Source organism: Halichoeres trimaculatus, unplaced genomic scaffold (genome assembly GCF_033239565.1).
Source record: "Halichoeres trimaculatus isolate MK-OKI-2021-1 unplaced genomic scaffold, fHalTri1.1 fHalTri1_scaffold_14, whole genome shotgun sequence".
Taxonomy (NCBI): domain Eukaryota; kingdom Metazoa; phylum Chordata; class Actinopteri; order Labriformes; family Labridae; genus Halichoeres; species Halichoeres trimaculatus.
In genome coordinates this window covers 32,523,166-32,595,254 of record NW_027437192.1, presented here as the reverse complement: position 1 = coordinate 32,595,254, position 72,089 = coordinate 32,523,166, and the positions used below count along the sequence as shown (strand labels likewise).

The window sequence follows — 72,089 nt, the reverse complement described above, 5'->3', positions numbered from 1 at the left end:
GCTACAATTAGGCAAACACAGGCAGTTGCCTGGGGCCCCAAGATTCCCAGGGGCCCCCAAAGCATCTCTTAAAAACTGATTTATGAAGTTCTCTTCAATTGAAAGTATTCATTTTTTCTAAATCTTACTTCACATGCTTCAAAATACATCAAAAGGCTTAATCTTTAATGATCGTTCTGGGTACTCCCCTCCCTTCTTATTCAATGGGCTATTCCATGTTACAACATATCTGAAAAATTGGATTCAGGAAGAAAGTGGTAAAAAATACTTTTTTCCCCCCATTTTTTTCTTATTTTCAGCCAAGTCGGAAATAAAAACAGTGTTGCTCTGAGATCTGAGATAAAAATATAAGACTTTTAGGATTTTAAGAACTTAATCTAGCCCAGGAAATAGGACAATTTTCTCAAAATTAAACTTTTTGAGTTGGGGATAAACATTATTGTACAAAATCTCTTTTTTGAATACATAACTCACTGGACAGGGGGTCAAATAAAAATACATTAACCTTAAAATAATAGTACCAAAAAAGTATGGTAACTGTAAATATCACCTCTTTCAGTAAATTTTTTTCCAGTTTTATGTTGTGCTTGATATTTACGTATTTTTTCTCAAATTATTTTTTTCAATATTTACCTGTTGTATTGTTTTTCAATTAATATTTTCTTGTTTGTTACTGTTACTCTGTAAACTCCCCACTGTGGGACAAATAAGCTGTTAATTGACCATAAAAGATTTCAAATCCAGGACAAAGTGGACTAAATTATGTATTCACTTTTTTCAAAATCAAACTAAAGTACAGAACTTGAGGAAATGCATTTAGTTGCGTTAAGTTACCATGTACAAGATTAACACTGTCTCATGCCTTGATTCTGGGAAACAGATAGTGGACCCAGGGAAGGCCAGTCTAGCTCTGAGGAAGATGAGTTACAAGGACATGGAGGGCCCCATTGACTGGGTTTGCCTTGGACCCCCAAACCACTAAATACGCCCCTGCTCTCGTGTAGTTCTCTTACTGTTGCTTTTGTGTCAACTTGTCCTTGTTTCTGTTTGTGAATCTGTCTTGTGTAAACTGCTCCATACGAGTTGCCCCATGTGGGATACAGAAAATTGTCTGAATCTGAATGTGAATGTAGCAAGCTAAGCTACAGAATTATGGCTTAAGGAGCTTAAAACATTCCAGTTAGTTTTTTTCCACACTAAACTAATTTCAGGGACAAATGGAACTGCCACTGAAACACAGAAGAGAAAATATTAACCTGGTTTTGCTCTCAGTGCTCTTAAGCTGTGTGTGTAATCAGGGGCTTATATTAACAAACACACTTACAGTTGACCTATAGCAAGACCCATCCACAAACCCAATGAGCCAATCACAGTGTGTAAAGCCGCCTAATACACACAGACATTCTCTGCTTGACGTTCATTGAAAAGCTAAAAGTCAGTTTTTGTTCAGTTTTATGAGGTTTTTCTGAGATTTGAAGTTTAAAAATGGTCAAACAGTGTTCATGGGTTGATCTGGTAGCTACTTGTTATATTTTTGTATATTGTCCTGTCATTCAGCTCTAGAGTTGTTGTATAAGTAAAACAATAAGGATGTTGTTGAAAAAAATAAAACACTGGCAGAAATTTACCGCAAGTTCCCAGTGAAAGGTTTTATGGTGAAAGCCTCATGGAGCCCTAGGAGAATTATTGTTTTAAGTGCTTCATAACAGCATGAGCTGTCTGAAGTCTCATTTCCTCTGACCCTCCCTGCTGGAGTCATTGGCTGTGGCTTTATCTTCATATCAGTCAAACCTGTGGAAGAAAATTAGAACATGCTGTTTTAACATATGTGTTAATTTCCTTCATCCCAAAAAAGCGCAGATTAAAAGGGGTTTTATTTTGTTCATGAGTGATTTTATAATTAGGGGAACATAATAGGTATGCAAAAAAGTAAAAAAAAAAAAAAAAGTGTTTTTTTTTGTCCTTCATATTTTTCTTTTCACAATATATACCTGAATTGTACTACATTCATTATATTTTAGTCAGTAAAAAATGGTGCATTATTCTGTCAACTGTGTTATGGACAAAAGTTGTGACTATTTTTGTCACCACAAATCCAGATTATACTGAATTTAAAGGCATTCAACATTTCTCTGTCAGACTACACTCCCTAGAAATGACCCTCATCATTTACACCACAGACAACATTTAAAAGAAATATGGCACAAAAATCACAGTAACCCAGCTGACAGGACAAGTGACGCTAACACAGTCCACATGTCTTCCATTTTTTTTGTCCCTGTGCTAACTGCAGACCTTGAACATGGCACCATCTGACCTGCATCATCTCATATTTCTGCTCCTTTTCTTCACAGTTTGGTCTTTATAACATCTATAGTAAGAACAGCAGAAAATGTTGGTAACACAGTTGATGAAAAGTTATCGGCCCCATGTACAGACAATCATTCTGATGAAAAAAAATGATGAGAAGTGTTGTGCCAATGTAGCTACCCCAGCCAGGATTCCTACCCCCTTCATGGAAACACGCCTGCGCTGGATGACGACTGCGGCAAATACAACAACAACAAATAGGAACGTGTCTATGCTCACAAACCATGACGACAGACACCTATGGAATTATAGCATTAATAAGGAGTATGTGAGGAATAAAACACTTGGGTGTAGGACACAGACTGGGCTTCATATAAGGAGGGTAGAAATTCTGGCAGGCCAAGCTTGCTAGGAAACCTACCCCTCAGCTAACTCTTGAAAGTTTTCAATCTCCTCCAGAGTTATGTGGCATGATGTGGAGTATGAGATAGGGGGGGTAGAAATCCTGGCAGGCCGAGCCAATATCCACATCAATAAATCCATATTTTATATGTGTCTGTAGTAGTTAGTAAGTGCAAGTGCACTCCAGAGTTACTTTTGTGGTGCAGGCGCGCTTCTGTGAGAGTGCTGGCGAGCCCCGTTAAATCCATATAATGCTATAACTCCATTGGCATCTGTCGCCATGGTTTGGAAGCATAGACCATAGACTGTATACGGCGTAGATGCATTCCAATTTGTTGTTGTATCCGCCGCAGTCATCACCCAGCGCAGGCGTGTCTACTCGGAAGAGGTAGGAATCCTGGAGGGGGTGCCTACCTTGGCTCAACAGGAGGAGTTAAAATATGCAACACTTGTTTCAAGGTTCACACCAAATAGGATGGGATCTCAGCTGATTTGGGTCATGTGACTTTGGAGCAAACCTTTGCTGATTTTTAGGGTTTTCAGACACACACAAAGTAAATTATTTTATACACATAATTTATATATATACATATATATATATATATATATATATATATATATATATATATATATATATATATATATATATATATATATAAACAATTTAAAAAATCAATTAAAAAAATGATTATTTTTTTAAAAAGGCTCTGTAATGCTTTAATGATTATTTTGAAAAAGCGATACTGAAAATAATAAACACAAACATGTATTCTAGTGTTAACTTTGAAGGGCAAACTTGACATTTGAGAAATCGAACAGCACAAAAACGGCAAATTCCAACACATGATTTGCATTTTTTGCTGAATAAATGATGGAACCTGATAACTTCCTGTAGTAAATGAAAGTGAAATATCAGCTAAATAACCCACCATAAAATTGGTCATTGCTTGAGATTAATATGTAGCACAATTGGTAAGTATTCCCCCTGGACTTGAAATGTACCCCTAATTATAGACTCAGTCCTATATCGATGAAGTCATTGCCTCAGTATACAGGTCTTAAAATATCAGGTCAGCTTGGACACATAAAGGGAGGATTAGATATTTGAGTGTGGCCACAGCTCCTCTCATCTCTGTAATGATATCTGCTCTTTATCGAACGCTCTCCTGCAGAGCTCGTACGTTATGCTTGAGATACAGGTGAAGTTCAGCCATTGTATTTCCTGGAGAGACAAATATCCGGTTACATGTGAGCTCCGTTCATGGATTTTCCACGTCAATGAGCTTGGGGCGAATAAAGCCGTGGAAAATGTCCTGACAAGTACCACCATTTATTTTTTAATAGTTAGTACGACTCCAGTGAAGATGCAGGCCCCTGAATGCACTGCCAGCTCTAGCTCGACAGCAGCAGCAGCAGCAGCAGCAGCACAGTGTTAGGTGGAAAATCCTTCAGGTCTGTAATTGAAATCCGCTGATATGAATTCCTGCAGACCTTAGCATGATGATACTGAAGAACCAGGCAGTGATCCACAGGAGAGATACTCAGACCTCCTTCAGACACAAACCTGCTGCCTGAGGGGGTTGTTGTGATATGTGCAAAGAGCTGAGGGTGGTTTAGAAAGTAGAGTTAAATTTATTTGTAAAGGGAAGTCCTCTGGAGGAGAGCGGCATTGAGGAGCAGAAGTGATGTAGCCTTGAGCAACTCCAGCACGGGGAGAGTCCTTCCATTACTAACATGAGTAAATGTTTCTGCTGGTTTGAAACATTTTTTTTTAACTAAATTTCAGAGTGTGGCTGTATACTTTCTCTTTAGCTTCCTTTCTCTTTAGCATGGTATGGGTTGGCTCAGTAAAGTCTGTTCCTCTTTGTGTTTCCACAGCCAACTGTGCCTTTCTTGGTAGGCAGTGTGTTAGCCGAATGTTACTAGCTGCACTAGCTTCTTGATAGCAGCATAGCAGCACGACCCTATTAATATTAGTCAGGATTAGTCAGTGGGAACGCCATAAAATGTGTGCCACACTGAGACAAACCGAGTTGAACTGCTTGGTGGAAATGGGGCTGCACTGCACCTGTACTTATGTTTTCCAGACAGGATACTGTTAAATTACTGGCGTTACTAGAACAATGTCTTCTAATGTTAGGCATAAAATTACTCAACCTTATTCATAAAACATACTTAACCCCTGACATATTGTGACAATGTCACCAAAAAAGAACATTTAAAGAAAATGAGTGAAGTATTACAGTGAATGAAATGAATGAAAGCACAATTAATAAAATGAGGGGTAGGTTTTACTGTGTAAAAAAAATACCTGTAAGAAACATGTAAAGATAGGTTGGGGTACCTGTTGTCATTGTGTCTTAGTTGTTTTATGAATAAAAAATGAAAATAAAGGAAGAAATTATAAAAGGAGGACATGGTGTGATTGGTGTCAGGGAAGACACCAAAAGGAGGATCGCGAGGGAAAAAGGACAATGGAACAGGCGTCCCTTGAGTAAGGACCTGAAAAAAAAACATACAAGGAAAAGTATCAAGCTGTTTCGGTTAGAGGGGCAATAAACTTATAATACATAAAAAGGAGGATGGTTACTTGAGGGCGCGGGTCCAACATCCCATCGGATCCCGTTTGATTTTCTCTCCCTGGGTCCAGGAGTGTGAGCTAGGAGCAGAAAGACCTGTGTGTGGATTTAAGTTTCTCCGGGAGTGGTGAGATCATCTTTCTTTTGGCACTTTTCCTGTTATACCAATGTTTTCTGGTTGATCGATCACACATTTTTTTTAGTTATTTATTTTTTTTCTGTGTGGATTAACTTTCATTTCTTTGAGGATTTATGGCATTTTCTGTTGTGGGCGACAAGGAAAAAAGCTGTGGGAAAGACAATTTAAAAGGACTTGAAGGATAAGTTCGGTTTATACAGCTTTTACATTGTTTATAGAATGAAGTAGAACAAAATACTCATGCGCAGTCGGCTCTCCAGAGAGTACTGCGCATGCGCAGTACTCTCTGGAGAGCTGACTCCTTTATTTGAGGGGCAAACGTAAACATAGTCTTCGCCATTTCAGAGATCATTACAGCCACACAGCGCTGTCTGAAGTGACAAAGACTGCAACAGGGGACTATCTCGGAGCAGACCATGATGGAATATTGGCGAAAAACACAAGTTTTTGGACGATTAATGCAGTTTTAGGAGCGGCGCTGTCTATGCCCCGATGGATCCAATTATACGGACGTCCGCTGCACGATTTTAGATCTAAATATTTCCCGAAGCACTGCTTGGATCAGGAAAGCCTTCTGGGTGAGTATTTTGTTCTACTTCATTCTATAAGCAATGTAAAAGCTGTATGAACTGAACTTATCCTTTAAAGGACAAGCAGGTTAAATTTCATTAGATTGGGATTTTTTTATTATTTAAGGTTGGAAAAGACTGTTTGGGGCATTATTTGGGCAGATAATTACACGAGCCGGGAGCACAGGAGAGCAATTTATTTATTTTGATTAAAGGGTAAACTTTTTTGATTTAAACACCGTCTCCTTCATTGGTTCCATCCATTAAATGTTATTATTTTTGGTTACTAAAATACTCCTTGTTGACGAGGTTTCTAGTTCACCTGAAAGTTTCCTTCATGAGTGTGTTTAACACTAACTTGAGAAAGGTTGTGTTGTGACAAAAAATAAAGTCTCTTTAGTCCCAGTTTTGTCAAAGATGCAGATCAGAAAACAGGAACTTTGACACATGTGTTTCAGACCTGCCCTTGACTTAATTCATATTTGGCGTCTAAACTCAAAGTGCTGCTCCCTGCAGAGCCAAGAGGACCACACGTTTAAGATGAAAGTTATTAAACAAACAACTTAAATGTATTAGAATTACCCTTATCACAGCTAATAAATGGATAGCTATGCAATGGAAAGTACAGTACTGAGGCAAACCAAACTGAAGCGCTTGGTAGAAAAGGGACTGTAGGCGTTTGTGGTGCACTCATTGTTGCTGTTCAGTTTAGAAAAACTGAAACAAGAACCTTTAGTTTGACTGGATCTGTTTTAAGTACATGTGAATCATAAGCTGGTTGTTGTTGAATAGGCTGTACCCACTTTGTGAGGCACAATGTTCTGTCAGGACAGCAGCACCCTATGGTACCTGAAGCAGTCTTAGTAATTCAGAAACATCATCAATAACAGTAAACTACTGACAGGGAGCATGTTGTTCTGTACAGTGAGTACTTAAAGTCAGGGTCAGTCTTTATTTCCTTGCCTTCAGACCCTCGGACAGTCTGTATCCTTTTGGATGACAGTCCATCCTTCTTCTGTTCATCCATACTCGAATGACGTCCTCTGGCTCTTCTTTTTTATTGAAGATGACACATTTTTTTATGGCTGGCATCATTTCACCAGATGTTTGTGTTTGACACTGACTCTACCCTACATCAGCAGAATTTGGCAAACTAGGGGGTCATTTCAGCAAATGCTGGTTGTTGAAATACTGAGCCCTAACCCGACCAGTTATATTCATAACTAGGGTGATGACAAAAACAAAAAAAAAGGATTAACCATTGATTAATCGAGATTATGTGTGTTAGACTCTCTGCCGTACCAGAGCTGGACACAAGACGAAGCTAGTTTAAAGAAACATAATAGATTGTCTATAGCAGTAAGATCACTTACTCTACTGCTACTTGTTACTTGCTACTAGTTGCTAGGCGCTGCCCTATGGCTGCCTTTTGCAGCAGCTCTCTTCTTTGTCTGTTTCTTGTAATTTTTTCGTCTCTTTTTCGTCATCTTTGTATTTGGAGTGGATCATTACTTTGTATGGCTCATTTCTTGGTCATGGACACCAAACTTTTTGTGTCTTCAGCGATATTTTTACTACTTTTCTCCTGTGTTTGTCTGGAGATCCTACATGTAACCATGGCTGCATTGTTTACATGTGGACTCAGCTGTTAGCAGCCTGTAGCATGTCAATGCTAACTGGTGTAAGGCCTGATGTCTTCCCACAAGGTGAGGAGAAGGAGGTGAGGATGACGTGCTGGTTTTCAGGTGTGAGCTAAGAAGTGACGACATGGACCTGTCCTTCCCCCCATCGTTATTGGGAACGTCAGATCTGTCTCCAATAAGAGGGACGAGCTAGCCGTGCTAACCCAGCAACAGAGGGAATATCAGAGGGCAGAGTAGCATCATGCTATTCACTGACATGGCTAACAGAGCTAACATCAGACACCAACGCCACATTGGAGGAGCTTCACCTGCTGTGAGCAGACAGGATCCAGGAGACAGAGACTGAACAGACTGCTGAAGAAGCTCAGTCCTGGACCCTGTGGAGGTGGAGACTGGCTGAACTGGACAATAATGGACATGCTGTCAGCATCTATTTTCTTATGGACCTTTTTACACTTTCTATACACTTTCTTACTTTTGTTTTCTTGATTGCTGCTGTGACTTCAATTTTGTTGTACTTGTTACAATGACACTAAAGTTCTATTCTATTCTTTAAATAAACAAACAAAAACAAATACAGAGCGGTCACTCTGTCACTTTTTCTAAAACCCAACTGTGACGGCAGACAACAACAGACAGTGCCTCTGAAGACTTGAAGTGAATTGAATAGTGATGTAGACTCCCTGTGACCAGTGAAAACAGTATCCGAATAATCCCAGATGGATAAGTGCCAATCATAATCAGCTGTTCCTTTAGTAAAAGACCATTTACAGGACAACAGTTTTAGGATGAAATACAAAGGTATTGTTGCATTTTGGCCTCTCGTTTACTTGGAAGTGGCGCTTCAGCTGACCTAAAAGAGGAAACTTAAAAATGTCCTCCAAAGCGCAGTTTCTGAAACAGTTTGGCAGTCATTGCTGTGTAATCAGCAAGCCAGAGTTTTCACGCTGACGGTACGCTCCAGTTTGAGCATTGACACTATCACTGTAGCATCTTAATTGCCAACAGTAACGAATGTGAACTGCTGAAACTGCTGACTGTCTTCCAACAAAATGTGCATCTGTTCACCACTTCTGCATTTAATGAAGACACATTCAATATATACACCAGATGATCAGCCCACTTCTACTTGGGCGGTTTGACAGGTTCATCACCAACTACAGGCCTGGCATGCATACTACAGCATTTTATGCCCCTCAGCATTTCCCTGTAAACAGATTTTTTCTGCGTTTTTGGGTGACATGTCGTGTAAACAGGGCCTAAATCTGACATTTGAATTCAGTGGTTGTCCAACGATCAAGACAAATGCATATATAGAATAGAATAGAATAGAAAATACTTTATTTATCCCAGAGGGGAAATTCAGGAGTCACTGCAGCATTTAAGAAAACAAAAGTAAGAAAGAGTATAGAAAGTGCTAAAAGGTCCATAAGAAATTAGATGACTACATCCCGTCCACCACTCGTCCACCACTCTCCGGCCCAGCCAGTCTCCACCTCCACAGGGTCCAGGACTGAGCCTCCCTAGCAGTCTGTTCAGTCTCTGTCTCCTGGATCCTGTCTGCTCACAGCAGGCGAAGCTCCTTCAATGTGGGGCCGGCATCCGATGTCAGCTCTGTCAGACACGTCTGTGAACAACATGATGCCGCTGGGCTAGCACAGCTAGCTCGTCCATTCCACCAGAGATAAATCCCACGATCCCAACAACGATGGATGGAAGGACAGGTCCACGTCGTCACCTCCCATCTCACACCCGAGAACCAGCACGTCGTCCTCACCTCCTCCTCCTCAGCTCGAGGGAAATCATCAAGCCCTACACTAGTTAGCATTGACATGCTACAGGCTGCTAACAGCTAATTTCGCATGTAAACAATGCAGCCATGGTTACATGTAGGATCTCCAGACAAACACAGGAGAAAAGTAGTAAAAATATCGCCGAAGCCACAAAAAGTTTGGTGTCCGTGACCAACAATGAACCATACAAAGTGATGATCCACTCCAAATACAAAGATGACGAAAAAGAGATGAAAAAAATTACAAGAAATGGACAAAGAAGAGAGAGCTGCTGCAACAGGCAGCTACTCGGGCACATCATATTTCTTTCCTTTTAGCAAGTATCTATCAGTAACAAATGAAATTAAGTGAAGTCAATCTGAGCCAAAAAAAAGGTATCATTCCACCATGTGAGAATTGTTCTTATTGACATCTCAGCACATTAGCTGCTCCTGTCTGTCCTTTGAGTTCCTGTATCAGATCACCTGTGTGTCGCTCAGTGGTGATAGCTCTGAGAACAGCAGCAGAAGAAAAAAAGTTCCTCTCACTTAGCAATGAAAGACTTGTAAAGACTTTTGTCATCTCCATACGCACGTCTTCGTCTGAAGTAGATCTCACTGCTATTTCCTGCTCCAACAAAGGTCACAGAGGTCCAGAGACTCTCTCCTCAGGGGAGCTGTGCTCCACACACAGTGAGAAGAGTCTGTACTGAGGACTGAAATGAGGATCCATTTTCTGGGCCGCTGTTTCCCACTGTGGCCATCCCCCCTGGGGAAAAAAAAGAGATGAAGGATGCATCACAACACAACCACTGTGCTGTTACACAAGACCAGAGAAAGTGCAACAACAGCATTGAACCCTGGCTCAGAGGAGGGGACGTGCCAACAGTACACAGAACACAAGAGAGGGAGGGAGGGGATAATTCAATCACACCAACATCCTCAATCACAGGACACACTGCTAGAGCTACCAACATCCACTGGAACGAGGAAAAGCTGCTTCAGCCTGTCTCACCCTCAATGGACGAGACAAACTAAGACACACAAAACCAGCAACAAGGCATGTGTGAGTGTTTCCCCAGGTTCAGGTAGAGTCTTAAGTTGGACAGGTGTCAGTGGGACTTCCTAGTACAATAAGTAGCACAAACAGCAGCACTCATTATCAGACAAAATAAACTTGAAGTTATCTTTCGGGCTGAAGTACACCAGATGCGTCTGCAGTCCATCTCCACTCCGTCATGGCAACAGATCAGAGAGGATTCCATCAAAGTCAATGTGTCAACTTACACTGGATCTGTTCTGTTTCAGTCTGTCTGCATGGTTGATCTGTCATAATGCAGGTAATACTCAGCCATCCTATTTTTGACAGACGGTGAGCTGTGACATAAATTCAGCGTAGGGAAGATCAAGTGGGACAGGAAGTGACCAGAAACTACCTAAAAACAACAAAGACTTTCAAAATAAAACAAACTGTGTCAAAATCAGTTCATATTTATCTTGACTATGATGACAAACAGACATAACGAGTGGAGCCAGACCAGGAGTCAGCAGGTTTGAGGTTTTACAGCCCAACATGAATGAAGCGAGACAGAATGGAGTCAAACTACGGACAGATCTGGTGTATTTGAGGTGTTAGTTGCTAACTGCAAATCTTGCGTTTACAGTCTTCATGTCTCTTGTCTCAGGTCCATTGACTTCCTGTTCCCCAGAGTTTACCACCCTCCTGATTACCCCGGTGTTTCTCTCCTGCGTCTTGTTATCCTCATTCCCTTGGTGTGTTAAAGCTCAGCTTCCCCACAGTGACAGATTTTCTTCTTCTCCAGTGACAGCGTTCAGTCATCCCCCATGTTTCCTTTGAGTTTTGCACCCTGACCTTCTCTTATAGGTCTTGTGTTTGGTCTAACAGACTCAGGGTGCACCATGCCACCCAGGCACAGGGTCACCTCTTAACCTTGCGAGAGGATCAGACTAATGAGGTGAGTCTTGTGTCTGGATCTTTTTCTCGGTTTGGTCCAACATTAAAACAACAACCAATGGTGTGGCTAATCAAATACCTCCACCTGAAGCCAAGAAACCAAGTGTTCTTCAAGGTATTCTTCAGACATATGTGGAACCACAGCTCAGCCTCCAAACATCTGCTCTGGGAGTAGGAACCTCCCATCTGAGCATGCAATTAAACTCAAGCTGTGTGTGGCAATTTCATTCTTTTCACCTTTCATATGCACCTCACTGCTCCAGCCTCCCTTAGATTTCTCTCCTCACCTTCATTTGTATGCCAGGTTTGACATGAGAGCACATGCATTTATGCATCATTCCTTGTAATCAGACATCCAGCATCTGTCTTCTTACAGGGTCAAACATTCATCTTTGGAGTCAGAACTGAATGAATCTGGAGCTTGATTTATCAATCAGTCAATCTTTATTTATACATCATGGCAACCATTATCTCTTGATGATTTCTTTAAAGAGCAAGTCTAACCCTGCTAATGTTTCACTATCAAAAAGACCCCGCATCCAGAGAAATTAGAAGCAAGTTACAATGGTAAGAACAAACTTCCTGTAACAGAAGAACCAGACTCCTGTTAAACCAAGTCCATCACAGCTGGGGGGTCATCTTATTGTTGCAAACAGTTGGGGAAATAAAAAGTCAACTCTACTCAATTTTATTCGTAGAGCACTTTGAAAGCAGCCACCGCTGGAACAAAGTGCTATACATGATAAGACGAAAGCATGAAACAAATAAAAGAGTGGTGTACGCAGTAAAACCACTGTTGGTGCGCCACCAATCAGAAACATTGAGCTTACAGGCCCCGCCACCAAAGTTCCTGGACATCTAGAAAATCAACCCCCCACGTAGGTCGTTTTTCAGAGGCTAAATTTATCCACTAGAACTACATTTAGGGGCCGTGTACATAACAATGTTTTGCCCAGTTACACACAAAATTTGAAATCTGTGTTTTAAAGGAAACCCTCCACTCAGCCCTCCGCTGAAGTAGAAAACGGCTATTTGGTGTATATAGTGCATGTGTCTTCAGTGGTAAAACAGATAGAATAGAATAGAAAATACTTTATTTAACCCCGAGGGGAAATTCAGGAGTCACTGCAGCATTTAAGAAAACAAAAGTAAGAAAGAGTATAGAAAGTGCTAAAAGGTCCATAAGAAATTAGATGACGACATCCTGTCCACCACTCGTCCACCACTCTCCAGCCCAGCCAGTCTCCACCTCCACAGGGTCCAGGACTGAGCCTCCCCAGCAGTCTGTTCAGTCTCTGTCTCCTGGATCCTGTCTGCCCACAGCAGGTGAAGCTCCTCCAATGTAGGGCCGGCATCCGATGTCAGCTCCGTCACGTCCGTGAACAGCACGATGCTGCTGGGTTAGCACAGCTAGCTCATCCATCCCCCGGAGATAGATCCCACGTTCCCAACAACGATGGATGGAAGGACAGGTCCACGTCGTCACATCCCAGCTCACATCGGAGAACCAGCGCGTCGTCCTCACCTCCTCCTCCTCAGCTTGAGGGAAATCATCAAGCCCTACACAAGTTAGCATTGACATGCTACAGGCTGCTAACAGCTAATTTCGCATGTAAACAATGCAGCCATGGTTACATGTAGGATCTCCAGACAAACACAGGAGAAAAGTAGTAAAAAATATCGCCGAAGCCACAAAAAGTTTGGTGTCCATGACCAACAATGAACCATACAAAGTAATGATCCACTCCAAATACAAAGATGACGAAAAAGAGACGAAAAAATTACAAGAAACGGACAAAGACGAGAGAGCTGCTGCAACAGGCAGCTACTTGGGCAGCGCCTAGCAACGGACTGAGATGCACACTTAGTTGAAAGGCACTCAGCAGATTTAGCAGCACAAGCACAATGCAGTAGCCCTCCATTGTTACTGTTGTTGTCCTGTTGGCTCATAGCAATTTTAGTTGCCACAGTGAAAGTGTGAGATGCAAAGCGGAGCATGACTTCAGGGTTTCCACCAAAAAGTCCAGCTTGCTGTTTACACGGCAACAGTGGACACAGCGATTCAGCCGAGAGTCAAAAGTCAATGACTACATAAAACTCAAAAACAAACATGGCGACTGTGGAGGAGGTATTGATAATGAACCTCTTGTAGAAAGGACAAAAACAGAGGCAGCGTTGTAGGTGGTGGGCGGTCAGGCTGTTAAATACATCACTGTTGTTATGTTTTGAGTGTGTGTCTCTATACAGCTACCTATCAGGTAGTAACAGCAACACTGCCCCCACAGTTTCAGGTGGTACTGTTCGGCCTGGATCTGTGAGCTTCATGGAAACGTGCAGAAATACAGACAAAATGAATGCAGAGCTTGGACAGGGAGCTCTGTCTGTACCCGGATGTGGAAAATAAATGGGCCTTAAAACAGTTTTCGTGTGAACGAGAGGCTGGAACACAACAATATCTTTGGGTTTCGTCCCAAAACTGTTGCTGACCTCAAGTTTTTTATACTGGTGACCCCTGAATGAAGATTGGAGAATCTGATATAGTCTCAGTTTAACCATATACTGGTCACATGTAAAAATCAGCACTGGTCTCTCTGACAGAAGCTCGCCTCCCTCGACCTCTGGCAGAAAGAGCACATACATAGCGGATATTTCACACTTATCTTCTGGGATGAAAAAAACAACGCCCCATATAGACAGACATAGACATAGAGTTGATATTCTACGCAACTGTCTGCTATTGACACACATGCCTCTTCAGAAAATGTGTTGTTTAGTTTAGTTTAGACAACTTTATTTATATTTTATACCTTGTCTCTGCACAGTGGAAACATCTACACACAAACTCATTAAACAAACTATATAAATATAACTGAGGCAAACTGTGTTAACTCAGTGACATTACACCAAAACTCAGTATACAAAAACTACAATATCCATCTAGAAATATAAAATCCTTGTTGTGTAAAAAAACACTAAAACCCTTCAGTTCCTCTGGTTCAAAACTACTTTTAGTCAAAATCCACCTACGAATCTGCTTCATGTACTGATATTTTTCTTCATCTTTGTGAAAATGTTCTAGATCTCTCTCTATCTAATGTTATTGAGTCACTCTCCTAAATCTGCCATGCTTAGTCTGTTAGAGCTCTTTGGAAACATTTGTTTTAAAAGGTGGTGTAGATATATAAAGAAACTATTATTATTATTATTATTATTATTATAATAATAATAATAATAATAATAATAATAATAATAATAATAATAATAATAATAATAATAATAATGATGATGATGATGATGATGATTATTATTATTATTATTATTATTATTATTATTATTATTATTATTATTATTTAGTAGTAGTACTAGTAGTATAAATGAATAATTTTCAACATTTTTTTTTATCTTTTTTTTCTGTTTCGACAATTCACATTAAATTGAGTTGAATACAGAGCTGAGTACCTCTGGTCTGTCGCTGTTTGGATGAAGTTAGCTTTGAATTGCAGCGAACAGTTTGACTGAATTCATGAAAGATATCAAAGTTAAAAGGGAAACTAGACATTGAATTTAAGTCCTGCTTTTTTAATTTGATTTATTTTTTGCCCTTGTTTGCAGTAGCATTTTTATATTCATCCCCACTGTTAAACATCATTTCTATTTATATTTCATTTTAAATTATATAGTTTTTATAAATTTCATCAATTTAATGCTTTTACTTTTCCGATTTTATACTATTTAGCAGTTCTTATCATATTTATTTTCTTTTATTGACTATATAAATATATATATTATTTTAGGTATTAATCATTATTCTTCTACCCTATTGCCCTTATTTTTCTCTAAATGTTCTTTGCAAAGCACTCTGATCATGTTTGAATGTTTGAGTTTGATATTTATCTCCACACGAGCAAATATCAAGGTGACAGAAAAATGTCAGAGTGGACCCTGCCATGTTTTCATCTTCACTAAGAACAAACGCAGTGAGTGTAGTAAGGAGAGCAACATCAGACACAGCATGGTGCGCCATCGTTCACACACGTCTATCTGAGGAGGGAGGGAGAGGAGAGATGGTAGGAAAGTTGGAGGAGGGCTGTGCGCAAGGTCGGTGCCAATAGGCGCTGCGCTGTCTAATTAAACCCCCACCACGCAATCCCAACGAAACCATCCCCCCGTTTAAATCCACTCCAGCGGCGCTCTGCACTTCCACACACTGTCCTCCGTCACTATCCCGTCCTGGCCCGGCCCCCCGGAGGAGAAGAGACGCCAGCAGCAGCCACAGCAGCCTCAGCAGCCCCCGCTCCGCAGCACCATCCCTGCTGCCTCTCGCCTGGTACGGTAACATGGTTTACAGGGCTCGGCTGCTGTAGCCAGGGGCCACTCAGACAGTCACTCTGCCAGTCCGGAGTGTGTGATTGGATGTGTCTGCACTGAGGAGCAGGAGCAGCACTAGGCCAGCGAGCAGACGGAGGTCGGTCCTACACCGCTTTTCTTCACCAGGCGTCCGGAGCGAGCCGAGCATCCGAGCATCTCCACACGGCTGTCCGGATCACCGACACAGGGATACCCGCCTCCCCACGACAGACGCCACCGCGGATTCATCGGGTAAGGAAGTGGGTCATTGAATTGGTCTGCAGATTTTAAGCCTGCTTCATGTTTGCTGTGCGTTAATGCGCTCCCTGCTTAAAGGAACCGGGCTCTGTAGAGGAGGCGCAGACTCTGTTGTTTACCCTGTGAACGATGCATATTTCAGCTGTGTGTTCACAATGCACCGCCGACAAACACACCAACCACACGCCGTGTGACCTGAGCACATTCCCGCACAGCCTGTGCAGTTGGTGCGGTGGTTTGAGAGTCATGAACGATCGGTTATTTCTATCTATGGGTGAGCGTCCCCAAAGAGCCGGAGTGGGGCGAGATCTTAGAATAAGCGACGAGGAGCGGCTGGGTAGGAGTGATAGGACGACAGCCGTGTCGGCCTGCCATTTTTTATGAATGATCTGAACGCGGGACAAGGAGGGAGGATGCGCATGGTGGTGCTCTGGATCCTCAGCTCTCCTCAGTCCACAGCCATGTGCTGGTGCTCTGTGTGTCACAGGAAGGCTGACAGGAGGGGGGGAAAGACTCAGCTATAACATCTATAGATTCTGCTTTATTTATATGTAACTGTAGGTACTGGCTTCATGAGATGTTATACACATTGTGTGTTAAGAGGAAATGCTGTTTTTTCCGGATTATATATTTTAATATATTTTAATAGCATCATGTTTCTCTGCTATTCCCCACTCCCCCATCCCGGTATATCCAAAGTCCGACCTGGGGTCCGATCGTGGCCTGGGGTGCATCTTCTACACGGCCCCCAGTGTCCATCTTACAATGTATTGATTAAGCCGCTGAAATGAACAATGTTGCAACAGTTACTTTAAAAAAGTAATCTGATTACTCATTTACAAAGTCACTAAATTAGAATACACTTTCATTTGTTTGTTACATTCACATTCGTTTGTTTGTTACCACCTCAGCATTAAAACGACAACCAGATTTTCCAACACTCACTTTACTGGAAGAGCATTTTTAACAGTGAGGCCAAACAGTGTTTCTCCTGACATTTAAGTTGAACTTAAAAACTGAACCTGAAAAAGAAAGAAAGAATGCATTTTTTATGAAAAGTAAATATATGACAGTCTTTCCCGACTTTGGTTTATGAAGGAGGATTGGGGCTATGTCATTAAAAAAAGAAAATTGATGTGAATTATCTCATAAATTTATGAGATTAAAGTCTTTTTTTGTAATCAATAGCTCAGCTGCTAGGAGAGCAGTAAAAATGAGGAGCATAATCTTGTGAATTTATCCATTTGACACACCAGTATAACAACATCATTAGTTTAAGGACCCTTAAAAGTCGACTCAGAAACTGGGGCTTCATTAAGAACTTTGGTAAAGTTAAAAAGATGTTGACCGATTTTTATTTCCTCGATCAATAACTCATCAGAGGAACAAATCCACACCTCAACACCACAAGGAAGAAAGAGAGCTACATGTGTTGTCCTTAAAACTTCTTTGTCTTCAATGCAGAGCCAACTATTGCGGGAATGCCCAGGGACTGTCTGCAAATTGCAGCACTGAAAAAAAATATAATACAGAAAGAAAAAAAAAACTTTATCCAGGAGAAGTATAGGGTCATCAAATTCATTTTACACATGTGATCTCTGCCTTTTCAGATTACATTTCTAAGATCTGCTGATAGCTATGGACTAAAGTAACGAGTTTATTCTATTAGTTTTTGACTTTATTTTAAGAAATTTACTTTTTTCCTTTAATGTGGCCCTAATCCGTCATATTACTATAAATAAATAATTGTCCATTATTAAAATGTATTATTGTTTTTGAAAAGAATGATAAATAAATACAAAATAAAAAGTAATTAAATGTAGAACAAAAATAAGGATAATCTTTTTATAAACTGATATGTTTTAACTGTCAACACTGTAATGGTAAAATTCACCATTTATTTTCTACATTGTCTCTATTTCCTGCTTGAAAACAAGCATCTCTCTCCTCCCTACACTGTTGTTTAGGGTTTGTGTTGCCGGCTGATGTCATCTCTTGCAAGAGAAAACAAAAATATTTTTTTATATATCTCTCTTTAATAAGGAAAATGACTGGCATTAGTAATTTAATCTGATTACTAGTTTGGAAACAGTTGTGTGTTCGATTACTTGTTGACAGATCAAAATGATCATATTAGAGTAATGCATTTTCTATCAGGCCAAACAAAAATAAAGTCTGTCTGTAAAGTCTCACTAAACTCCATCTGGACTGTTCAAAGGCTGCTGGTCTAAAGCTAAAGCTCTGTACATTCAGCAGAAACTCAACAACTCTTCCAGCTGATGTCTTTAAATTAATTGATTTGGAGGACTCAAAACTACATTTAAGCAACATTGTGGAAGAGGGCAGTGCCTCCCACCCCACATGGCTAAGTTGTTAAAAAAACATGTGCCAAAGTGGCCTCGTGGGAACCAGAACCTGCAAAAAGTATCCTCTAGTGTACTACACTGCCCTCTAGGAAGCCAGAATGAGTGCTAAAGTTTGCTCTTGAGAGCAAAAACAGGCATAAAGAGTCCTATTGGGAGCCAAACTAGGCACTAGGAACTAGTGTCCTCTTTGGGGCCAAAATGGACAAAAAGATGTTCTCTTGGGAGTCAAAATGGGCATAAAGTGTCCCTTTGTAGGCCAAAATAAGCATAAACTGCCCTATTTGGGAGCCAAAACAGCATAAAGTGTCCTCATTGGAGACAAATCAGGCATTTATGGCCCTTTTCCACGAGCATGTCTTGGCCCTACTCTACTCGGTTTTCCACTAGTTCTTTGACCACCGGTGCTTGGGGTCGCCCCTACAAAACAGCTGGGCAACAACGCATCCACGTCATTTTGAGCGGGACGCAACAATAGCAAACAATGACTTGGAGGCAATAGTATACTTGCTGCTTTGTCACAAACCTCATCGTTGGACCAGAGAGAAACTCTGGGGGGACAACATTCTTGCAGTTGTTGTTTAACAATGGTGGCTCTCGTCCCCTTATGTCCTGTCTTGTTTGGGCGTCACGCTCATGACTCATCGATGACGACATTGTCTCACCAATCACCAGTCGGTGATGTCATTTTTTTAGTATCGACTTAGCTCGCTTGGAACCAGAGTGGAGTAGGCACTAGAACTAGCTTGTTTTAGGAGGTACCAGGCCAGTGGAAACAAGCTACAATCAAGTAGGGCCGAGTAGAGTAGGGCCAAGGCGTGCTAGTGGAAAAGGGCAAATAGTGTCTTCATGGGGGCCAAAATGGGCAAAAAAAGTGTCCTCTTTGGAAGTAAAAAAAAAAGGAATTATTTGTCCTTTTGGGAGCCAAAATGGCATAAATTATCCTTTTGGGGGTCATATTGCACTCAAGTATCTTCATGGAAGCCAAATAAGGCATGAAGTTTCCTCTTGTTTGGCAAAACACACGATACTGCCCTTTTTGCTGGTTAAAATATAATAAACGGCCCTTTTGGTTGGCAAAAATGTATGTGTTTTTTTTCTTTACACCCCTGCCCTTCAAAAAGTCTGCGTACACAGCTGCTTGAGAGCAATCCTGACGTATTTTCTCCACATCGCCCTCTAATGGATGACGTTTTCCTTGAGAATCAAGGAACATTTGAGGGACAGGTGAGGTTTGGATTTCATCAGTCTGTGATGATGGCACAAGGATGTTAGAGCATGCTCAGTGAAGACAGATCACCTGAAGAACCAGTGCTCTGAACCATCAGCAGGTCTGAGGTTTATCAACACACTTTGTCAAACATTAATGAAGACTCACAAAAACAGCAGCTTGTTTCCTACACCCTCTTCAAGCCTCTATCTAACATCTGTCTTAATATAAGATAAGATCTATCAGTGTATCTGTGGAGCTGAGGGTTTAACAGTTCAGTTTCAGGGTTGTGTTTTTTTGGTGTCTGTAACATATCATCCATATTTGTCAGAGTATAAAGAGAAGCAGTGCTCTCCTTTCCCTGGGAATAAAAAAAATGTTCATTCATGTCGTGATGCAACACATCAGCCTCTACATTTCTTACCTAAATGCCACAGTTGGTGCGTGCCTTCAGTGTAATCCCCTCAGATTTGACTTGTTTCTGTGCGAGCTGGCATCAGAGAAACAAGGAGCCAAATTCAACGACTCACATGTCACGTTATAGGAGCAGAGATTCTGTTCAGCAGTCGTTTTCTGCCATAGCTGATAGAGAAAAGAAAAATGATAGAGCTGATAATGAGGCTGTGGTTGGCTCTGACCCGGGGTTAATGGGACCGTGGTGCTGGGCTCAGGCACAGCCCTGATGAACACTTTTGTTTTGGGGGGGATTGTGTCCAAAAGAAAACTTGATTCTCTGGGGCTGAAAAATGGGCTGAACCCTGCAGCTGATGTTCTGTTGAGTAAAGGCAACATTTCGCCTGCATGTGCTAATGCTAGTCTCGCTGTTACATAAGAAGATAAATGTCTGCTGGAGCACCACTTGCTCCGTCTCTCAGGCTCATAAGCACACTCCCCAGCACATACCAGCAGTCAGAAGATGAATACACACACAAACTAGCAGAGGTTGGTGTTAAGCACCAAACAAACGATCAATGAGGCAGTGAAAGTGTGTTTCCAAAGGCAGATGATGAGCAATGCAAAGAGGGGGGAGTAGTTTTATTATCACCTCACCCTCTCTGTAGTTGGGCCTTCTTTCATACTCCACCCTGCAGGCTTTCACAGGAACCATCTCATGTGATGCTGTAAGGAGGTCTCAGCTGACCACATGCTCAGTGAACGCCTCCTTAAAGTCACTGTAGATTATGGTGTGTATCCTGTCATGTGAGCACAGGTGCATGATGGGAGCACACAGGCTGAGTCAGTGGAGGCTCTGTGAGGAGATCTTTGGGGGCTTCTGATGAGGGGACCTGAAGCTGTAGAGACTGTCAGATCTTGAGCTGTCTTACAGCTCAACTTCTGTCTTACTTTGTGAACATCTTCAGGCAGGATGTGGAAACTGTCTCAGTGTTTGTAAAAAAAAGTTTGATTAGTCAGAGAATTGTGTAGAATCTTAGTTTGAGATGGCTCTTCAGTCTGATGGCTTATCACAGTAAAGAAAGGGAATTTGTTAGGAGCTAACGTTAGGCTAACTTTAGCTAACGTTAGAGAAAATCCCAAAGAGTCTGTCAGACTGCAGTGTTGGTTCTAGTGTTAAAGATAACTTTATAATTCTTTACAGCAAAGTCACAATCTGCTGCCTCAGATACGATGTCAGCTGACCTTAGAGCAGATGGAGACATCCTTCTTCATTTGATTCACACAGAGATGATGTTGGTCTACTGCTCAACTTTATCCAAAGAAGACACTTTTCTCTGATCAGATGAGTCTGAGGAAAGGGTTAAAAATACACCCCGTCACCTAGACTCTCAGGTACACATGTCACACATAAACACAGTTTGACCATTTTAAGCTTAAAATCTCAGGAAAAAAAACTATAAAACCGACATAAAAACTGACTCTCTGTGATGCATTTTCAATGAACATCATAGAAATGATGCAGAGAGTGTCTGAGTGTATGGGAATGGCTGTACACACTGTGATTGGCTCATCAGGTTGGAGGGCGGGACTTTTGTCAATGGACATTTCTATTGATTGTTAAGTAACATGAGCGATTTATTGTTAGACTTTATGGTCCTCTCCCTATAACTTCTAAACTTCAGGGTTGTTCAATACCACTTTTTTCCAGACCACTTTTCTCTACGTCTTGAGTATTCACTGATACCGATACCGCTAGTACTTTGAAACATGATAATTCAATTAACAGTGACAGATCATTTTGTGCAAAGACTGCACAATCTTCCATTAAGTCCAAAATAAAACACAAACACTCCTCTCTGAGTTTATGATTTGTGCTTAATAAATTCACAAAAGTGCAAAATAAAACTAACAACTGTCAGAGTTTTAGTATTTTTTTTTTCCAATGAACTGAAGTGAAAAATAAAACAGGTTAACTGTTCACTCTCCGTGGCTCATTTATATTGTCTGAACAGGACCTGACATGTGTCAAACCTCGGTAATGTAGTGCCAACCACAGGCAAGGAAAATGTTCTTTTTTTGCCTTGAGCATCGGCTGCTGGTATCTGCAGCCTTCATGAGTACCGGTACCTTAAAATAAGGCCGGTATCAGCCCGATACCGATACCTTGTATCAGTACACACCCATCCCTAACTCTGTCTGGATCAGTCATGACTCTGTCTGTGCTGTACTGCACTGAGAGTCTGCTGACTTCTCTTTTACTCAGCTTCTTGTGATTCCCTTACTGACATCTACACTGTCTTCCACATTTTTCACATTCTTTTCTCTGCCATAAACCGTTCATCGATCAAGTTTAAATAAAAAGTATTAGGAGAGCACAGCCAGGGAAAAAGTTTAGTTCATTTCAAAGAATGTTTGATTTAATGTGTGAGCCTTCATGAAGTTTTTTTTTTTTTATGCCCACTTCATTTTAATTGGGAATGAATTTAGAGGAAGCTGTAACCACATTAACACCTTGTAAAAAAGCAAATAAGACAGGGTGAAAGAAATCTCATGATATAAAAAAGTTCAGAGTAAAATTTTAATAAACTAACTCTGCCGGTTCCTTCCCCCTCCTGTCCTCTCCTCTCACCATCAGTGGGCTGAAAGGGCAGCCAATTAGTCCCTGAGCTCAGCGTGTGGTTCTGCTAATGAAGTCACAGGGGACGTACGTGTGTTCTTTAGCATGAAAGGGAAAACAGCTCTCAACTGTAAATGTGCAGAGAACACACCCTTACTGCTCTCTGCACTGATATCTCTTTAAAGAGCGTCTCTCAGAGTGGCCTCTTCCTCTCTGTCCGTCCTCCTCTGCTCTTATCTATCAGCGCTCTCCTGGACTGCAGGGACGCTTCTCTCTCCTCTTTTTCTACCATGCTGTGTGTTTTCTCTGCATCTCCCCCTCCAGATCAGTAGATCTCTTCCTGTCAGTGGTCAATAAGTCCTTCTTTCAGTGTAGTTTTACAGTTATCTGTGTCTTTCCGGCCTTTAATGCAGAGCCAGCTTCCTCACAAAGGAACAGTTGATAACACAGTTCTGGACTAAAATAAGCGACTTTGTTGAGGGCACTATCAGTTTTTACAGCTTAATCCTGGAGGTTTTTACTTCCCTTGAGACTCTTGTCACTGATTGGTTAGGAAGAAGGTCTGTGTTTATAGAAGAAAACACTCTCTGGTGTTAGTTTGCAGCCTTGATATGAGCCTACAAACAGTTCCTCCCCTGCCACTATTTATCACAATTATCTGAATCCATGTGGAAAATGCAACATCAACTATCATTAGAGTGACACAGTGTTTGCAGAGTGTGTCCTGCAGTGAACCCAGCCTCAGGATTTGAAATGCTTATCTATGAATAAGTCCCATAAGCCCTCTCCACATGGGACAGTAATACCTTGGGACCTCTAGTAATTTGTTATAATTGCAGAGGTCTTCTTTTAACTCAATCTCATCCCAGTCTGCAATGTTCCAAAGTGTATAAATATAGAAATAAAACAAATATTACCTCATTCATTTCAGCAAATGAGTTACTTTTTTAAGTATGAATGAACATTTTGGTTCTTATTTGCAAAATTCTCCAACAATAATGAGATGGATTGCTTTCATAACTCTAAATCAGAAATAAATCAAGTCTTTTGTATTTTTAACTTTTTTATTTTTTGTTGTTGTCAAAACCGTAGACTGTGTAATGTATAGACATAGTGTCTGTGTCTCTTTGCAGACAGCTGCAGGGTGTCTACCTGTTAGTCAAGTCACCCATGGCCTTATGGGTAAAACTTATTAGTTCAATAACTAAAAATAAGTTATAATAAATTCATCTAGTATAGAGTGTTCTGAAAGACAGATGAGATATATAGACCTTTTTTTTCATTTATTTATTCATTTATTATGATTATTATTATTATTAGTATTATTATTATTATTATTATTATTATTATTATTATCATTATTATAAGTATAATTTGTTTGTTTGTTTATTTTACCAGGCTGTAAATATGTTTATTTTGGCTGTCAGAATATTTTCTTGTGTGTTGGTGTGTATGTGGTTTCTGGTGTTTCTGCAGCTAGCCTCTAGTGGACACTTCAGGAACTTCAGTTATCAAAAGGTTCAGATTTACAGTCCATATTTCTGTCACTCATGTCTTCTTTTGCTGTTGTTTCTTTCTCTCTTATTATGACTGGCAGTTAACAAAAAAGCTATAGGACACACTTCAGCCACCATCTGGTGGTAATGTTATATTACAACCAGGCAGAAGTTGAAACAATGTGAATTGTTTTGTTTGTGATGATACAATGTTGGTATTACCCTTTGACTTTGATAAAGTTATGCTATCTGATTCTCCCTGTTGCTCTGTAAAGTTGGTTCATGTCGAAAAATGTGATGGGCTGAGATTATTTTTTTAACCTTTCACTCTGGAGGTGCATGTTCGGATGGTTCTGACTGAAAATGAGCAGAGGACTAGTAGAGTTTAGATTGCCTGTCTGGTTATTATTACACCTCGATCCATTCATCAATGGGAAAAGAACTCTGGAGAAAAGTATTAAAGTAGTAGTTTCAGCATGAAACAGCACTGAAAAAATAATCAGGCCAAAAACCTTTGAGTGATTAAATGACATGTAAATTTTCCATTTCACAAGTTCAAAGTAAAAAGATGCATTAAATGCAGAGCACTAATATCAACCTGAGGCAGCTTGAATAAGTTGAAGAACATCTACTTATTTGATTTAATTAAAGTAAAGCAAAGTATGAAATAAAGTTTAGGTATAATTTTAACAAAAATGTAAACCTAAGTTGATTCTGAACATAAACATTTAATATGAAATACGTGTAGTTTTGCTTAATCTTTCACTGAAAGCCCACTGAGACTTCCAAGTTCCATTTTTTCCTCAGCTGTTGGATTTCTTTTAATAATCACCAGTCTATACACTAGAACTGTTTCAGAATCAGAAATACTTCAATTGATCCCCTGGGAAAAATGACATTTTAGATTAATCCCTTCTAAGAAACATGAAGACAGTGACATGGGGAGATCAGGAGCAGGAGAACTAAACGTGTTTGGCAGAATACTGGTGCACAGAGTACACCACTGGACTGCTGTCCTCCTCCACACATTTACTGTTTGGGTCATTTCAATCCCTGCGCACCTGGTTTCTCACAAGAGATCTAATCATAGCCTGTTTATAGAGTGGACACCGTGGCTCTGCCATTTACCATTGTGCGGTTTTGAAGCCAAAATTCCCCCGTCACAGACGCAGCCATTGAAGAAGTTATGAAGCCAGAGTCTGTGCAGTAGAGACTGTGAGGGACTCTGGGAGAATCTGAGTGGAGCTGGGTGACAATAATGATGTATATTTTTTTCTCTGGAGAGTCTAATCACTTCTTGGCTCTCCCACCTGACGTGTTTTAGAATCACTGAAACAAATACACAAGAACAGCAGCTGTCAATCATTGTTAAGCGCCTCCTATAACTAATAAAGATGAAAAAAGAGGACTTGAATACAAGGCAGGCAACTAATATCTTCAAATTACTCCAACAATTGGATGTGAGAAACATTTCTACGAGGTGTATTAATTTTCTAAATTTTGACCACAGCCTATCTGGAATAACTGGAGAGCCAGATTTTTGACCTATACTGCAGCCAGCCACCAGGGGGAGCAGTTTTTGTGGCAACCTCCCTTCAAACTGAGCGAGATGATGACTTTTTTTTCTCTTTTTTTCAGTCTATGTATCTAATGATTACAGTCTCGGGCTCCAGTATCAACTGCATACCCTTCATACTCATGGGTTACTATAATTGATTCTTACCCAATTTCCTTTATTGGTGAGAAAGTCTGTGGCACAAGACCAACTGAGAGACAAATTATTTGCCAAACAAACAATTTGTAACATTAAATACATAAGATATTATATGGCTGAAATGCGTTCTGGGAAAAGTGCAACAGCAGCATAAAACTAAACTCAACTCTTCCAGCTGACGCCTTTAAATGAATGTTTTTATCATGAAGTGAAAATGTAAGAGTTAAGAAAACACATTAGACAGCACAAGATTGGATTTAAGTTAACAGAATTATAGATAAAAAATGATGCACAAAATTGTTATAAGTCTTAAAAATTTTGTTTACAGGCCAAAAAAGTCTGGATGTGAAAAATAACCCTGATCAAATGCAGAGCATTAAGAGCCGTCGGCCCTTTGTTTGTTTTTTACAAAATCAAATATGGCCTTCTTTAATTTAGTCAGCTCAAAAAGTAAGAATATGTGTGTTTGATGGATGTTTGGCAAACTCAGCTCTGCTGCTCATCCCACAAATCAGCTCCTGATTCCAGTTCTGTCTTGCAAGTTGTCTGTTGTCATGTTTCAGATGAAGAGTCTGGACTCTGTGATGGACACTCGAAGGTGTGGCGTCTCCTGTTGTGGACATTACAGCTGCAGCATCATAAATTTATCACAGAGCCTCACAGTTACTGACAACTCTGTGTACTTTTCTGAAAAGTGTTTTCATCTCGTTTCTACATCTGATGCTTTTGGCAGTCAGTGACAGTGAGTACCCAGAAGTCAGCTCTGTGCTTATTTGTGTTTATTTGTGTTCATTTGTTGTGAATCCTCAGCCTGCATTGTGTTTCTGTATTTAGTCGCTGTAGCCATGTTTAATTATTACTGAGTGGTGTCTGTAAGCCAAACGACCCTTCAGGGAGATTCAAGCTTTCTTCTGCTCCATGCTTGAGTAGAATTTTCCAGAAGAATACCCAGCAGCTGTGTCTGTGTGTGTCAGAGCGGTGTGTGTTGTCTCTGTATTGTTTTATTATATGTGAGCAGAGCAGTAATCTGACAGCGAGAGGAGCAGATGAAATGTTCTGGGTGAGAAATTATAACCTGTTTCAAACCCTGACAGCATCAATTAAGCTCAGCATCTCACCCCTCCACAGCCTCTCGCCGGGCTATCTGAGCAATAACACAGAGGGCCAATCAGAAATAGAAAAATCGATGTGGCGCCGACTGGCTGGGATGCATTTACAAGCAGCCGTAATGACTGCAGACTCATTTCTCCAGCTGCTGCTGCTGCAATCACATAGCCAGCTTTCTGCGTGGAGCTGGGGGCACAGAGCGGTGTTATTCTGTAGAGTGTTCAATTAAATGTGCCGTCTGCCTCTCAGGGCGCAGCGCTCACGATGCCAGCTGAGAGACCTCTTTTATTCCTTTTCATTTGACCAAACAGGAGCTTGTTTAGAAAGACATGTTAACTGACCACGTTAACAAACCTTTCTAAAGTCTCTACATCAGTGCCAGGTGGACATCTCTCCCATGAGTGTGTGGGATTTTAACGTGATGCTGATTTGCCTTTTGTTGGTGGCGATCTGTTCTTTTCTTACAAAGGAGAGTCAGTGACTGGAAACAAGTTTGCTAAGTGTGTGTGGGTGGATAGCACAAGGAAGAAAAAACTTCATTAAAGGCTTTTCAATGATACTCTGGGGTGTTTTCCTGTAGGCAGTGTTTACCAATGTGTTCAAAGGCACAAACACTTCATTAAACTGCAGCTACAGATACATAATGTTCATTTAGAGCTACTCTCATACATTTCAACAAAAGCTTTTTGACTTTTACAGAAAGGCAATTAAGAAAAATTGAACAACCTTTAAATAATAAAAAAGAATCAATAGTTCATGTGACTATAAATTTAACTTAGAAATGTATTTTCTTCTGTTGTTTTTCCAGCCCCCAGTCATGATATGATACAACAGTAAGACGGCATTTGTTGGATACATACACTCTGTAATCTATGGTATATGGATGTAGTCTGTGTGATGTCACCCATTTCTTTCTGGACCAAACCATTGATGGATACTATATCAGAACTAGGTTTGAGTTACGCTAGGAAACCCACCAGATCCACGTCTGTTCCGTCTCCCTCTGTTGTTTTTTTATCTGTCACCTCAACCTTACACTGGCTACGTGTTCAGTCCAGCACAAAGCAGGACCACTAAACAGCTGGAGTCAGGAGATCGAATAGTTCTTGCTCTTCCCACCCTAACGCTTCAAATACACCAGATACGTCTGCGGTCCGACTCCGCTCCGTTGTCAACTAGGGATGGGTACCTTTCACATTTGAAACAATATGGTAGCAATAACTGCCACCTGGCAATCGGTATCTGTACTCAACAGCACCAATTTTCAGCTCTTTTGTGTGTTTATGTGGTAACAAATAAATGTCCAGCTGTGTCCATGTCCAGCATGGAAAATCCCCTACTCTTCCACTCCCAGCTGGTCACAAGCACTGAAAAAAATGTTTTGTTGAATTAACCCAATTTTATTACTTCTAGCAGTTGCACGCAATATCTTTATCTAGATCTAGATAATTTATTTAATCTTAATGTACATGTTATCTTTAAGTTATTTCAAATTAATAACATTTGTTGTTGTAACTCAAATACACAAAGTAGAATTTACTCAAATTTCCTAAGAGATCACAACTAAATCTATGTTAAATAATTTAAGTTGGTCCAACTACTTCTTTTTATTAGTTGTAGTAACACAAAATTTCAAGTTGATATGATCCACAAAAATACATTGGAAACCTTAACTTAAATATTGAGTTGGATTGATTAAAAAATTACATCACTTCAACTGATTGACAGACTTTTTTTTTTACAGTGTTATCCTCTGGCTCTCCTCTCTGATGAATAGGGCCTATTGCACATTACTGCCACCTCCTGCTCTGGAGAGGTTTTGCAGATGGGATTCCTACCTAAACCAATTAGGCTGAGTTAACATAAAGTGATTTTGTTGTTTTAACAATTTTGCACATCATGCTGAAACAACATGATTTAATCATGTTTAACCACTGAACATGAAATGATCTAGTAGAAGCTACATGTTTTATTTATGCTGATTGAACAAACACCAATGTTCCTTTTTTGAGTGCACCCTAACACTTCAAACAAGCTGCATGACTGACAGACAGCTGGAGTCACAGACCGAGGAGCTCCTGCTCTTCCCACTCCATTGATAAGTCTCTCTTCATTCATGTTGGGCTGTAAAACCTCAAACCTGTTGACTCCTGGTCTGACTCTGCTCATTATGTCTGTTTGTCATCGTAGTGAAGAGAATGAAGGTCTGGTTTGGACACGGTGTGTTTTATTTTGAAAATCACTGGGTGTTTTAAGGTAGTTTACTGACTTTGCTGCATGCACATTAGCTGCAACCTGATGGGCCAGGCTCGCAGCCTAACCGCAATGGAGTGGAATGGAAACTGATCTGATCTGGTGCCATGAAAATGCAGAGCCATAATGGCGACCATCTCCTGTTGACGCCTGGCCTGGTTCAGTTCATTATGTTGGTTTGTTGTTATGGTTTATGATTTTGAAAGGTTTCAATGCGCTCAGTGTAAATTGATGCACCGTTGCTCCAGCATCCAGAGGAAATGGGAGTCTTGGTCTGATCCATAGAGCTTTGAGATTCAGAGACATTCAGGGATGCTTGCAAGTTTAGCAACTAAGGCAATCATTATTTTCAATCAACCAATCACAACTCTTACTAACCATACGGTGATGTGTTTAAACGTGTCTTCACTCTCACTAATCCTTGCTGCTCACTCTCTGCTGCTGCCCAGTACTCCCAGCCTGGTTAACCCAGGAAGTACTCTGAAAAGCAGAGGCTGTAACACCAAGGCTACTCAAAATCTTACTGTTTTATGAACCAGGCTGTAAACATGTTAATTGTTAGCTTTGTGTGTATGTGTATGTGGATTCTGGTCTTTCTATAGTCAGCTTCGAGTGGACACTCTGTGAACTACAGCTTTTAGCTCTTCCATGTAGGCTTCACATTCTAAGAGTTGAGGTTGCAGCTTGGTTTGCTTTTCCTTTGACCTTGTCCAGCTCTGATAACTTGGAGCCAAACTGGCTCTGCTACGAGGGTTATTACCAATTACACCAGTCCATACACAGCGGTGTCTTTACTTATGAGTTTAATTTCTTCTGTGACAGAGCTCATCACTTAAATTACTCGTATGTCAAATCAATTTTCCCCATTGAAATGAATTCAAATACCATTTATCCATTCCAGTTCTCCATGCTTTCCCTTACTTTCATCTGCAGGTATTTTCTATAAAAACTTTTGCAATGATTTCTGTTTTTTCCTGCCTTTCAGAATGTTTCTAAAATAAGTTAGATCATTAAATGGCATTAAATTGCATGCCCAGTTACAACTAAGGATGTCCGTATATCACATTTTCACTTCCGATACAATACCGATACTGCAGCATTGAGTATTGGCCAATACCGATATTAATCTGATACAATATCAGCATTAAACATGCATACTTTTATTACTTATTCTGTAGTATGTCTGTCATGTTAGAAAAGGCTTGATTAAGTGATATTATTCAAACAAAGAACAGTAGTCAGCAACAGTAGGTATGAGGAAAAACTGACCCATTTATTATTAACCAATGGGAAACAGGAACTGCTTATGTCGGAGATTTTAGATGCATTCCGATACGATACCGATACTTTTTTTTTTTTGCTGATATTGGACCAATATCCGATATCAATATCGGACTGGGACACCTCTAGTTACAACTTTCTTTTGAATGAAGTCTAAAAGTTTTGTAAAATAAATGCAAGCACTGATCTTAGCACGACACTGATGCTTCCACGAGCTAACAGCTTAAAGTGAAGGAGTGAGACACGGGACACTGGGTGGAGGTTCTTTACTGTGTGCTTGCTGTACCAGCAGTCGGGTGTCCGGAGCTGTCTTTGTAACGTGAATTTTAGCTCCCAAATCAAAGCAATAAATCCTCTGACAGACGGTTGTATCTCGAAAAAATGTGTTATTTGGGACACTCTTAAATCCCAACTGTGTTCGTACCAAAGTACGAACTACCTTTACAGAAACCTGTGCTCTTTCTTTTTCCTGTACAGTTTTATCTTAAAGGAAGAGATGTTAGCAGTGTAAAGGTTGAACTCTTCAAGGGGTTGAGACCAAAGAGGCAGTCCTTTGTGCTGCACCACACTCAGTATCTTTACTGTACATCACATATTAACTGTTAACCACGTTTCAGATCATTTAATAAATTGGGCCCAAAGTCAGTCACGACCAAGCATCCTTACAGTCAGGCATTCACAAGACAATCACAAAGGGAACAGTTTGATTAGGCATAAATACAAAATGTACTAGAATAATTGTTAGATAATGACCCAGTGACACATTATAGCCCCTAGCAGCGAAAACCGGCCCTCACCCCATGTGACTGTCAGGGGATGCTGCGGCTGCTGCATGTGCACCTCTGGATGAGCTATCTCTGGAAAAAGTCTTATATGTATATGAGGCCCTAATAAAAAGGGAGGAGTATTTAATCACAGAGTTAAACAAACAACTTCCTGTTGACAGTAGGGGGCACTGCACTTTAAAATGAAAAAAAAAGAAGAAAAAAAATATTATAAGCTGTGTCCCAAATCAGGGGCTGCAGCCTACGGAGGCTGGATTTGAAGACCGATTACGTCACAGCAGTGCGTCGGAGGCTGTCCCAATACGGAGGCTCCTCCAAATGCGGCCGACGAATCCGTCCTCCTCCTAAATCTTCTCATTATTATATAAAAATATGTTCATAAATGTATAAATGTAAATTCTCTTGGGAAAAAAACCTACTTGGTGTTTTTTTTTTTTTTTTACTGGGAATTCAAAAAAGACATCAAATCATTTCAGCAGCTTGTTTTTTATACTTTTTTATTTATCATCCCCCAGCACTTGATCAAATGTTGAAAATGTACTTTGATGCCTTACTCTCATGTAAATGGTGGTTCTATACTATATCAATAGGGATAATAATAATAATAATAGTAATAATAATAATAATAACGTAAAGTAATAAAGAGATAGTAAAAATCATCCTGTTTAAATGCGAGGTTTTTGTTTACGTGTGTTAGAAGGTAATGTAAGCCTGACAGGTGAGGGCGGCGCTGTGTGACATCAAGGGTGACAAACAGGAAATGCTTCGTAGACCAGACCGTCTCAATTCAGTTCGGCCTTTGTGGTCGACACAGGCTACAAAGGCCGGGTCCTCCGAAGGCTACAGTCTCCGTAGGCTGCAGCCCCTGAATTGGGACACAGCTAGAGATGCACTCGGGTTGTGGTGCTGAACACGTGTGTGTGTGTGTGTGTGTGTTTTGGTTCTGACTAACCATTATAAATGAGAATTATAAAGTTTGAATGTTGCTGAAAAAATTGTCAACTTTGGTTGTCGGTGGGCATGCCCATTAAGTTACAAAAAATCCTTTTACAACTTTTGATAATTTAAAATCTATTTTTGTTCTTTGGCTTTTAACCTCTGCAAGACTTTGTTTCTTTGCCCTGTCTTATTCCCTTTTATTTGTTTTTATATGCTTTTAGTTGTTTTTACTATGTGTCTTTTTATGTCTGTTTTTCCTTATCTGTTTTTATCTTCTTAATTTAATCTACCTGTACAAAATTTTGTTTACAGCTGTGTTTGTTTTTAAAAGTGCTTTATAAATAAAGCTGGTATAGTATGGTAATGTGTCTATCATACAAAGATGATCAGAGAAAAAAAAACAAAACAATCAAAAAAAAAAACTGTGGGACTAGTATGATATAAATTGTCAAAACATTTATCTATGATATCCGAACTTTGGGATTCACTAAGGTTGTTTTAGACTTTTTTGTAGGTGTTTGATAGCTATGTATAGAATTCAGGCTTGTAGCTCAAAGTGGCTTGAGTAGCTACATTTTTCTCATCTAGGGGGCGCTGTGGAGCATATATTAGCACTTAAACTCGGCGAGGTGCTTTCATGTTAATCTCAAGCTGAAGGCATATTATTTGGGGGTAAAACAGCTCAAGAAAGAACAATCCTCCTGGTGTCAAATGGGCCTTTGATGCACCTGCGGTCAGGCTCTCAATTAATGCTAATAAAAATAATGAGGTTGATTTCTCGTGCCATGGGCTACGTGAGTCTTTCAGGAGGTTATGTATGAAATTCACAGCCCCGCCTGCAGACCAGGACGCAGGCTGTGGGTGAGCACTGTAGAAGGCCGTTGTAGAATATGTTTTTGCTGTCAGGGATGCTCCTACACACTGCTACATAAAGAGTCCCTGCATTGTGGCCTCTCTCAGTGGGATGTCTCCATCACCTACGCCTCTGTTGGAGCAACATGAGAGCTGGTGAAAGCAGGATTGTTGCTGAGTGTGCAGTTCGTCGGGGTGGGTTTGTATTTTTAGATGCTTTATCTTTTTTATAACCGGTGCAGGGAATATGCGAGTGAGACTGAGTAATGTAGACTCCTCACCTTAAGTTTCCCCTCAGTGAGAGATGACATTCAGGTGTGTTTTTCCACCTTCCTCCATCTCTTGTGCTGCATGCGTTCGTCTTATTCTGGGAACTGAAGGGCATTCTGGGTATGTTCTAGTCTCCGTATGTCCTCGCATAACATTGCTCTACTTCCCTGGTTACAACACCATTGAGGCCTCACATTTCTCTTTTTTCATTCCTCTTTGGATCAAATCTAAGAGAAGGTATAAGTGAGCGAGATTACGGCCATGAGAATGCAAAGTGAAGGCTAAATCCTCTTTTTGTAAGTATATTAGAGAGCAAAGTCCTCTGCCTTTTCTAATGTGAGGACTTTTAGTCAAAAATACCCCCCACTGCACTGCAGCTAAAACGATACACATCTGAGGCCCATAAACATAATCACCAGATGAACCACTACAAAAGGATTTTTAGTTCCTCAGAATAACTCTGCATTATGTAAAGATAACAGGATTCATTACAGCCGCAGCAAAAAGGCTGGAAAGGATGTTTTTATTCATGAAGTGTCCGTTGTTCAGCTGAGTGAAGACTAAAGATGAGATCATACACACATTTACCACCTGCAAACACACGTACCACCTGCAAACACGCATACAATCTGATAACACATGTTCAAACTGTAAAACTGTTTACCATCTGAAAACACCACTATGCATCTGTAAACACATGAACCACCTGAAAATACATTTACTAACTGCAAACACATGGACCACATAAAAACACATGTACAATCTGAAAACACATGTTCAAACTGTACAATCATTTACGATCTGAAAACATCATCTAGCATCTGTAAACACATGTACCACATAAAAACTAGAAGTCGACCAATATGGGTTTTTTGGGGGCCGATGCCGATGCCGATACTTTCCAAATTTGGGCAGCCGATGCAGATATGCATAGCCGATTTTTCCAATTTGATATTCAGGCCGATTGTTAAATAAATATATATTTATCACATTTTTGTGAAACGCAGCAATTTCTGAGCAACTAAAAGAAATCTATCACAACAAGTCGTGTCCAGTCCTCTGAACATTTATTCAGCTTTCAAAACAATGAAATATTTTGTCTGAGTAAACACAAAATGTAACAAGCAGTAGTAAACATTCACACTCTTCTTAAAATGTCAAAAAAGAAATTTAAACTTATTAATATAATTTGAACAAAGAGGAGAAGAGTCTATATCGATAATAGAGGTCTACCTCTAATAAAAACACATGTACAATCTGAAAACACACATTCAAACTGCAAAATCATTTACAATCTTAAAAACACATGTACTATCTAAAAACACATTTACCATTTGTGCACACACATACCACCTAAAAAAACACACATGTTCCATCTGAAAACACATTTATCATCTAAAAACAGGTTATCTGAAAACAACTTATCTGAAAACACATATATATTATTTAAACACACATGTACCATCTCTAATCACATGTGCCATCAGTTATCACAAATTTCATAGCTTATATTTTTAAGTCCCCAAACTTTAACGTTTTGTCTCATTATTTCAACATAGTTTCTGAAAATTCTCAGTCTTTGATAATTTCCATAAAGTTCAAATTTGATACTCAGGATCTCATACATTTGGGTCTTTATTTTATAATTTTACCTATGGATCAGAGTTACAACATTTTATTATTTGACAATAGAGGCAATCTTGAATCTTGAATCTTTATCTACTGATTTTGACTTTTAACCGTAAATCTCAAAATTTTGGGATATTTTTTTGCTCAGGCTCTTTGTCTCACTGTTTTGACCACTGAAGTTATAGTTTTACATCTTTATCTTAAAGACTGAATCTCATAGTTTTCAGTTTTATCTAAAAGTTTCAACTTATTGCTTTATGATTTCAAGTTTGACTTTTTTTTCTGATAACTACGGCCTTACCGTATAATTTTGTCTATCTCAAAATATTGACTCAAAAATTAGATTTTTTCTAACTTCATCGTTCCAATCTAACTAATTGTTTTGACTTTTTATCCCATCAATTTTTCTGTTTATCTCATATTTTTAGCTTAATATCTCTTTAATAAGACTTTTTATCCCATGGGCTCAGTATATCTCCCAGTTTTGACTTTTGAAATAGCAATTTTACATTATTTCTTATATTTGATTTAGAACCTCATAATTTTGAAATTTCAACTCTGTATCTCTTAATTTGAGTACATCTTTATATTTAGACAATTTATCTTATCATTTCCACTTTTTGTCTGATAGTTTAGATCTTTCTTATAATTTTCTCTCATTATCTACAAATTTCACATTTCTACATTCCGTTGGCTGGAGAAAGCTGACAATGGTTTGATATTTAAATTACAGGGAAACAGCTGAATGGTTACATAAGAGTCCCGTCCTATGTAGCTGTTTGTTTTTTCACAGACTTTCAGTCCTTGACCTAAATATGCAAATGACTGCCTGGAGCATCAAAGAACAGATGTTGGTTATAGGATGATAACTTTATCCATGGGTCTGTCGTCTCTGCATCATGTCTGTTTCATCTCTGCTGTGTGTGGTTATGGGCGCAGAACGTGGTGATCTTCTCTTCCACCCAGAAGGCCTCTCTCAGTTGAGGATGTCTCCTTTTCAGAGCCCATAGAGAGCTGAGCTGAAAAAAACAGCGCAGTAACCCTTTAACCACTCGGTGCACATGGAACAATTCACCTGCCAGGCAACATGATCCTGTTGGCAGGTTGAAAGGAGAGAGGTTTGATTCAGTGTCCTATTTAAGTCACCCTCACAGTATAACTCAGAGCGGAGCTACAACCAAACCACTAAACAAGGTGCATCAGAATGAGTATGTTAACATGACGCACACTCAGACCTCATTAAACTTTACTGTGTGGACACGTCAGGGCCACAGAGGTTAAAGAACAGCTTCTCTGCTCAGTCCCCAAACAACTAAACCAGGACACTCTGACAGCCCCCAGTAAAACACATCTGCGCCCACTTTCTGGTGGTTTAACAATGAGGCAAAAGGCCACGAGGGCAGGTTCTGGCAGCCCTGTTGCCAGTTTGTGTTGGCAGGAACAGGACGCAGAGATCTAGAGCAGCGATACCAGGGGAGCTCAGACAGCAGCAAACTAAGCCCGAGGCATTTAGCAAAGATCAAGGGCTGTTAAAAAACGACAAACTGACATCGGAGATGGAAGCAAGACAGATGGTGGAGGGAGAAAGAGAAAAAGGAGAGGCTAAATGAGAGGAAAGGAAGAGGGGTGTTGTTTGTCAGCAGATCGATTTCAGCTAAGGATAGAGTTATGTCAGGATTTTCCTTCACCTGCAGGGACAGAAACACCAGTGACGTCCAGGAGGGATCTGTGGATCAGAGGAGCTTCTCAGGGGTCACTCTGAGAGTCCTCAGAAAGAGTCTTTAAATATTAGCTTGAGGAAATGAATATGATGTTGAGAAATATCCAGTGGGATTACTGGGACATCAGTCTTTGAGCTGTTTGGGATTCGGTACCTCTGCCCTGGTGATGACTGGAAACAACAAAGATTCAGTAAATTCAGCCTGAGAGTTCAGCTCTGATGGGTGAGCAACCATTGATCAGGGTTGAAGCGTACACACTCACTATGTGAACATTATGTACTTTGTGTTCTATATCATGTGTGAGAACTGCTCCAATAATCTGCCTATAATCCTTAGTTCATCCACAGGATTACACTGTTAGCTAAATAGAGGATATACATTAGCATGCTACCAGGAAGCTAAAGAGTTTAAATCATGATTAGGGATTAAAGAGGGTATGAAAAATGGACAGTTCTGATGCAGAGTTTTTAACCCCTTCAGGAAACATATTGGAAATTCTTGACCCAACCAAGCTTTGTTTAAGTCAAGAGGCAGGACTGTAGCCTCTCTGCAGACAGCTACAGGGTGTCCTACAAAGTGCATCACTTCAAAATGAGAAGTTTAGACCCAAACTGCTTTTGGAACCTGGCTGTAAACATGTTTGTTTCTCCTCTGATGATCAGCTGTCATGAATGGGTGTGAATGTAGTGTCTGGTGGTTCTACAGCCAGCCTCTAGTGGATGCTTAAAGAACTACAGTTTTATAATTTTGGATTCAGGTTTTCTGCTTGTTGGTAATGAGCTGTTTATGTGAATGGACTTTACAAGACGTGTCTTCCTCAGTAAAACTTTCTATTTTAAAGATTTGACAGACCTGTAAGCTGTTTGAAGAGAATGGTGAACGCTGGGTGACTCATTCATGTGACTCACCTGGACCTAAGTGAGGGTCAGCACACAAAGGGAAATTCAAGAGCATGGTTTAATATTTAATCTAACAATATTTGAAAAAAAAAAAAAACAAACCTTGCAGTTAACATGAGATCAAACATCACATTCAATTTAACATACCTGCCTCTTTAAATATACCAAAAAGTGAGCTAGCATATTGACTATTCAGTTTCGGAAAGTTACACTTAAATCTTTTAAATGTTTTTTATTCCAGTATAATTAAAATCTTTTTGGCTCCAGTGTTGCTATTCTGTTAGTGATCAAGTCCTGTTTTGATTGAAACTCCAGCTGAGAATTTTTTAAACTTGTCTGTATAATCAGCCTAAAATAAACAGACAGCTAAGTATGCTTTATTTTCTGGTTTTAGCTAGCTTACAGACACCTGCCCTCTCTGCATAGCAGAACACCTGCAACCATTCATACGAGCAGAGAGGAGCTGTGAGAATTTCTGCTCCTAGCTTCAAAGATATCTGTCTCCATCACTCCCCACTCTAAGTCCCATCAGGCAGCTCCACAGGTCTATTACAGCTCAGCGCTCCACCAAGATTGCATCTGCTCCATCCAGCTCCATCCATCCAGCTTCATCCTGGTGGCCTGCTGAGCTGTGGCTCATATGTTTCTGCTCCATGTCTTGTGACTCTTTTTCTTTGGATGTGACTGATAATCTGCCCTCAGCGCTCAAACTCTGAGAACCTGTCAGATCTGCAGCCTGAATCTCACAAAGCAGGATCGAGTAGTTCTGTCCTAAAGAACCAGAGGTACAGGGGACTGGGTCTTCACAGTCAGGAGGAGTGCACTATCAGTGTCTGAAAGCTTTAACCTTGTTTTATACAGCACAGAGAGCTTCAGTGCTATGTGAGAGAGTGTACGCAGGGCTCTGAACACTCTTTTTTCTTTATTTTTAAACCTCTAAACTTGGACTTTTTGTCCCATTATTTTAAATCAGTATCTAAAAATCCTCAGTCTTTAAAAAATTCTGTAAAGTTTTCTCATACTTGAGACTCAGGATTCCATAAATTTGACTCTTTATCTTTAATTTCACTTTTAACCATGGTTTCAAAATTTTATCTCATGATTTTGACTTATTTATTTTATAAATGCAACTTTTTATTTAGCCATTTTGAAAATGTATCCTTTTATTTTAACTTTCTTATGAAATTTTGACTGTATATCTCAAAATTTTGGCTTAATAAAATTTTCAACAAGACATTTAACTCATAGCTTTAACTTTTTTTAACATTTTTATCTCAAAGATTTAATTAAAAATCTCACATTTTTTTATTTCATCTAAGTTTCAATTTATTGTTTTAAAATTTCATGTTTTGACTTTTTCTGATAATTATGGCCTGATCTTATAGTTCGTCATTAACCTAAAGGTATTGACACACTAACTTGTAAATTTATTTATTTTTCTAACTCCAAAGTTTCAATCTATCTCATTATTTTGACATTTTATCCTATAATTCTGTCTGTTTATCTCATAATTTTAGCTTAATATCTATTTAAGAAGACCTTTTTATCTCATAGGCTCAACCTATCTCATAGTTTTGACCTTTGAAACTGTAATTTTATTATTTAATTTTATTTATCTTATATATATTTAATATCATTATTTAAACTCTATCTTATAACTAAGATACATCTTGATATTTAGATATTTTATCTTATCATTTCCACTTTTTGTGTGATAGTTTAGATCTTTGTTATAATTTTCACTTTTTGTCTCATGACTCCGAGTGCTTCCTCTGTATTTGTTTATAAGTATATATCTCAGAGCACTGCTTCTGATAAGAATGAGTAGGATGTTGGTTTAAACGTGCAGCAGGGTGTGTTCTGGTTGATGTTTAGCTCCTGTTATAACTGTGTGCCTGTCTATAAAACAGCTCCTCCTGAGCTGGTGTGAGTCTGTTGACTGTTCATCACACAGGTGCAGAGAGCTGGGTCACGTTATTTACAGACAGCAGCTGACATGTCTTCCCCTCTGAAAACATGAGCTCTGGTGGAGCTTTAACCTGAACCGCTGAGGTCAGGTTGTCTCCAGGATGCTGCGATGTGTCGGTCCACCTCCACGCCCTCCCACTCCTACCGGGGGCGAGGATGCTGCTGATATGATGTGGTGTCAGGGTGGAGGAGGGCCGTGATCCGGCTCGTCAGCAGCTAAGCCTCCTGTCTTCAGTCTGCACAGTGTGCAGCAGACGCTATGGATTTTCATATATTGTTATGCTCACTGTGGTAGAATTACAGGCTGAGTAAAGGTCACAGCTCTGCAGAGCGCAGATACTGGAATGAAAACAGGCAGGGGGTGGGGCCAGAGGAGCAAAAAAAGCAGCTATTAATTATCCATCAGTGTTCCTCTTGTTCTGTGAAATCTCCTCTCTTATCTAACTTTCCCTTCCTGCAGCGCTCAACCAAATCAACGAGCAGCGAGGAAACGTTTCCCACTTCCATCCTCTCACAGAGTCAGATGCTACAAAATGTTACAACACAAACGTTAGACCTGGACCCTTCAGCTCCTCAAACCTGGCCTTCAGCACACAAACACATGGTGTGCTACAGTAAGAGTCACTGATGGCCCCGCCCTGCTGTGAGCTCACAGACAGATGCATCGCTGACCTGAACCATATGCTGCTGCACACATTCACACAGCAACAGCTTCAAGTGTTAACCGCACCGCACCAAATGCTTGATTTTCTGTCTTCACTGAATGTGTTGGGAGTTTTAAAGCTGAGATGACGAGCTGCCCACGTCACCTTCTGATTCAATCGCAGGTGTCAAACGTGATGCCCATTATTGGTCCAAAAGAGGTTAAAGAAATCTTCAGATAATGTTCTTTTAATAACAAAGTTGAAGGCACACAAATGCAATAATGTTAACACAGATAACTACGATATTCAGACTTTAGGCCCCACCACAGCATGGATACAGTTCTAATCAAAGTGACAAACCCTATCTGCCTCAACACAGACGCCAGTCTTAGTTCTGCTGATCATGTGATCTTATACCAGAGGTTAGAAAACTGGGTGGGAATCTCTGGTACTTCCTTAAAGTCCCTGTGAGGGGTATCTGAGTGATCTTGGCAAAGTCTCCCTTCTAGATATATGTCTGATCCTAATCCACACTTTAAAACGAGATTATCAGCACCAATATAGGTTATTTCTAAATGCTACTTCTTAGCTTCCTGATGGGTCGGACAGAATCACATCAAAGTCTCTATGACAACACCAAGCTTAGCAGTGAGAAGAGAGATCTGTGTTTTTCTCTGCTGAAAACTCTGTTATTAATTTTGTAGTGACGGTGGACACTGGAGCCTAACTGTCAGACAGAAAAAGGACTGAAGAGCAGAAGAAAGATAAACAGGAGAGAGATAGAGCATGAGCTAAAGGCTAACACAGGAGCTAATCTGTTTGTGCTAATGTTGATTCCAACCCACAGTCAGCAGTTATTCTGCAGTGGTCTGTTCAAACTTGAGAATCTATCAATAAAATGAAGAGTGAGGTTACGTTAGCTCTGATTGTTAAGGTTGGAGTTGGTAGATGACTGGCAGGACAGAACCAGGATTCACTAATGTTACACCTTACAGACAGGTCTCAGAGCACCAGGCTGCTAGCTGTGCTAAATATAGACAGCTACTAAACTATGGTACAAACTGACAAAGTTAGCTTGTTGTCACGTTTCAAGGTGTAGCTCTACCTAACTGTTGATAAATACCTTACCCTGTGGCGTTATGTTAAAAAGTTGTCTTGAACAAAGAAAAGTAGAGTTAAAAAGAAAATAAACACCTTGATAAGACCCACATCTTCACTGTCGCCTCAGTCCATTTCAAACAGATTCTCCTCAGAGGCTCTTTAAACTGATTCAAGGCCTATCAGGACGTAGGTTGTTGAAATCTTTTGCTGTGTCTCAAACCAAATGGCAACCTGTGGGGTTCCCCAGGGTTCAATTGTGAGACCTCTTTTGTTCAGTCTGTACTTGCTTCTATTAGGACAGCTAACACGCAGCTATAACGTGGCCTTCCACGACTGTGCAAATAAAATGAAATCATTGAACCAATAATATCAACAGCTTTTTACCATCTAAAAACATCACCAAAATCAGAGAAGAGTCTAACCTGACTTAGAAAGACCGATCCGTGCGTTTGGTTGGACTCTTAAAGTGAGACAGCTGCAGGACATCCAGAACACTGCTGCTCCAGTCCTGACCAGAACCAGGAAACACAACCATATTAGTCCAGAGCTGAGGTTCCTGCTCAGGCTTCCTGTGGCTCAGAGAGTAGACTTTAACATGTGTCTTCTTCTGAGAATTTTGCCTTGTTGTGATTTTATTTATATTACAGCACTTTAAATCCCCTTTTGTATGAATTGTGCTCAATAAATAATCTTGCCATTCCTCATTGCCATTCAGTTTCATACATGTAGAGCGCAGAAACATTAAAGCATGGGCAATAAAAACAGCTGATGTTAGTGACTGTAAAGATGAGCCTCCTATTTTAAATATTTCATAAGAAATGCAGCGTACAGCCTCTCCACCAGTCCTGCTTTGTGAGAATATGATATGAATGTGATATTAATGAACACCCTCTCTCTTCTCGGGCTTTACTGGGGCTTATTTTTCCACCCTTCAAGGACAGAGCAGGGATTTTGTGTGCATTGAGTACGCGGCTGTATACTGACGTGTTTGCACGAGCATGGTTGATTCTGATGTATTATTAAACAGCCAGTGGTCAAGAACATCAAGAGAGGCTGAGCAAAGCTTTGTGATGATTCAGAGGGAACTTATCATCTTTATATTCACAAGGAATGGGATGTTAAAGTCATAAAGATCTGATCCAGGAGTTAAATCAGTGTTTTTTAACGTCTTTCATCTCCGCTTGCTTTATTTCTGTGACAACATGTTACCTGCATGACACAGGGGTGTTTAAATATTCACAGATTTCATAGCACAGAATCGATCTGTGCGCCTGCTCCAGGAGAAACAAGGAGAGGGGGAAGGGGTGCTGAGGCTGATTGAAGTTTTCAGGCACATTGAAGCAATTGTTAGCTAGAGATGGAGCACATTATTTCTTGTCTTCTGACCCAGATAGAAATAGCTTTGCCCTCCGATGGTCGCGTTATAAATGAGGTCAGCAGCGGCCTCCTCCCAGATAGAGGTGTGAGTTCCTGAAAAGAAGCCCGAGGTAAGAAGAGGAGTGTGCATAAGCTATGTGTGAGTGTGAGGTGTGATGGAGGAATACCTTAAAGAGACAGGCACACAGCGCTGTGGAAATGTAGCTGAATTAATTATCTGTGATAATTAAACTCTGGAGCATGTGTTTGATTAGCTGGTTAGGAATGTGTTTAAATGACAGGATCTGTTCCACTGAAAGAGAATAAGACAATGGAGGGATGTTTGTGTTTTATTTCTTGTTGATTGAATTAATACATGCTAGTTAAAACATCACAATTAATCTAAGACTAAACTTTAAAGACTCATAAAGTTAGGTGGGTGTTAATTCACTAAGTGTTTTAATAACGTAGATTAGACTCAGTTTAAACATGTTCATTTAGTAAAAGGTAAATTAACTGGATGCAGATATGAAAATGATTCATATGATGAACATTTTTGTTATTAGTGTTGATTTGGTAAAGAGACTATCTGTTTGAAAAGGATTGCAGCAACATCTTTGGCCCTGAGTCACACACACACTGTTGAGAGACAAGGCTCTTAGCTTACTTTGTTAAGTAAGCAGCTACATCAAGCTTTCTGTAATATGTAACGTTAGTGAATCCTGGTTCTGTCCTGCCAGTCATCTACCAAGCAGAGCTAACGTAACCTCACTCTTCATTTTATTGATAGACTCTCAAGTTTGAACAGACCACTGCAGAATAACTGCTGACTGTGGGTTGGAGTCAACATTAGCACAAACAGATTAACCTGGGTTGTAGCCTTTAACTTAGTTTTAACCTTTAGCCAGTGTTCTAGCCTTTAGCTTGCGTTTTAGCCTTGGGCTTATGTTTTGGGGCTCTAATTTCGTGGCGCAGCGCAGGGGGCGCAAGCCTGGCGCAACCCACGCAGTGTTAATTTCGTGCAGCGCACCGCTGTGCACTGCCAATTTGACAATTTGGTAGACCGTCTGCGCAGAGATGGGTGTGACTGCGCGCCAGGGTGAGTTGACGGCGCACCAGGGGGAGGTGTCAGCAGTGACAATTTTGTGCCAAAAAAAGTGCTCTGAAAGCTCGCCAGCTCCAACCTGGTCTATCCTCGGCACAAAGCGGAGCGCACCCCACGCAGCTGTAATTTGGTGACAGATCTGATGTCAGATTAAAGCCGTTTGTCATAATGGAAAGTGAACCTGACGGCAGCTGGAAGTTTGATGCACATCTTACAATTAAACAATAAACAGCCTTAACATCTGATACTGAGTATATATCTGGTTCTCTCATTTCATTTCATTCAAAGAAAAGAGGGAGAGAAAAGACGAAGAAAAAAGAGACAAAATAAATGTATGTCACTCAGGATTTACCCGTGATTTCCCATATTTCTCTGTTTTAGTCTTTATTTTTAACGTGATCTAAAAAGATGGAGAACATTATTGTAAGGAGGTGGAGACACTGGGAGAGTATACAGTATATCACCAAAGGTTCTGCTATTTGGCGATGACAAACCAGGAGTGCAGGTGGATCAAAAGTATTCTGAATGGATAAGCCAGCTGTGTAACTGTCTCTTCATTTTGTACTCCTATTAAAGACAAAGGAACAGATTAAATCTGTCCTGGGAGCTGGCCCACACGGTGACTCGCTTCATGTCCTCCGATGTGCCCCACTGTCCATTCTCCTGCAACCAGGTCTTTCCAGCACAGTGTTTCCGTGGTGCTGGGGATCAGTCAGACCAATCAGAAGCTGCGCCTCAGCCGCAGCGCATTTAAAGGCTAGGAGAGGTGCTTATTTGATTGGTGAAAACAGCGCTCGGCTGTGTTAAACCCACTCACAGCTTTTCTCCACGCCTCTCTGCCATTTGCGCAGAGTGAGGCGTGGATGCGAACATCTGCGAACATCTGCGCTCCTCTGCGCTCCTCTGCGCTCCTCTGCGCTCCTCTGCGCTCCTCTGCGCTCCTCTGCGCTCCTCTGCGCCTTGACTGCGCTTCTCTTGGCACTGCAGGAAACTTGCAAAGTGCGCCGGTCACGCCCTGTTCACGCGGCGAAGGCCGGCGCAGGGCATGTGTGCGTGCACTTGCGCCTGGTCTATGAAATTAGAGCCCTTAGCCTTTAAATCATTAAGCTGTTAGCTCATTTTTCAGCCTTGAGCCCATTCTTTTAGCCTTTAACTTGTGATTTAGCCTTGTGCTCGTATTTTCCCTTTTATGTTTGTCTTATACTCATGGTTGTGTTTTAACCTTTAGCTTGTGTTTCACTTCAGCCAGTGTTTTAGCCTTTAGCTCATGTTTTAGCCTTTAGCTTGTGTTTTAACCTGTAGCATAGTATTGCTTTTGTCTCATGTTTTGCTGTCAGCCAGTGTTTTAGCCTTTAGCTTGCGTTTTAGCCTATAGCTTGTGTTTTAGCATTTGAATTATTATTCAGCTATAAGCTCATTTTTCAGCTTTGAGCCTATTTGTTTAACCTTTAACCTTTGATTTCACCATTTGCTTGTGTTTTAACCTTTAACCAATGTTTTAGTGTTTAACCTGTGTTTTTTTGCCCGTATTTTCACCTTTAACATGTGTCTTAGACTCATGGTCGTGTTTATTTTTCGTTATTTAGCCTATAACTCCTGCTTTTTGTCCTGAACTGGCTGACAGTTAGGCTCTTGTGTCTGCTTTAGTGCCCACTTTGTACTTTAATGTGCCATAGATCAATCTTGTCCTTCTCAACCTGATTGATAAGCTAAGAATTAGCATTTAGGGGTAACTATATTGGTGCTGATAATCTAATTTTAATGTGTGGATTAGGATCAGGCATACATCTACAAATGTGACTTTTCCTACATCACTTAGAAACTCTTCACAGGAACTTTTTAAGGACAAAAAGAAGTCAAAGTAAAACCTTTGTCAGCTTAGCTTAGTGGTGATCTCTTCAGTTTGTCTCTCTTTAATATTTCTTTCATTGCATAAGAACATCAAACTCTTCATCTCTGCCTCTCATCCTTTCTCTAACTGTAAGCCCCGGGAGCCTTCGCCTTCTGTTTTGGTTATTTTAAGTGAAAGACAAAGGATCAAAGAACACCAGGAAATCTGGCATACATGTGTAAGTACACGTGTAAGTGTGTATTCCCTCTTTGATGGAGAGTTATTATCAGGATTTGGACATGCTCTGAAAACTCGGAGCACAGCAGAAGAGGGAGCTCTGCACCGAGGACCAGTCCTCATTCTTATTTTTAACCACTCCATTATTTTTCTGCTAACTCTCCTCATCAGTCCTTCCTCTCCTCTTCTTCATGTCTTTTATTTCAAGAGGCCTAAAATGGAAACACATGGGTGGTGATACTTGTATTGATCAGCTGCAGACTGTCAGTGTGAGAAGATGGAGCAGGAGCAGGGTTTCTGGGAAGAGTAGTTTGTTGGGATCACATTCTGATCCATGGTTTAAATTTAGAGAGACTTTGAAAGATCCTGATCTCAGTCTTCAGTCAGCACTTGAGCTAAATGAAGATCACTCTCACAACTTTCCTTTACAGAAAACTGACCACTGATCATCTGGGATCAGGAGATTTGGTTTCATCAGTCTGTAATGATGGAATAAGCTATGTTTAAGCTAGACTTCTCAGAAAATGTTTTTGCACCTTCGATCTCTGGGCTCCAGACGCTCATGTGGTGACTTCACCTTTAGGTGAGCTCAACATCAGTTTCTTAGAGTTTCTTTATTCTTTAGATCTTTAAATAGAGTGTGTTTCCATTCGACAAAAGCAGGGCTGCAGTGGTGTGAAAGGATTTTCTCATTGTAACACACACAAAGAAAGTTATTGACCGACTCAGCCTCAGCTGTACGGGCATTTGTCACCCTTCAGTTCAGATCTGTTCATCAGCTTTGTTTGACGCAGAAGAAGAAAGATCTTTACATTTAACCTGCAAGCTTTGGATCTTTATCATGAGCTATTACAGTCATCATGATGTGACCTTAAAAATTAGAGTTATGGAGCGTTCACAGAGCTGTTATACACTCACATGTTCCCATAAGAGAAAGACAAATCTAGTCTGGAAATGATCTGTGATTGGAAAGGAGATAAAAGATGAGGTTCAGGAGGAAAAGACAGTAAAGGAAAGGTATGAGCCGCTCGGCGTCTCAGGTGGCCTCTCAGATTGCCGGGCTTTAAAAAGAGGGTGAAAACACTTGAGTGAAGAAAGGGAAATCAATGGTGCCTGTCAGATTTTTGATCTGTCGCTTTTTTCACACGGCACCAGCCATGTCTGCTTTGTTCCAGTGCTGCACACCACTTTTTTCTCTCCTCCTCTCTGCAGCCCTCTCATGTTCCTCCTCTCCCGCTTTACATCCCTCCTTCTCCCTAATGACTGAGCTGTTGGCAGGCGAACGGAGGCGTACTTTTTGTATTTTAAGCACATTAAAGAGTTGAGCAGAAGACTGGCTCTCTGAAATGTTCAGCTGGACTTTGGACTTATCTCTAACTCTCTCTTATAAATTCCTCTTTTTAAGTTCCTCTCTCTTCATCTCAAACTGAGACTTTCTCTCCTCCTACTTTTTCACATCTCCACTCAGCCTGAGAAACTCAAACAGAGCTTATTAAAAGCTGACTTCAGCCAGGAATCATCTACCTCCCTGACCACCGACAGTCAACAGGCTCTAATTAACACTGAGGGGAATCTTTCCCGTGAGCTGGGGGAGGACTGTACGTAACAACCTGTAAAGCTGTGATACAACCTACTCCAGTCCCTGTGAAGGAGCAGATGACACAAGTCACAGAATGAAATTACTTTCTGTGTCCACTCAGTGGGTACAGAAGAGGTTTCTGGACAATATAATGGTCTAATCTGAAACCTCTGATATGATGTTCATAGCAGGGACGGAGCTAGGTTTTCAGGTTTGGGTGGGCCAGACACATTTCGGCTGGGCCTTGAGTTACAAAAGTCTTTATATCATTAATTTAATTAGTAAAAATGACTGACAATATATACTATGTGTGGTTTCAAAGCGAATTTGGTTGCTTTTTTCACCTTTAATTTGCATTGTTGCATTATAAGCTGTAAAAGCAAGGACATTAACCATGTTAAATAAAATAAATAAAGATCTAAAATAATGTAATGTGTAAAATAATCCTGCCCATATGAAGCTAATTCTTCATAACTTTTTATTTATTTATTTATTTTTTCTCTGGCAGGCTAAATAACATGGCTCATTTTTCAAAGATAGAGCATCTGATGCTAACTAAACAAGAAGAAGTGCTCTTTATTTATTTTTTTCTTAAACCTACCCCAAGTACTTTTGAAAAATATTACAGATTTTAATGTTTTTTTTTTCCTTTTAAAATGAACAGCATTTCATTTTCAGTGTTTGCTGTAAGGAACTAAACACCTCCCCTCTAGTATTTGTCAAAGCCGGTTTTGTAAAGCTAAAAACAGCTATTTTTCTGATTATTAAAACTCTAAACTTATTGAGAAACACTAGCCACGTATACATGGACTCAAATATTCCGCTTGCATTCGGTTTATTTGCTCAAACGGAAAGAATTTAACCTTTGTATACACCTCATTCTGAAAGAAAAGAGCCAATCCAAATGGACATTTAATCGGTTTCACAGGGGTGGAATATTCCTTTCCCCAAACCGATCGAGGAATCATGTATCCACTCAGACGGAAAGTTGTCAGGGTGCGTTCTTTCAGTGCATGCTCAGATATGACGTAAGACGCAACCAGAGACGTTCCTCAATTTGTTTATGTTTGTTTACATTTTTCTGCGCATGCCCCATTGACTATTCTGTTTGATTATAGCGGCGCATGTAGACCAGAGATAGGAATATTCCTTTCTATGTATACTATTGTTTTCGGAAAAGTCATTCAGAAAGATTCCATCCAGAAAGACAAAAAAACTCCTCAAGTAACCGTGGCTAAAGTTTAGCATCATGGAACTAGGAATGCATTGTATTTGATCCTGGTATCTCAAATATCCGTGACAAAGGGCTGATCTGTACAGTAGATTTATTCAATACAGTTCAATGTACATTTTGTTTACACAACAACCATGTGCATGAATTATGTCATTAACACTGAAAGGTCTGTGCATTTTAGCTGGGGAGAGCTTAAATCTCATAAAGGAAGATAAATACAGGGGCTTGGCAGTCTGGGAGTAACAACTCTGCAGACGAGCTTCAGTTAAGGTCAAAATTATCTTCCCATAGGAACTTTTGAGTAATTCCCTAAAATTCTGCCCAATTTCTGCAATATTTATGAAATTTCATTTATTAGATAATTAATCATGACATCCATATGGCCCGTTTAGGTACACTTTGAAGTGTAAAATCATTATTTCTTTATGGAAAAAATCTTACCTCTAACCCTGAACAAAAGGATTGCTCTATAGCTGGTCACTCTATAATCTTTGTAAGCACAATATCATCATGCCAAATCAAGGAAGTCAATCTGGCCCTCAGATGGAAGATAGTGGAGCTTCATCTCCAGGGGAAAGGATCGCACAGCACAAAAAAAAAAAAAAAAAAAAAAAAAAACTGTCTGTGTTTGAAAATCGCAAGATTTCCAAAACTTTGCAGTGAAAAATAAGGAGAGATTTCAGCAAGAATCCCTGGAACTCTGCTAAGATGATTGTTGCTGAAGTGGTTTCCTCTAAACTTGATTTTTTTTATGCAAGACTGTTATTAAGACTTTGAGGTCACCATTCATGAAAACCACCATCACCCGCACTGAGGCACATAAGAACATTTTGCTTGCCACAATTTAAAACAGAGTGAGTTCTGGAAGTCTTTCAAACCAAACCTGAGCTGTTCGGGCATATGGATGCTGTTTCTGTTAAGTAAATGGAGGGCAAGGCCTTCAACCATAAAAACACTGTCCCTACAGTGAAGCATGGAGGTGACAGCATAATGCTGTGAGGCTGTTTTGCAGCTTTGGGGCAGGAAACCTTGTTCGAGTGTGTGAAACCATGAAAAAAGAGGTTTATGTAGATGTAGATGAAGAATAATATCAAGGTCATTGCTGTGTCTTACAAAAAGACAATGACCCAAAGCAAACATCAGAGTTAGGCTTTTTAAAAAGGCTTTTTATGTCTTTTAATTGGATAGGAAAGAAGACAATAAGTAGAGCAGGAAAGAGGCCAATAGTTGGACTCAAACCTGGACCACCCAAGTAAGGGTGAACCACATGGAGCACAGCCTAGACCACTAATCCACCGGCTACTTCCTCCATGTACTGGTACCTCCTCTATGCCCTGGTATGTCCTCCATGCCCTGGTACCTCCTCTATGCCCTGGTACCTCCTCAATGCCCTGGTACCTCCTCTATGCCTTGATACCTCCTCCATGCCTTGGTACCTCCTCCATGCCTTGGGGCCTCCTCCATGCCTTGGGACCTCCTCCATGCCCTGGTACCTCCTCTATACCCTGGTATGTCCTCCATGCCTTGGTACCTCCTCCATGCCTTGGGACCTCCTCCATGCCTTGGGACCTCCTCCATGCCCTGGTACCTCCTCTATGCCCTGGTATGTCCTCCATGCCCTGGTACCTCCTCCATGCCTTGGTACCTCCTCCATGCCTTGGTACCTCCTCCATGCTTTGGTACCTCCCCCATGCCCTGGTACCTCCTCCGTGCCTTGGTACCTCCTCCGTACCGTGGTACCTCCTCTATGCCCTGGTACCTCCTCCATGCCTTGGTACCTCCTCCATGCCTTGGGGCCTCCTCCATGCCTTGGGACCTCCTCCATGCCCTGGTACCTCCTCTATACCCTGGTATGTCCTCCATGCCTTGGTACCTCCTCCATGCCTTGGTACCTCCTCCATGCCTTGGGACCTCCTCCATGCCTTGGGACCTCCTCCATGCCCTGGTACCTCCTCTATGCCCTGGTATGTCCTCCATGCCCTGGTACCTCCTCCATGCCTTGGTACCTCCTCCATGCCTTGGTACCTCCTCCATGCCTTGGTACCTCCCCCATGCCCTGGTACCTCCTCCGTGCCTTGGTACCTCCTCCGTACCGTGGTACCTTCTCTATGCCCTGGTACCTCCTCCATGCCTTGATACCTCCTCCATGCCTTGGTACCTCCTCCATGCCTTGGGGCCTCCTCCATGCCTTGGGACCTCCTCCATGCCCTGGTACCTCCTCTATACCCTGGTATGTCCTCCATGCCTTGGTACCTCCTCCATGCCTTGGTACCTCTTCCATGCCTTGGGACCTCCTCCATGCCTTGGGACCTCCTCCATGCCCTGGTACCTCCACTATGCCCTGGTACCTCCTCCATGCCTTGGTACCTCCTCCATGCCTTGGTACCTCCCCCATGCCCTGGTACCTCCTCCGTGCCTTGGTACCTCCTCCATGCCTTGGTACCTCCTCCATGCCTTGGTACCTCCTCCATGCCTTGGTACCTCCTCCATGCCTTGGTACCTCCCCCATGCCCTGGTACCTCCTCCGTGCCTTGGTACCTCCTCCGTACCGTGGTACCTCCTCTATGCCCTGGTACGTCCTCCGTGCCTTGGTACCTCCTCTGTGCCGTGGTACCTCCTCTATGCCTTGGTACCTCCTCCATGTCAGTGTCTACCTCCTCCGTGCCTTGGTACCTCCTCCGTGCCGTGGTACCTCCTCTCATCCTGTGATTTGCTCTGATCTTGGCGTCTCCCTCTCTCCCTGATTCTATCTCTGCTGTTACATCACTTGAAGGCGTGTCAGTCTCCCCTGCTCTATCTGTCTTACCCTCCTTTCCCCCTTTATGTGCGAACATTGCGAACCCAGAGGTTAGTGACCTGCTTAGAGGAGCTGCAACAGATGTTCAAGGGTCTGTGTCTCTCCGTGTGCGGGTAACTTATGAGGGGGCTGAACAACAACTAATAACAAGCACCGGGGGAGCTGGATTAGTGATTCATGCCCAGGATGCAGGGATGAAGGAGGGATTTGAAGGAGAGGGTTTGGGTGGTCACAGACTGATTAAAAGAACTTGAGCCAGAGCGGGTAGAAACATTTGTTATTACTCTGTGAGAGTCCGAGCAGCCTGCAGAGAGAACTGGTCTTAACTGGGATGAGGAATAAAAGCAGGAGAGTGGAGGGGAGAGCCAAAAGGTCAGGGTCTCAGAATAGTGTTTGTTGTGAAGCAGCTGTGGATGCTTAACACTCACGGGCTGTGATTTGGTCTGCAAAGGCTTAGTCCAACCTGCAGACTGATGATCCCAACAGCTCCTCTGGCAGACGGACGCAGACGGACTCTTTATCAACAGAAACAACCCTGGACCAGTTCTGCTTTGTGCGCTTTTTAATCTTGGACACTAACATCTGTGTCATCAGATAATTTTTTTTTAAGAACATTAAAAAAGGGCAGATAAAACCTGAGTGTGGCTCAGAAAGCAACTTTGATCTCAATAGCTCTCATAGATAATAGTGTTGCAACTATAATTGATGGAGAAAAAGTTTGAAGTTAAACTGAGGTCATAACTCTAGGAGCAAACTTATTTGGAGTATAAAGTTAGAGAAAAAAAATCATTTTTATATATTTAATTTATATTTATGAACTGCAGGCGTAACAGCATGATTTTATGGCCAAAGCTTTAAGTTGGTTAGAAGGACTTCGTTACCCAGAATGCACCTTGATAAAAACTGGAAGTTGAGCAGGATTTTTTTAGCATACAAGATAATTGTGAAGCTGTGAAGGAGTAAACCCATAAGGTTGACATTCTGTAAAACAAGAGTTTTATCTTTAAGTCTGGAGACAAGCTTCTTCATTATGAACATGGATGAAGAAAATTCTGCACTCACATGATTTCAACCTCAGGAAGTAGGGTCTCAATTTAGTTCTGGGGTATAAATTTACTCCTGGGACCACTTGTTTCCTGTGGTCCATTGTTTGTTAGTGAAAAACAATGGTAACTGCAACACTTTGCCAGTTCAGTAGGGCGCAGTAGGACAGTGATGACTGCGATCCAGTAAAAATAACACCATAGAGGTGTTGCCACCGTAGTTTGAGTCTGAGTCTCTAAAGAAACAACCAGAGAAGAGGCCTCTTTACCTGAGTTTGAGTCCAGGGGCCTGAAGCACAAAGCGCGATTGACTTACTATGGGTAACTCGCATCTGTCCATGGTCGACTAATCCCAACAGCTGAAATTAGGATAATGGATAGCACAATGCAAGTTATCAACATGGTAACTCAAGCCAGGTTTGTCTCATCAAGAGTCATGAACGTATGAAGGGAGGGCTCAGAGACAGCTGACCAATCACGAATGTGAGCACAACAAACAAAGAGAAGAAGAGTGACAGAGCGACCTATTTCCCCTGTGAGGAACAACGTCTGATCATGATTAAATATGGAATTTTTTTTTTTTTTCAAGCTCTTTGCATTTGTATGAAAGAGGCTATAGAAATGAAGTTTGATTTCTTTGATTATCCCTTCCTAGTTTAAGACCTGCTCCTGTGGACGGAGTAGTTTACCCTGCAGAGGTAGGTAAGTCCAGGCTGCAAGAACCAATACCTCTCATAAAGCGCGTCATCATGTAGATGCAGAGGGTCAGATCGGTACCGGAACAACCTCTCGCGTCTCAATGCCCGTAGTACAAGTTGTGATTGTTCTTTGCTACAAAGAGCCACATGTCAATCACAAAGAAGATGAATTGCTGGATGTTTTGAAAAGCTCGAATCAGCTTTTTGTCATGAAGACAACAAAGATCAATCCATGTTTCAGTTTAAACAACAGTCTGTTGATTGACAACCTTTAGGGTCATGCTTCCTTCTCAAATAGTTTTAGATCATCATTAAACACTGATCTGATGAGAAGATTATGACACACACATATCAAACTAATCAAGGATGCATTCCTGACACGTTCAGCTGAAGGTCTCCAGTTTACAGGGTCACTTTTTAAACTGGAACACCAGGAGCTGACAGAGACACATTCACACTATCAGGCTCAGAGAAGACCATTGATTAGGAGGAACTAAACCAAGTCTATCACAGCAGGGGGTCATCTTATTGTGGATGGAGGGAAGGGGAATGGGAAACTATTGCTGCTCCACCAATCAGAGACGTTCAGCTGAACTACGGTTAGCCCCTAGAGCCCCTGGAGGAAAAGCACCTTTAACTGATTGTGGCAAAGCTCTGTTGACCAATGGCAGGTTTTTGGTCTTAAGATAAAGGTTGGAGATATTTCCATGGGGACACGTGTAACTGTACATTTGTATCTCTGAACACACAAACCCACACGTCCTCTCACACACAGAGGGGGCTCTCAAGCTAACAACTGCAACATGTGGGTGCAGGGTATTATTTTCTGCAGGTACTAAAAGCATCTGCGTCAGTGCATATATGACAGGCAAGTGTTTTCTTAACACTTATCGGAGACACAGCTGTGAACTGGTCCTCCACGTGCTCATCAAGCGCTTAAAGGACTGTTTTATAACCAGGCTGGAGAACTTGACAGCTTTCAGTGCTGCAGACGTCACTTCATAATTCCTTCAGAGAAACGTGTGTGAGCTTCTGTGCGTCAAGCTGTGGTTTGTTGTTGTTTGAATACAGAAAGAAAAAGAAAAAAACAATAAACCTATTTTTCTGTATCTAATTAGGATTACTGATGTGTTGTTTATGTTGTAACAGTCGAATGTGAAACAATTCTCTGAGGTTGTCGTAATGAGCAGATGAACAGTGTTTTTAAAGAGCTGACACAGGAACAGGCTGCACCACATCGTTGCATCACTGAAATGTTTTTTTTTTTTTTTTTTAAGGCAGGTTTAGCTGAGATGAAGATTAGGAGATCTGGCCACACACATAGAAACATGCACACACAAGTACACACGTACACACCACACAGCTGATTTGACACACAAACACACAGCTGGTCGGATAAAACCAGAAATGTGATCAGTGGGCTAGCGCTTGACGTCACAGGGATGTGTTTGGGATTATTTAATGTTTTGCAAATGTGATGCAGCAGCAGCCGAAAGACTCGCTGGGTTTCATAACGTCCTGTGGTAAAGGGATTAGAATACAACACGGTGACACGATGTGCCGGGGTTAATACAAAAATTAGGAAGGCATTTCGTGGGTGGACAGATTTCTATCATTTTAATGTTTTAACATTTTGTTTTCTTGTTTTATTGTCCACAAACATTTTATTTTAGACTATTCGTCCTGTTTGATGTGACCTCTTCCTGCCAATCAAAGAGCATATTTGTATGGGACAGTAAGAGATGTGGAACAGTTTGTATTAATCAACAGGAAAGCCGCGTAATATGTTGATACACACCTGATCGAAATCTTAAGACCAGTTGAAAAAAGTAAGAATTTACATTTTGCAGTGTTGGGTCTTCAAAAGGTTCTAAGTAGAGTTTGAAAATGCAAATAGAAGAAATGGGAGTGACAGGAAAATCAAAACTGAGTAAGAAATTTATTGAAAACAACAATTAAAGTGAAATAATCTGTTCATCAGCTGATCCAAAGTTCAAGATCACAGCTTAGAAAAACCTGAAACAAAAGTTAAAAAAGGGACTCAGTGATGAGGAGCTCCTCTGCTCTCGTTGATTCTTGCTGTGAGTGTTTCCAGGAGGCTGTTTGAACGTTGCTCCAAGTGGTGAAGATGTCTTCATGGAGGATCATCCTCTGTCTGGACCTGTTGTCCATTTCTGTAAACGTCCCTCTCCATCCATCCCCAAATGTTGTCAGAGTGATTTAGATCAGGGGAACATCAGGATGGTCCAAAGAGTGAGCTGATTCCTCTGGAAGAAGTCCAGAAACCCAGTCATTCCCACACAGACCAGGGCCCTCAGTCATGAAGGAGGCCCCCTGCAACATCTCCACAGAGCCAGCCGCCGTTTGACGCCCCTGACCAACCTGAAGCTCCATTGGTCCATTGAAGGAAAAAGCCCCAGATCATGATGGCGCCCCCTCCACTGTGCCGCCGTGAAAACATCTCCAGTGGGATCTCCTGGTCATGTCAGTAACGTTGAAGCCATCAGGACGTCAAGGTTCATTTTTTTCTCCTCAGACAGCGCCAGTATCAGTCGGTCAATCAGTCCTCATTTGTATAGCGCCAAGTTATAACAAACGTTATCTCAAGACATTTTCCAAAAACATGTACAGGTCTAGAGCCATCAATGTTAATAAAATGTTATCAACAGAAATCCAACATCAATACAAGATAAGGAGTCTTATCTCATCATAATCCACCATGAGTACAGCACTTTGTAGCATTTAGCAAGTTACAATGGCAAGGAAAAACTTCCCTTTAACAGGCAGAAACCTCGGACAGAACCAGACTCATGTTAGACAGACATCTGAGAAGACTGTCAGCCAGTAACCACCTTTATTTGGGTCCAGGATCGCCCTGTGTCTTGACAGACAGTGAATCAGATCCTCTGGTTCAACGTTGGGGACATTTTGGAGGGTCACTCACTTGACTTTTTTGTGATCTTTGAAGAAATCCAAAATTTCAATCTTACTGCGTCCAACTTCAGCAGTGATGGCGTGTTGTGAGAGGCCTTGCTGATGCAGCTCAACAACCACAATCAAAGAGAGAAAGCTTTTTAGCCTTTACCATCAGGAGGTCATGACAGAGTGAATACCTGAGATTTTGACTTTGATATTACATTTTTAATCAGCTGATGAACAGACTTTTTCTCTCTGTTTCCAATAAATTGCTGTCTCGTTTTTTTGACTTAATACCACTTCTTCTTTTTGCATTTTGGAACTCTACTTAGATCCTGTTACTTCCTGTTTCACAAGGTGCGTCCTCGCCCACATATGAATGAAAATTAGTTAAAATGATCTGGCTGATCTGACACAGTTTTCTGGAAATCATTCTCCTTTACCCTCTTAGATACTCTTCCAGACTTTGTTGTGGCTTCATCTCTTTATTATTTAGCCGAGCTTCCATTATGCTCCACCAAACAGAGCCTCCTGGCAGAGTGTCTTTCTGTGTGTCAGTGTATATTAAGTAAAAAGAAACGTGACAGGTTGGTGAGTCCTTGACCCTGTTGTTGTGTGGATTGACTGACACCTGACGTGGATGATGGTGATGGCCGTCTCTTGCTTTCTATGCAGCCATTGGATTAAAGCCAGTTTCAGCAAGGTGACAGTCCTACACTTTGGAAAATGAGAGCCAGTCACAGGGTGACTTTCTGCACTCAGCGGACAGTCATCCTGCTCATATTTTGACGGTTGCAGATGTAACAGTGATGTGCCTGCGTGCTGACCAACCGTGTTTCACTTCCTATTTGTCACAGGAGATCATCCTCCCGTCCCTCTAATTGTTGCTGACCTCCTGTTTCTTTATCTCCGACTGACAGGTGTGAAAAACGGCTCGGCTCGGGCTACTGTCACCGTCGTAGTCAAGGAAACCAGACGACCTGTCCTGTTGCCATGGGGAAACAGAACAGCAAGCTGAGGCCAGAGATGCTGCAGGACCTCCGGGAGAATACCGAGTTCTCGGACCACGAACTGCAGGAGTGGTACAAGGTACACACACACACACACACACACTGTTCACAGAGTCTAATTATCCAACAACAAATTGTGGCCAGTGAAAATACTGAGTGGCCAGTAACTAAGGGATACCACTGGCCACAGTGGCTGGTGAGCAAAAAAGTTAATGTCAAGCCCTGGTCACATGGGATGGCTAAACTTGATTTAGGCTGTGTGTTTCCAGCTTTGCTTGATCCATACCATAAACGCTTCAAAAGCTGTGCTGTTGAAAAGACAAGTGTTCTGTAAGATTTAAAATCCCATCATGATTTATTGATGGAAGCTCTGTGTAAGATTGCGTCTGTGTCCAGACCTGGACTGCAGTCCACCAGTTGGCGACCCCTATCCTCAAAAAATACATCAACGTCTGCTTCAACAGACTCTGCATCAATGAACACACCAGACACAAAGCCTGGCAAACCCAAACTCTCAAACCAAGGTTATTCCAGTTAACAAAAAACAAAGAAAACAAAAAAAAACAAGAGGTGATAATACATTTTCAATAACTGAAATGAAAAAACAAACTAAAACTGTATTGTGAGTTTACACAACTGAAACTGCCACCCTGCAAGACAGAGACACAGAGCACTACCACAGGTCATTCCTCCCCACTGCAATAAAATTTTGTATCAAAACAAACCTGTACTCAAACCTTTATAACATCAAATATTACATGAACACACCCTTTTTTGCACACCATCTCAGAACTCTTTGTTTGTTCTTGTACCTATATTGTTCTTGTGTCAATGGTGATAATTTTAATATAATAATTTGAATCCATAAGTTGGCAAACTTAAGCTGATTTTTTTTTAAATATTTAAGTTTCAAAAAAAATTGGAGCATTGTTTCGTAATTTTGTCAACTGTGTTATGGACAAAAGTTGTGACTATTTTTTCACCATAAACCCATATTATCCTGAATTTAGAGTTATTCAACATTTCTATGTCAGACTGTGCTCCCTAGAAATGACCCTCTTCATTTATATCACAGTTCATACAACATTTAAAAGAAATATGGCACAAAAATCACATGTAGCATGGTAAACAACACATGGTAACATGGTTGATGGGACAAACCTGTCTCTACAACACTACATTTAGTGATGCTAACTTAGCTGACATTTTCCCCATGTTTTGTCTCTTGAGCTAACTGCAGACCTTAAACATACCACCACCTGACCTCCATCAGCTCATATTTCTGCTCATTTTCTTTCTTTTTATCATTTATAGTAGGAACACCAGAAAACACAGTTGACAAACAGAGCTGGGCTTGAACCCGCAACCGTCCAATCAACACTTCCGACTCTCCAACTGCGCCACCGACGCCCCCCCTCTGTCTTTAACTGAGCTATGAAACATTCAGCTTTATGTGGGTGAGATCAGGACATTATTTTGGGAAAGACGGTAGATTTTTAACTTTCCAACTAACTATGGTTAAAGTCCTCTAAAAGGAACGCTGTAGCAGTGCAGCCTACTGGTGCGATACAGCGCCACTCTTTGGTCAGTACCATGGAGCGCAATTGCAGGTAGATCCGTCTGCACAAAAGGGCTAGAAAAATGCAATTAAAGGTGAAAAAAGGTGAACAAATCTGCTTTTAAACCACACATAGTTACAGTAGTAAATTTCGTCAAATTCTTTTTTAACTGAATTAGCGATCTACAAACTTTTGTGACTTAAGGCCCACCCAAAACTGAAATCCTGGCTCTGACCCTGTTTTAAACTACTCAAAAATAGAGACCAGCCCTCATTTGCTTCTCCAATCAGTGTATCAAAGTTTTCAAGGAAAGTAAGGAGACATGTTTCATCAGCAAATAAAAGGAGAGTGCCTTACAGATCATGAACAGGTCCTTTATGAATATAAAAAAATGATATAGGGCCAAGGATAGATCTTTGAGGTACCCCATACAGTAGCTTGGCTCTATTGGAGTTTTCCCCACTGACAGATACAGACTGTTCTCTATCCTGTTCTCCAAAGCAGAATTTCTGTAATTTATGGATGAGGAAATTATGATGAACCGTGTTGAAAGCTTTTGAGAGGTATGAGAATACCATCAGTAACTCTAACAATATGACGTCACTTTCCTCAAACATCTATTGCGTTAGCTCTCAGGCAAAGAAAACTAAAATATTCAACCACCTGAAATAACTTCAAGCTGACATAGACGAATCACAGGAAACATACCTCCCACATTAAGTCAACACTTAATTACAATCTGCGCAATGATTTTATTTATGGTATATGTGATCAGACAGGATATCCCGTTGTGTCGTCATGTTCCCACATCATGGTTTGTCTAAGCTGAAGGAGCATAGCAGCACTTTCTCCATCCGTTTAGTCTGAGAGGTGTTTAAAACCCGACCAGACGACTTATCTCATAATGTGTATATGGGTGTGTGTGTTTGTGTAATGGCTATATGGCTTGATGCTGGGGTCAGCCCCACTGAGCAGCTGCTTGACACACCCTAATTAAGGACTGTACATGGTACACCATCAGTCCCCTGACCTGTGGCTTAAGCCTCACACTCACACTGGTCAAAGTGTGGCTTGAATTCTGTGGACATACAGACAGCGGAGTGGGTTAAAGGCTGCAGGGTGGGTTACTGACTGCATAGTGGGTTACTGAGTGCAGAGTGGGTTACTGAGTGCAGAGTGGGTTACTGACTGCATAGTGGTTTAGTAAATGCTGAGTGGGTTACTGACTCCAGGGTGGGTTACTGACTGCATAGTGGGTTACTGACTGCAGAGTGGGTTACTGACTGCAGAGTGGGTTACTGACTCCATGGTAGATTACTGACTGATGAGTGGGTTACTGACTGCAGAGTGGTTTAGTATCTGCAGAGTGGGTAACTGACTCCAGGGTGGGTTACTGACTGCAGGGTGGGTCACTGACTGCATAGAGGGTTAGTAACTGGAGAGTGGGTTACTAACTCCATGGTAGATTACTGACTGATGAGTAGGTTACTGACTGCATAGTCGTTTAGTAACTGAATTGTGGGTAACTGACCCCAAGGTGGGTTACTGACTGCAATAGTGGGTTATTGACTGCAGAGTGGGTTGCTGACTCCATTGTAGATTACTGACTGATGAGTGGGTTACTGACTGCATAGTGGTAAAGCAACTACAGAGTGGGTAACTGATTCCAGGATGGGTAACTGACTGCAGGGTGGGTTACTGACTGCAATGTGCGTTACTGACTGCAGAGTGGGTTAGTAACTGCAGAGTAGGTGACTGACTGAAGAGTGGGTTACTGACTCCATGATAGATTACTGACTGATGAGTGGGTTACTGACTGCATAGTGGTTTAGTAACTGCAGAGTTGGTTACTGACTGCAGGGTGGGTTACTGACTGCAGGGTGGGTAACTGACTGCATAGTGGGTTACTGACAGTGGGCAGAGTGGGTTAGTTACTGCAGAGTGGGTTACTGACTGCAGAGTGGGTTACTGACTCCATGGTAGATTACTGACTGATGAGTGGGTTACTGACTGCAGAGTGGTTTAGTATCTGCAGAGTGGGTAACTGACTCCAGGGTGGGTTACTGACTGCAGGGTGGGTTACTGACTGCATAGAGGGTTAGTAACTGCAGAGTGGGTTACTGACTCCATGGTAGATTACTGACTGATGAGTAGGTTACTGACTGCAGAGTGGTTTAGTAACTGAATTGTGGGTAACTGACCCCAAGGTGGGTTACTGACTGCATAGTGGGTTATTGACTGCAGAGTGGGTTGCTGACTTCATTGTAGATTACTGACTGATGAGTGGGTTACTGACTGCATAGTGGTAAAGCAACTACAGAGAGGGTAACTGATTCCAGGATGGGTAACTGACTGCAGGGTGGGTTACTGACTGCAATGAGCGTTACTGACTGCAGAGTGGGTTAGTAACTGCAGAGTAGGTGACTGACTGAAGAGTGGGTTACTGACTGCATGGTAGATTACTGACTGATGAGTGGGTTACTGACTGCATTGTGGTTTAGTAACTGCAGAGTTGGTTACTGACTGCAGGGTGGGTTACTGACTGCAGGGTGGGTTACTGACTGCATAGTGGGTTACTGACTGTGGGCAGAGTGGGTTAGTTACTGCAGAGTGGGTTACTGACTGCAGAGTGGGTTACTGACTCCATGGTAGATTACTGACTGATGACTGGTTTACTGACTGCATAGTGGTTTAGTAACTGCAGAGTGGGTTACTTAATGCATAGTGGGTTACTAACTGCAGGGTTGGTTACTGCCTGCACCGTGGGTTACTGACTGCATAGTGGGTTACTGACTGCTGAGTGGTTTACTGACTGCATAGTGGGTTACTGACTGCTTAGTGGGTTACTGACTGCATGGTTGGTTACTGACTCCATGGTAGATTACTGACTGCTGAGTGGTTTACTGACTGCATAGTGGATTTTGTTACTGCGGAGTGGGTTACTGACTGCAGCGTGTGCTTCTGATTGCAGAGTGTGTTACTGAGTCCCGATTGAGTAACTGACTGCAGAGTGGGTGACTGTGGGCAGAGTGGGTTACAGACTGCAGGGTTGGTTAGAGGCTGTGTTTTTTATCTGACACTTAATTAATCTTATTGTTTATTTTTACTGGTCTTAGAAATCAAAACCTTGACACATTGCTTGGCCGTCATATAAACAGCTTGAATACTTTGTTCGGGATAAATGGACAATTTCTGTGTCAAATTGATTTTATTATTGGCATTTCTAGAGGGCTTCCTTTGTGTTTTTATTCACTTAATGTATTTTTCATTTAGGGTTTCTTGAAGGATTGTCCAAGTGGAACCCTGAATGTGGAGGAGTTCAAGAAAATCTATGCCAACTTCTTCCCGTACGGTGATGCATCCAAGTTTGCTGAACATGTCTTCCGAACGTTCGACACCAACGGGGACGGGACGATAGACTTCAGAGAGTTCATCATCGCATTGAGTGTTACATCACGGGGAAAGCTGGAGCAGAAACTGAAATGGGCCTTCAGCATGTACGACCTGGATGGAAACGGGTACATCAGCCGTGAGGAGATGCTGGAGATTGTTCAGGTAAACAAAGGACACTGAGTAATGATATTTTTTAGGCCATTGTACCTGATGAATTAAGATTACAAAAAAAGGAGATATTTACTCTATTCACCAAAGGTTTGGCTGTAATGGCTGTTGATAACTAGTCATAATGGTTCAGAGAAATATGGCAAAGATGGGCTTGCGATGACAAAGTGACAGATTAGGGCAAGAAAATCAACTTAAAGAGGGGGTTTTCGCTTTCCTATTTTGTGTAGTGGAGTAATAAAGCTGAATATTCACACTTAACGAACAGATCTTCAAACCCACACATATGTTGTAGAAATTCTTGAATCTGTCTGTAAACTGATCAAAACACTCCGTTATAAAAAAAACACCAGATCTTTAGGAGATCTTCATGAGACTTGCTGAAATGAATCTCATGAGGATATCCCAACTAGTTTATGACTCATTGGAGAGGGCTTTAAACACCATGGTCTACCCATGGCTCTATCCCTTCGTTTTGATTGGCTGACCAATCAGAGGGAAGGTTAAAAATGCATCCAGTAGTCAAGGGTAGATATTAAAATATTTTTGTAAGCCACCTTTTGACAAAACACCTCTATACTGAGGACACAGTAGGAGAGTGGAGCACTCAGACAACATTCAGAGGAAGCCAACATTTTATCATAGTGTCTACAAATATGTCCCAACCCACCACTGAGGGGTGTTTCCTCTGCCAGGTAGAGTTTACAGCTGTTTGAACAGGAAAGAGAGACAGACAACAGCTGGCACATGTGAGGGACCTAACTCTGTTTACGTGGGATGATGATGCAACAACCCAAGGATTCATTCCACATTGATAAAGTGTTGGTTTGACATTGACATGGTTTTGATATGGACATGTGGTGGTGTCAGCTGTAAGGTGGGCTCATGGAGGACAGCACACAGATCTTCAGGTAGCTTTAGGGCCAATCCCAATTGTCACTCTTTCCCTTTCTCTTTGGTCCTCTGTTTTGAGGGCCAAGAGGAAGGCATGCAAACACATCCCAAACCAGACACCTCTTGATTCTTGCTACATCATCACCTCTAGTCAATCGCTGGCTGTTGTAGTCAGGGCGACTGATTCTTCTCTTACAAATTCAACACATTTTTACAAAGTGATGATAAACTGACATCAGATTAGAGTGACACATTCACAGCAAACAGACCTCACTACCATGAACTGCATTACATGACTGATGAGACAGCTGAGCTATGAAAAGCTAATGCTAAAGTAATCAGAAGCTAGCTTCAATAAACTGTAACATTAGCTTATCATAGCTTAAATAGCTAATGCAGCTCCTGAATGCAGTTTATCTTTCCAACCATTCATTAAATGCAGTTCATTGTGGTGAAGTCTGCTGTGAATCTGTCACCCTGCTCTGACATCGGTGCAGCTATTATTAGCTGTAACTGTCACTATAGCTAGATCATTATAACGAGCGATTTCGAAATACAACCAACAATTTAAAACATGGCTAATATTAATGTGGTGAAGCAAAGGATTGGATATCTATTAATAGAATGTTAATATCAGGGGGAATTTGTTGGTTTCAAGTGAGGTCCTGGTTTGTCTTCGTTTTAAGGGCTGTGCAGCTCTTTACCTTCACCGTGACTAGACGCGCACATGCAAAACCAAGGGCAAAGAGGTAGAATTGGGATTGGCCCTGCTTCCCTTAAAGATAGAAAGTCTGTCTATGTTGTTTCACTGACGGAAGGTGAGCAATGAATCATCATCATTTTCATCTGACTGCTAGATAATGCTGAATATTCTCAATTCCACAGACTGCTCCTTTAATGCTGAAGTCTTTGATTATGTACAGGTTCATCTGTGTCTCAGTCCTGTTGGTGTGCATGCTCACCAGAGTGCTGCTCATCATCTAGACAAACAAACGTCAGTTATTGTGAACTTCATACAGTTCGTTTTTCACCATCTTCAAAGCTTCAATGACTCCAGGGACTCTCCAGCTGATTCTTCCTAATCGGTCCTTGCTTGCTTGAGTTGACAGCTGTTCTCCCAACCATCCATCCCCCCTCCCCTTGTCTCTCTGTGTCTCTCTATCAGGCCATCTACAAGATGGTGTCATCAGTGATGAAGATGCCAGAGGATGAGTCCACGCCAGAGAAGAGGACTGATAAAATCTTCAGACAAATGGACCTTAATAATGATGGTGAGAGGAGGGGATGCTGCAGACAGGGAGGGAGGAGGTTGGAGGAGGGGGAGTGTAAGAGTTAATGCAGTTGTTAATCTCTTCTTATTTTATTGGAAAGTGGAGCTCTCTGAAAGGTTTGACGACTCAAAGCACACTTTTGAAATTCTAAGTTTATCCTGATGAAGGGATTTTCTTTTACTGTCTCCCAACTTCTCTCAGTGATTTGGATACTTTCAGAAACTTCTTCTTTTCTGTTTTTAATCTAACAGCACACTCTTCTTTCCCTAGATGAACACATGAAATGGCAAAACATTGAATACTAAATGTGTACATAAAGGTCTTAGCCTCTGAGATGGTGTTGATACAACATGAAACATCACAACTCTGAGTGTGCGACCCAGTAGTTCTCAACCTTGTTGAGTCGCGATCACAGACTGGGCAACGATTAAAACTTTTAATCGTGATTAATTGCATGATTTTCCCTGATTAATCATAATTAATTGTATTGTAAATTCAAAATTTAGTAATGAATTCAAAAGCAGTGTAAAGTGCGCTTTTATCGGAATGTTCTGCCATATGAACGAAAGTGCCATAACATCTGTCATGCAAACACTAAATCAGTACTTGTTATACAGTAATAGTTAAATCACATATTTAGTGCAAATCAAATTTACAAAATTAAAGCTTATTGCCACTGTCAGGGCATTAAAGTGATATTCCGGGATGGAACAAGTTGGGTCCTATCACAAGGTTTATGGCAGTAATTACCCCTACAGCAGTGTTTTTGTGCAGCAGAAGCCCAGAGCGCTCACACCGAACACCCCCGCCCTGCTCCTCTGCCGGTTTCCTCTGCACCCAGACGGGGACATATTTTACTTGACCAAAAACACAAATAAACGGACTCCCACCAAAAAAAGTCTGATATGGGTCTGCATTCACGCTTTATTTAGAGAATTTTCAGCACGTTACTTTCACTCAAAAAATACCCCTAAATAAGGCTCTAGTTCTCATCATGTCTCTTCGTCCTGGTAGACTACCTGCTTTTGTTTACATCTGGCACACCGTGCACGCGGACTGATGCACTGAGTGGCGAGCGCCTTTAAATTCCATGGCGTTGCCCTTCTTCTCCATGCTTGTTTTGGTGACTCATCGTGTTTTTCCGCCAATTTCATTTCCAGTTCCGCCATGGTCAGCAACAGACATTTACAAAATAAAAGCATGTGAGAAACATGCACTAATGTGCGAATAAAATATTCAACAGCGTTAATAGATTGATGGGTTAATGTGAAAATAATGTGTTAACTTGCCCAGCACTAACATATATATATATATATATATATATATATATATATATATATATATATATATATATATATATATATATATATATATATATATATATATATATATATATAAACTTTAATAAATAAATCAATTCAATGCAAGAAACATTTAGGACCATCCCTTCATTTGAATACATTTATATATTTCCTTCTGTATTTCATGCATATATTTTATATTGAAGTCTATTACCACATTTATTTTAGTATTTATTTTTGCTTTTATTTATTAATTTATTTTTACCTTTTATTTATGTATTTATTTATTTATGAGTTGAGTGATTCATTTATTTATTTATTTTATTTTTTCACTTTTAACTATTTCTTATTTTGGCAGTTATGTTCCTCCATACAGCTCATGTAAAATGACTTTGGCAACCTCACTGATTTTTTTTTTTTTCAGTCTATGGTTAGGACCTTCAATTTAACATGCACTGGTGTATGTGATGCCCCGCCCTCTTCCATTCACACAAACAATGCCAGTGTGAGTGAATAATGAGTGCTGTCCACAGTGCTGGAAAAAAAAACTAAAAATGGTGTTTTTTGAAAAACCAACTGAAAAATGTACTTTCTTCCTCTCTTTTAATTAGTTGTCAATAAAAATGAGGCTCTTATTTCACTTTAATGCAAGTAGAGAAATGGAAAGATAACAGAAACACACCTAAGTGAAGCGATGACAAGAGTGCTTAAGATATTGAGGGACATTTATGGTCTCGATGAATAACAGAAATTAAATCTTATTGCTACACTTGTTTTATACTGTCATACTCCAACATTCAAAAGGTGTGTCCTTTCTGTCACTTACATGCCCCACCCATGCAGCCTGCTGTTTGTGTCTGCGTACAATTCAAGTGACTTATGGTCACACTTAACCTATTGGTTTGAGACACTAGCCTTGCTCAGAGGTGCAATAACAGTTTTTTTTTTTTTGGGGGCAAATGGCTTTTGAATTTATTGAAACACATTTAGGAGCATAACAATAACTCTGTAACTAAATCAATGGACTGACAATAGTTGCAGTTAAAATGTAAACAAATAACCCAAACTCCATTTTTCTTTTCAGTTCAAGAAAACAAAAATCAGCACATACTACAGAAGACCCTAAGGTTGAGAAAGGCCAGACTAAACTCACAGATTAAAGTTTAGCTCATCGTTTATGTCATCAGCCCTGTGTTATTTTGCTCGCCTTTAAAACTGGTGGGTGGTTCTTTCACAGGCTGCTGTAAAGGCCTTTCTGACTCTTTTCTTTGTCTCTTCTTCTCTCATCCGTCAGGTAAACTGTCCCTGGAGGAATTCATCAAAGGTGCCAAAAGCGACCCCTCCATCGTGAGGCTACTTCAGTGCGACCCGAGCTCTGCCTCTCAGTTCTGAAAACGCCCTCCACCCCTTCGACCTGTCGACGCCCTTTCTCCCTCACTCTCTGATGCTAATGAAACAGTCACTCCAATCATTGCATGACGGTTTAGTCTCATATCATCTTTTCTGTTGTTAGTGTGTGATATAACGGATGGAGAAGCTTAAAGCAGGCTAAGAATCATCATCTCTATCACTTTACCTTTTATTTTGACGTATGTGGGGAGGATTGAAGAGACGTGGTTTAACGTAGAGTAGTGGAGTCTACTGATGTTCCTCAATATCTCTCTCTTCCTGGAACGGGGGATTCCTGGCCAGTTTGTTTTCCGCAGGACGGGGGGTCTCTCAGTCTGCCCTCCAACACGTGTATAAGATGTATATATTGTATGTCTATGTATATCATGAGATGAACTCGTCTTCATGTTTGAAGCACTCTCTATGGCATTGAAAGGCAGTATTATGTAGCGTAGCTTCCGGGCCTGATCTGAGCAGGTGGGTGTTATTGGGATTTTACTGCTATATGATCTTTCACTGAGAAAAAGAAGGCCTAAGATCCCATTTGGTTTTATTCAGACTTTTTTTTTTTGCTTGTTGTTTAACTTAAAGCATCCCTTCTTGCTTGTACATATTGTTTTCCTCCATCATGTTGTTTTATTTATTAATTTGTATTCTTATTGTCATCCTTTGACTTGTTGAAACGACCATGTTCCAGTTTACAGGGAGAAAATGTGAGTTCAGAGAAGAGTTTTTTGGGGATTTTGTTGATTTGTTACAGTGTAAGATTGTAAAATAAGTGTATCCCATAATGCTTTATGATCAACCACACCAGTAGCACATATCATTTGAGCCACCATGTGTTTATAAAGTATGGCTGTGCCTCTGGGATGTATGAGTGGACAGTGTGTGCATGAGAATATGCACCGTATGCTTGAAGCTAACTTTTTCAGTATTATGATCATCCTGTGTTGATTCTTGTTTTGAAGTATTTCAGAGTTTTAAACGATGAGCAGTAATTAAGATAGTTGTAATCTGTAACTGCATGATCCTATGAAGTCAACGGTGACAAAAACACACCACAGTATCTTTTTGTAGCTCCGCAGCCTCGTCCACACTGCACCCCGCCAGACGTGATTTAGGATGTGTAGTGCTATCGGGGAGACCCCAACCCTCCACTTCACTTCCTCTGACAGACAGAGAACTTACCAAGGGCTTGTTCATCACTCTCCAGATGATTGCTTTCATAATCTCCTGGATTAGTCTGTCTACTAACGGAGCAGGTAGATGAGGAGGGCGTGTTTCAGGTGACAGGAACAGGTAGACTTACACGTTCTTAGAGGAGCTTTGAGGAGTGAGGTCTGTGGCTGTCCGACAGAGACGAGGAGTAACAGATGTCTTGATCTGATATTTACCTCTATGGAGCAGTTGAGGAGTTCACATCAGGATCTGACACAGAACAGAAGCCTGTAAACACCCTGCATGTCTGATGAGCACTGATCACTCCTGCCATGTTGTGTTTTTGAGGATAAAAAACAAAGTGTGTTTGTGACTTTCTGACTTAAGACTTCATTTAAAAACTACGTTTTATGATGCATTGTCAAGATTAATCTGCCCAATTTTTGTTCAAATTCCAATTTACTCTGCAACTACACAGATGATGCTCCACTGAAACAGTTAACAGCTCTTATAGACACGAAACCCAGCTGACAGGAATCGTAAAGGGTCTACGACGACTATCCAATGATAAATCCTGACACTTTGACGGTCTCATTTTAAACCACAGTCAGATACTCTCCCAATCAAAATCCTAAAACCAGTCGAAAAAATGCACAAATTCACTATTTACGCTGTTGGATTTAAAAAAAATCCATCCATCCCCAAATGTTCTCAGAGTGATTTAGATCAGGGGAACATCAGGATGGTCCAAAGAGTGAGCTGATTCCTCTGGAAGAAGTCCAGAAACCCAGTCATTCCCACAAAGACCAGGGCCCTCAGTCATGAAGGAGGCCCCCTGCAACATCTCCACAGAGCCAGCCGCTGTTTGACCCCTGACCAACCTGAAGCTCCAATGGTCCATTGAAGGAAAAAGCCCCAGATCATGATGGCGCCCCCTCCACTGTGCCGCCGTGAAAACATCTCCAGTGGGATCTCCTGGTCATGTCAGTAACATTGAAGCCATCAGGATGTCAAGGTTTTTTCTTTCTTCACCTTTCAGTGTCCCATGTTTGCTGCTCTCTGATAAAGTCCAAACAGCGAGTTTGTGGCGTTGAAGGAGATGAGGTCTTTGAAGAAGTGTTTTCTTCTTAAAGCTCTTCTCGCTCAGATGGCGTCTGATGGTTATGGGCTGCAGTCGGCTCAGTAACGGCCTTCATTTCAGTCCAGGATCATCCTGTGTCTCAGCAGAAAGCCGGTGAAATGGTTTTAGGTCTACAACTTGACTTTTTTGTTCTATAACCCTCAGGATCTTTGAAGGAATCCAAAATGTCAGCCTTACTGCATCTAACCTCAGCAGTGATGGCGTGTTATGCAGCTCAACAATCTGACCACGTTCAGAGAGAGAAAGATTTTCAGCCTTTACCATCAGGAGGTTATGACAGAGAGAGGATACCTGACAGGAAATAACACTGATCCACATTTTAGAGCAGATTTTGTATTTTGAAACTCTTTTTAAGATACAACAGTGTGAAAAAAAAAAAAACGCAAATTTGTGCAATTTTTCCACCGGTCTTAAGATTTGACTTGGTTTGCCCCTCCTCTATTAAAAAGTTCAGTATTATTTTAAACTTCTTAATGTAAGAAAATGTGCAGGTGCAGAAATTCTCCTCTGAATCCAGTCTGAGGCAGTTTTCATCGATGAGCGAGGAGCTTTGTGCTGCAGGTTTAGACAAATGAGACTTCACACTCAGAGGAAGGTGAGGAAAAACACCCTCAGAGATTCCCGTCACACTCAGCTGTCAGTTTGGAACATATTTATCTCTCTACTCCAGAATTACCCACAATGCTTTAGGTGAATGGGGGTTGTTAAATTGTGTCTGGTGGAGCAGCATCCTCTCACATTAGGACTGAGCTGGGATTAACTGATACCAAACCTTTGCACAGGAGCTTCCTAACCAGCCACACCTCTGCTTTGGGGATCCTTTAGTGTCACTGCCTTCTGCTGGTAGGATAAGGAACAGCAGCTGCTTTACCCTTATCTTTAACCCTTTTCTACCTTCACTGCCTGACTGAACTGGTATCTTGTGTTGCAGAATGCCCCCTCTGCTTTCTTTCCTCCTCCCCTGCCTCCTTTTCCTTCCTTCTTTTCTGTTGCATGAAAACCTCACGAGAGGATGTCATGATTGTTTTGTTGAATCTGAAAGCAAAATATACTTCTGTGTTTCAAAGCTGCTGCTGTGCTCTGTGTCCTTCTTTCTTGATACTAACAAACACATGATCAGATGAGCGGTGCTCCTGGTCTGGTGGGTCACAGGCCTTTTCCTGGGCGGAATCAAAACAAAAAAAATCCTTTAATTTCTTAAAGGGGATTGTTCATGCAAAGGAGAGGCTTCTTTACAATGATGTCCTGTGAAGCTAACTTAACACTTGCTGTTGAACAGATGACGCATAGTAGAAGACCCATAAAGCTTGTTTCCATGTGCTCATGGTGGAAAACACAAGTACAACACAGACCACATGAGACGTGGATTATCTTACATCAAGGACCAAAAAGAACAGAAACTTCAGCGCTTCATGGAACATGTAAAAGTTGTCATCCAAGTGGAAAAACATGGAAACACGTTTCTGAAAGGTTAAAATTCATTACATAAATAAAAAAGAACCTGTATTTAAAAAAAAATTAAATAAATAAAAAGGGAGACTTGCCCGTAAAAATAATAATTTAAAAAGAAATTAAAATAAAAAATAAAAATAAAATAAAAATAGATAAAAATAAAAAGGATATCTTGTTCTCAAATCCAATAAAAAATAATATTAACCAATTAATCAATTAATTAATCAAACAAATAGGTAAATCAACTGGGGGACTTGCTTTAAAAATATTGAGAAAAATAAAAGATGATGACGACTTTACCCTTTTATAAAAAAGGGTAGAAAGACCTAAACTCAGATTGTGAATAAATAAATAAATAAATAAACAAATAAATAAATAAATAAATAAATAAAAAGGGGACCTTTCCCTAAAATAAATTTTCAAAAATTAAAAAGGACGACTACCTAATGTCCTTACCTACTACCTTACCCTACCATGTTTTAAATTTAAATTGATTTAGAAATAACACAAGAAAACAAATTAAAGAAATCAAAATTTGAAGACTGGACTGATTAAGAAATAAATAAATAAATAAATAAATGAATAAATGAATAAATAAATAAATAGAAATCATGAGCTAACACACACACTCATCGGCGCACACTGCGTACAGCAGACAGAGAGTCAGGAAACATAATGTCACAGCCACAAAAGAAAAAAATCCCTTGGTGAAACGACAGCAGTATTTGACAAGTCTGTCCCAAGGGGCAACATCAGGGATTTGGAAACATGAAGCCTTTGGGGAAGAGCAAAAAGCTGCTGTTCATCAAGGATCTGCTTGAGGCTGGCTGCAGACAGATCAGAAAACATGTACACACCAAGACAAAAAACAGACTTTAACGGTGTTAAAAACATATTTACAGCCTAGTTCAAAAACAGCTTGGATCTGAAATGCTGATTTCTCTACTGGAACACACTGTCCCCCCATTTAAGAAGATATCAGGATTGTTTAATTGTCCAATCAGAGACACAGCTCAACTCATGTGACTGATGTGACTGATGTGCACCTTGTAGCTATTAGAGAGGAAGTTGAAAGCGTGTATCATGTCCAGCGTGTATCAGGGACAGACGGGTGGTGTAGCGGAGACTACGTCCATTTTCTATGCTGTCTATGGTCTATCTTTATTGTTTATTAGGTCTCTCATGCTGCCATGGTCACAGAGGTCCAGAGCATACAGAGGCATGGAGACTAAATATCATCATATTTTTGAATGTGGTAAAAAACATATATCTAAATTGGTTTATGACTTCTGATTACCCTGTCGGTTGTGTTATAATGA

The 72,089-nt window shown here is 40.9% G+C and overlaps 1 protein-coding gene across 1 annotated transcript; it reads left to right on the top strand.

Annotated features, from left to right (window-relative positions):
• Positions 1–15,465: 15,465 nt before the first annotated feature.
• On the top strand, positions 15,466–70,384 carry LOC141803039 (hippocalcin-like protein 1). The gene is made up of 5 exons (XM_074686905.1): positions 15,466–15,987; positions 56,955–57,123; positions 61,877–62,158; positions 64,224–64,329; positions 66,925–70,384. Exons 2-5 carry the CDS (start codon positions 57,028–57,030, stop codon positions 67,020–67,022), a joined length of 582 nt encoding a protein of 193 aa, XP_074543006.1. The 5' UTR covers positions 15,466–15,987; positions 56,955–57,027; the 3' UTR covers positions 67,023–70,384.
• Positions 70,385–72,089: the final 1,705 nt, after the last annotated feature.

Bases quoted from the DNA above. Each gene is read 5' to 3' on its own strand.
- LOC141803039 (XM_074686905.1), top strand. From the start codon at position 57,028: ATGGGGAAACAGAACAGCAAGCTGAGGCCAGAGATGCTGCAGGACCTC. The intron at 57,124-61,876 runs GTACACACACAC...TTTTTCATTTAG, and splicing joins AACTGCAGGAGTGGTACAAG to GGTTTCTTGAAGGATTGTCC. The intron at 62,159-64,223 runs GTAAACAAAGGA...TCTCTCTATCAG, and splicing joins AGATGCTGGAGATTGTTCAG to GCCATCTACAAGATGGTGTC.